The following is a 72,089-nucleotide window of genomic DNA, read 5'->3' on the forward strand; positions in this document are numbered from 1 at the left end:
GTAATTTTTCTTGATTGATTAAAGTACTGAAATCTCTAACGATGTTTGAAACATATGCTGGGCCGAAACTCTGCCACTGTTCAGTGGCGAAGCGGGCAATTTGCACGATTGGCCTTCTTTGGGGTGGTCTTTAATTTTTGTCTTTCGCCTAAAATACTATGAGGTTCTGGGTTTGAATTTTGGCTTAGTCATAAAAATAAAAAAATTCTCAAGGGCAAGGCTTCGCCAAACGGCAAACTTTGCCTTAAGGCATAACTAAAAGTCTGACAGATATGACCGACTTTGTCTTATAAGACAGACTTTTAGTTATGCCTTAAGGCGACGTCTGCCGCATAAGACAGAATTTAGTTATGCCTGAAGACAAATTCTGTTGCATGATCCATACTTATTGAAAAGTCTTGTCTTGCAAAATTATTATTTTTTTGATTGAACAAGGGTTCAAACCCAGAACTTCGGGGTATTTTCGACCATTTTTTTAAGCGAAGGTTAAAAAATTAAAGACCAGCAATTTGAGGGACAAAATTACAGACCACTACCAAAAACGGACAATCCGCGCAAAAAAATGTGGCCAAGCTAAGTTAATGAGGGGATTCAAAGTTAAAATTGCACTGTGTAAATAGGATAGAAGTAATTTTTGGTGTACATATAAACTTTTTTAAATAAAAAAGCTGGACCTTTATTATATAACCGAAGTTACATTATGTATAACTAACAATTTCTTCCGGTAATTTATTTGGACATGCCCATTTAATTTATATCTAGCTTTTTTTTAAAAAAAAAATTAATTGGTAACCCCTGTAAGTAACTTCAAACAGAATTGTTGCTTTCTCGCTTCTTCTTCTTAGTTGTTTCTTCCACATTAATATGCATTATCATACCAAATTCAAGACATTCCGAAATTATATTCTTCTTTCTGATTTTGTCCTAATTTAAAAACTTCATTTATATATATTTTTAGAATTTTGTTGTAATGTAAAGTAGCAACAATACCATGTGCTTGCCAAATATATGTATGGCTTAATGACGCAATGATTTAATTTGCTCTAGTTTCATTTTTTTGCGCGGATTTCCCTTCAAAGACATTGGTCTTTAATTTTTGAAATTCACCTAAAAATCCATGGGTTCCGAGTTCGAACCCCCATTCAGTCAAAAAAAATTTAAAAAAATTGCAAGGCAGAGATTTGGATTCAAAATTTGTGTTGGATTTTAATTGCATCAGATATAAAAATTGGGAATGGGTCATTTTATTCTCAGGCTGCGACGTGTCACTCTGGTTAAATTAGGGCCAAATCATTGTCAATTTAGAACGGTAGGGATACAATTGAACGAAAAGTATAACGGAGGGTACGAATAAATAATATTTGAAAGTTCAGCGGTATTTGACCCTTTTCAGTTAAATATATGCAGTAGTAGTTACCACCCCTGAATAAGGGCAATCGTGAAAATTGCCCAAGATTAAAGATTGCCCTAATTTTGGGTAAGTACCGCTCTGAATAAAATCTCACGATATTGAAAATGCAATACTTATCTCTTAAGCATGCATTTCTTGGTTAGCACCCATAGCTCATCAACTACATGGATTTCAATCACATTCTCAAATTAACAATATCTCACATATGTAAAATGAATGAAGTTCAGTCATGCATATATAGTGTGAACTTCACGAAAGTGTCTGTAGTTCAGTTATATATGACTAGTTCAGTTTTATATAAATATATATACACACACATAACTGAACTTTTTGCAAAATGGTTGACCTTCATGTAAAAATGGTTGAAATTGAGTTATAAATAGCTGAAGTTTAGACATCCAATTTTCCCTTACCAATAATCCTACAACTATAGACAAAAATGTCGAAAGTTTCGACCTAGAACAAGACAAACTTCAGGCAAAAATGTTGAAAGTTTGTTACCAAACATCATACACTAATTTTTACAATTTCAATTGCGATTGCCTGAAGTGCTTTTCAAAATAGTTAAACTTATAAAATTTTATAAACTACGACTAAAGCTTTACTGGAAACACTAATATCGGGTATCCGTGCACTTCACCAATATAAGTTAGTAGCCTAAAATTCTTGTTAGCACTAATAAAACTTGAAGCAATTATTTATTGGCAAAATATAACAAAGTATTCATCAAAAGTACTAGTTACTTTATGATATTTGGGAGCATGATGAAAGTTGTAAGATCCTTCTCTACGAAGAAACCATGAGCCTTTCTAGTGCATATTAAATATGAAAGTAAAAAGTATATACTTTTTAAAGTGCAGAATTGAAATCATTGGGCTGTGAATATCCACATTTGGTAAGTGAAAAGGGGATTGACCTCTCTCCATCAAGGTGAAAACAAAAAACCTTATTTTATTAGCATATTTACCACATTCTTCATGTGTTCACACATGATTTTAACCTGTGTACCTCTTTCTTCATATTTTGTTATTAAAAACTATATATATACCTGATAAACCTATGTATTCAATAAGAGATTTTTAAGTTCCCCTTGTGACTTCTAGTTCCCTGTTTTTTTCATGATTTCTATTTTCAGATTTTGAATTAATTAAAGTATGAAGTACTTTATCTTCTTGTTCTGGTTCACTATAAATGGTGGATCATCTGTTCTTTGAATTTCCTTGCCCAGAGTTTTGTGTTGAAGAAGGGATGGTACAAAGAAGATGAAGTGGGTCCCACTTGCTTTTTCTCCTCAATATTTTGCTATTTACTCGTTTGCCACGTCAGTCATTAAGGTGGTATTTAATTTCCTCGAAAGTTGTCTAGGGTGATATATAAACACCAGTAAAATTTAATAGCTAAAGCGAGTTGTACGGTCAAATTTAGGAGGAAAATGATGTCTTTTCCTTTTTAAATATGACTTTGTTGTCAAATTTCCACGTACGTTAGTAAATACTGTGTAAATGTATTTTTCACCCAAACAAAAATCTAAGAGATATGCGCATTTTCCACATGCTGCACGTCATTACTCGGAAATTAGGTACAACCTCTCAATCATCAAAAAGGACAGATTCATCATATTCAGGTGTTGTTTCCACTATCTTTCTACCGACACTTCACCCCCCAAATTTTCATTCTTCATCACTTCACTCCACCAATATAAATACTAGTCCTTCATACTCTTCTCTCAAACACCACAACAAATATACTCAAAAAAAATAGTCAAGACTCAAGAGTGAAGATATCTCCCTATTTGTTCCTCTACAAAAACAAAATTGAGCTGTAAAGTTTAGTTTCAAAAGCTTCGTTCTTGCAATTAATTGTTACTAAGTAGTACCATTTATTACTCATTTGTTGCATATAATGGCCAATATGAATGAGAATAACAGAAAATCTTGGATGGAGATTGCTATTCCAGCTGTTCTGGTTGCAACAAATAGGATATCAATTTCTCCTCAGCTTGAGACTATATTTGAAGAAGATGAATATTTTGAGCTGTCTTCTAGGACAAGGAATTTTGTTTTGTTTCCCAAAGTGTTGAGTTCATTGAAATTGAAGTAATTAGCATAGTGATATCTGATGTAACTTTTTGTTCATCCCTTTTCTTTTTTTGACTTAAAAGGGTAATGAAGGGTTCTCATGATCCCAAGTTTAAGAGTGTGATTTTGTACTAAAATGAGCTATTTTGTTTGTAATTTAGTTAAAGGTATGATCTCTTGTGTGGTTTGCGAGCTATTGCACAGGAACTGGGTTTACCTGTGTGCACCCGGAAAGTAATGGCTACGGATTTTCATGTCATAAAAAAAAAATTATTTAAAGGTATGATTCTTTAGGAGAGAAAATTAATATAATATGACATATATGAGTTCACTATGTTCATATTAATGTTATTGTAATTTTTCTTGATTGATTACAGTACAGAAATCTCTAACGATGTTTGAAACATATTCTGGGCAGAAACTCTTGCACTGTTCAGTGGCGAAGCGGGCAATTTGCACGATTGTCCTTCTTTGGGGTGGCCTTTAATTTTTGTCCCTCAAATTATTAGTCTTTAATTTTTGTCTTTCGCCTAAAATACTCTGAGATTATAGGTTCGAATTTCGGTTTAGTTATAAAAATAAAAATAAAAAAATCTCAAGGCAAGGTTTCACCAAAAGTCTGCCTTATGTGGCAAACAGTCTGATGGATACGACAGACTTTGCCTTATAAGGAAGACTTTTAGTTATGCCTTAAGGCAACGTTTGCCGCATAAGACAGAGTTTAGGACAAACTCTGTCACGTAATGCACTCTTTTTGAAAAGTCTTGCCTTGCGATTTTTTTTTTACTGACCGAAGATTCGAACGCAGAACCTCCGAGGTATTTTCGGCTATCTTTTTAAGCGAAGACCAAAAATTACAGACCAACAATGTGAGGGACAAAAAAGAAAAACCACTCCCAAAAACGGACAATCCGCGCAAAAAAATGTGGCCAAGCTATGTTTAATGAGGGGATTCAATGTTAAAATTGCATTGTGTAAATAGGATGGAAGTAATTTTCGGTGTATATATAAACTTTTTAAATAAAAGAGCTGGACCTTTATGGGTAAAAATCATTTTAGTCCTCCAACTTTACTTTAAAAATCAAAGACCTCCCCCAACATTGAACAATCGACATTTTCATCCCCTTATCTAAACTTCCGTACATTGATCGGTAATTTTATATTATTTGATTGTCATCAAAGGGTTAAAAGGGAATTTTGCTTATATTTTTAATTAATTAGTTAGTACCCTAATTAATAATATATAAATTTTACATAGTTTCCTCAGTTAATTAATTCTAACACTTTATGCGGTCTTCAATTTTTCTCCATAACCTATGCAGTTCTTCGTATTTTCAGAGGACCTTTCAAACTCTGATAAACAATTATTCTCCAGAAATATGAAGGTTACAAGGGTTTGAAAGGTTCTTCGGAAATATGAAGAACTGCTCTGGCTATGGAGAAAAATTGAAGACGGCGGAAAGCGTTAGAATTAATTAACGGAGGAAACTGTGAATTTTTTTTATATTATTAATTAAGGTACTCACTAATAATAAAAAAATAAGTGAAATTCCTTTTACCCCTTTGATGATCGGTCAAATAATATAAAGTTACCGGTCAATGGCCGAATAGATTGAGATAAGAGGATGAAAATGTCGATTGTTCAATGTTGGGGGAGCTCTTTGATATTTAAAGTAAAGTTGGAGGACTAAAATGATTTTTACCCGACCTTTATTATATAACCGAAGTTACATTATGTATAAACTAAAAATTTCTTCCGGTAATTTATTTGGACATGCCCATTTTATTTATATCTAGCTTTTTTAAAAAGAAATAAAATTAATTGGTAACCCCTGTAAGTAACGTCAAACAAAATTGTTGCTTTCTCGCTTCTTCTTCTTATTTTTTTTTTCTTCCACGTTAATATGTATTATCATACCAAATTCAAGACATTCCGAAATTATATTCTTCTTTCTGATTTTGTCCTAATTTAAAAACTTCATTTATATTTTTAGAATTGTGTTGCAATGTAAAGTAGAAACAATACCATGTGCTTGTCAAATATATGTATGGCTTAATGACGCAATGATTTAGTTTGCTCTAGTTTCATTTCTTTGCGCGGATTTCCCTTCAAAGGCACTGGTCTTTAATTTTTGCCCCTCAAATTGTTGATCTTTAATTTTTGTCATTCGTCTAAAAACTCATGAGTTTCGGGTTCGAACCCCTACTCAGTCAAAATTTGTAGAAAAGATCGCAAGACAGAGTTTTGAATTTAAAATTTGCGTTGGGTTTTAATTAGCACCGGATATAAAAATTGGGAATGAGTCATTTTATTCTCAGGCTGCCACGTGTTACTCTGTTTAAATTTGGGCAAATCATTGTCAAAGTATAACGGTAGGGGTACAATTGAACGAAAAGTATAACGCAGGGTACGAATAAACAATATTTGAAAATTCAGGAATATTTTTTATCCTTTTCAGTTAAATATATGTAGTAGTTACCATCCCCGAATAAGGAAAATCCTGCAACTTGCCCAAGAATAAAGATTATCCTAATTTTGAGTAAGTACTGCTCTGAATAAAATCTCACGATATTGAAAATGCAATACTTATCTCTTAAGCATGCATTTCTTGGTTAGCACCCATAGTTCATCAACTACATGGATTCCAAGCACATTCTCAAATTAACGATATCTCACATATGTAAAATGCATCAAGTTCAGTCATGCATATATAGTGTGAACTTCATACAAAAGTGTCCGAAGTTCAGTTATATATGACTAGTTCAGTCATATATATATATATATATATATATATATATATATATAACTGAACTTTTAGCAAAATGGTTGAACTTCATGTAAAAATGGTTGAAATTGAGTCATAAATAGCTGAAGTTCAGACATTCATTTTTCCGTTGCCAATAATCCTACGACTATAGGCAAAAATGTCGAAAGTTTTGACCTACAACATAACAAAATTTAGGCAAAAATGTTGAAAATTTGTTGCGAAACTTCATACACTAATTTTTTACAATTTTAATCCCGAATGCCTGAAGTGCTTTTGCGAAATAGTTAAACTTAGAGAAAAGACATGTTTTAACCCCTGAACTTGGCACGAAAACTCACTTTAGCAACTAAACTTAACTTCTATTTATTTACCCCCCTTAACAACTTACGTTTCAATTGTTTTCCACCCTAAAAAAATAATACCACTGTCACAATGGGAGGTGTATTACACTCGCGCCACGTCATTGCCACGTCGTTGCCACATCATTGCCATGTCAAAATTACCAACACATCATTTTTTATTTTTCTTTTATTATTTTTTTTTCTTTCTCTTTCTTCTTCTTTCTCCTCATCCTCACCCTACCGCCGCTACCGCCACCGCCGCCTCCGCCGCCATTACCGCCGCCGCAAAAAATTGGACGAACTGCCCTTAAAAAAAAATCATCACCATCATCTTTAACCCACACCCACCACCATCACCATCATCTCCCCACCAAGTTTCATCAAATTCCTTAAAAGAAAAAAAAATCACCACCACCATCTTTAACCCACATCCACAACCACCACCATTATTAGCAAACCCATTTCTTCCATAACTTTATTTTTGAAAGAAAATCAAAATACCCACATCCACAACCACCACCATTTCTAGCAAACCCATTTCTTCCACCACCATTAGTCCCACTTACACTTAAATTCGTTCAAATTGGTTGTTACTGTTGGCCATTATTAGTATTATTATTAACAAACCCATTTCTTCCATAACTTTATTTTTGAAAGAAAACAAAATTAAAATCAAGAAACCAAAAAATAGTGAAAATGAAAAGAAAAGAATGATGAGAATATATATAGAAAGAGGGATTTGTGAAGAAGAAGAAGAAGGACGGTGGTGGGGGCGGGGCTGTGGCGGGGGGCGGGGCTGTGGCGGGTGGGGTGGGGCGGGGCTGTGAAGAAGAAGAAAAAGAAGCAGCTGTGGCGGGGGGAGGGGGGCGGGGCTGTGAAGAAGAAGCAGCTGTGGCGGGGGCGGGGCTATGACGGGGGGAGGGGCTGTGAAAAAGAAGAAGAAGCAATGGAAACCAACCAAGAAGCCATGGAAATCCACCCTCTTTCCCTTTCTTCTTCAATCACATTAACACATCTATGATGAAAAGAAACCAACCAGGCAGCCATGGAAATTTTAGCTGCAGTGCCAAGTCCACTTTTTTTTATTTTTCACTCTCTTAATTCTTTTTTTTTTAAATTTTTTTGGCCACGTCAGCATTTGGGGTGGAAAATAATTAAAACGTAAGTTGTTAAGGGGGTAAATAAATAGAAGTTAAGTTTAGTTGTTAAAGTGAGTTTTCGTGCCAAGTTCAGGGATTAAAACATGTCTTTTCTCTTAAACTTATAAAATTTTAAACACTACAACTAAAGCGTTACTGGAAACACTAATATCGGGTGTCCGTGCACTTCACCCTTGCAAGTTACTAGCCTAAAATTCTTTGTAAGCTCTAATAAAACTTGAAGTGTTGTAAAATATATATATATGAATGTCCATATAGCCTAGGTTTTTCACATGTTCTAAATAAGAATAGGTACATGTACATTTGGTGGCATGTATGAAATGAAGAAAATGAAGCAACACAAGTTTGCTTTTAACACTTGGTGTTGTCATTGATGACTTCATCAAGAGATTTACCATCTCTATAAATAGATGGTTAAGTTCTCAATTTGTGTAGAGATATCAACAAAAAGTGAAATATAATCTCTCCCTTCTTTCTACAAAGTTATTAGTTTGCTTCTCTTGTTTATTTCCAATTATATAATTTTATAACATGAAGCAATTATTTTTTGGCAAAATATAGCAAAGCATTCATCAAAAGTACTAGTTACTTTATGATGTTTGGGAGCATGATGAAAGTTGTAAGATCCTTCTCTACGAAGAAACCATGAGCCTTAACTAGTGCATATTAAATATGAAAGTAAAAAGTGTATACTTTTTAAAGTGCAGAACTCGTGAAATCATTGGGCTGTGAATATAAACATAAGTGAAAAGGGAATTGACCTCTTTCCTTCAAGGTGAAACAAAAACCTTATTTTATTAGCATAGTTACCACATTCTTCATGTGCTCACACATTATTTTAATCTATAAACCTCTTTCTTCATATTTTGTTATTAAAAATCTATATATATATATATGTATACACCTGATAAACTTATGTATATTTAATGAGAGATTTTTAAGTTCCCCTCGTGACTTCTAGTTCATATTTTTTTCATGACTTCTATTTTCATAATTATTTCTCTTTTCTCTACTAAAAATATCCCGATAAAACAGTCAGGGAGAATTACACGAACCTCTCATGTTGTTTTAATTAATTTATAAGACTTACCTCCCGTGTGATTTTACTTACTATTACACAAACCTCTTTGAGGTTTTATCGCATATACATAAATTACTTAGCCCTCATGTGCTTTCACTATAATTATAAAATTTCCGATTTGTCTATGTATCTTGTGAAAAGATATAAATGTGTCCAGTGGCGAAGGAATGTTCAAATATGAAAAGGAAGGAGGGGGGGGGGGGGGGGGCAAAAGGCAAAACCAACTTTAACCCGCTAAATTTGAACTCGCCTTGTCATGCCCCATTTAACATTTTTTCATACTTTTGCCCCGCATATAGCATTACTTAAAAAAAATTGTGTTTTTCCCTGTCACTTTGCGCATTTTTCTTTATTTTAAACTTTTTGATTTTTTTTCTTCCAAATAAGTGTCCTTTCAATCATATATTACTTTGAAAATCACCGAGGTTCTTGAAAGAGGTGTAAGGACTAAATTACTAATATTATAATACATATTCAATACTCAACAAAAAATAAAATAACAAAAGTGCTCAACAAATGATGATGTGATAATCAATAAGATTAACTGCCCAATATAATTTGAACAAAAATTTCATTTACAACAATTAGTTAGGACTAAATGTGCTCCATTTTTTTAAAGATATAAGGATTATTAGTGCTCCACCTCAAATAATAGGGACTATTTCAAGTGGAAGTCCAAATTTAAAGGACCATTTTGGGTCTTTCGATCAAAGTATATCTAAAAGTATACAAAGCCAAAAATCAACAACACACTACAGGCGAGGGTGTTCATTATAAACTATATATTCACAGAACCCAAAATTTTATCTTACATATACAATTTAGTTTTCCGGTGAAGGGGTTGAGCCTCCTCGGCTCCACCTAGCTCCGCCCCTGACTGCGTCCTTGTAGAAGTTTAGCTTATTCATATTCCCGTCATTACAATTTTGACTCAGAGATAATCTTAATCACCGAGTCATGGATGAACCAGACTTTTAACCATAAGGGCAATTTTGGATATATGTCCCTATTATATATTAAGTAGTCTCTAATTAATTATTTGGATTAGCACAGAAACGTATCACTTGGCTACACTATGACTAATAGGTGGCTCCATTGTGTCAGCTTCACAGCAACTCAAAACACCCAAAAACAATTCCTCCACGACACAGCCAAAATGCGTCATTTGTTTTCGATCCATCTGCTCCATGCTATATGTAAAATATGCGGTCTTGAAGTTCTGGAGTGATTTTAAAGATGAGTGACAATCATTTTCTCCTGAAAAAACTATCATGCAAAGATTAGTGGTGATAGAATTTAATAATTAGTTGTGGAGGGATCTTTGTATTGTCCACATTACTAGATGAGGTCTAGAAAGGCATATATGAGAAGATAGGGCCATTATTAATTGTTAACGACGGGTTGGAGGTGGTGAAAATGAAGTAGTGAGCTGTGAAGACAAATCAAATTGGTCAAAGGAATAGTTGAATTGGGTACCTTGATTGATGGTGGAATGACCAATGGTTATTAAAAAAAAAAAAAAAAGGCAGTCCAGTGCACTAAGCTCCTGCTATGCACGGAGTCCAGCAAAAAGCCAAAGCACAAGGATCTATTATACATATGCTTACCCTGCATTTCTAAAAGATGTGGAAGGACTAGTGATAGCGTCGTTAAAATGAAAGAAGAAATATGCATAAAAAATGAGTTGCTTCTTTGTGTAATCTATTTTGTCCAAAGTAAAGTTAAACCTTTCTCAAATCATAAAGGGCTTGTTTGGAAAGCCACCTGGTAATTGGAATTGGTGTAATTAGTAGGGTAGTAATTACACAGCCTACTATGTAATTACAATGACCTGTTTGTTTGTCATAATATAATTACAAGTGTACTGTTTGGTTGCACAAGTGTAATTACACAGTTAATTTAATTTAAAAATAAATTTTAATTATAAAAATTTTAAAATTAATAGTTAAAAAATATTTGCCTTTATAAATGATATTAAATTAGTTATTTAATAACGCATTGTTTCTTGAATATATTAATTAGTAATCATATATTTTTAACTAATACTGCAAAAAATAATTGATAGATATTTTTCAAATTAATAATATTTAATTTTAAGTAATTATAAAACTTAAAAGAAGACTTTTTTTGTGAGAACGTCATGGATTGGATGTTTGACAAAAAAAAATTATAAATATAATGCCATAATGTTATTCAAATGTTTGACACAAAATTCATCAAAAGTAAGTGAAAAATAAACAACATGCAATGTGAAAGCAAATAACTTAAAATTGAAAATATAACCTAAATTCAAAATCTAAAAGCAAATAATACTCTTATGTCAAATTCCAACATTACATAAGTAAGTTCCAACGTAACTTAAGTAAATAATTCTAAAGAAAGGGAAAATATAAGTCCTTAACCTTATTCACAACGAAATTTTACTTTAATAACGTCACTCGTTATATGTCAAGTTTGTTAATGACTCATTCTTTCCAATATTGAGAGGAGTAGTTTCAAAAATTAGAATAATAACACAGTTATGCTAAATGAATAAAATAAAAAAATACGAGCAATTACATGGAACCGCAAGAAGTAAAGGCTGAGAATGAAAAGAAAGGAAATGAGAAATAAATTATATAAAAAATACATTTTAAAAAATAACAATAATTAAAAATTAAAAAGAAATTAAAATAATAGATATAAAAAATAAATTTAAATTAAAAATAAATTAAAATAATAGAAATAAAAAATAAATTTAAAATCAAAAGAAATTAAAATAAACAAAAAAGAAACAAACTAAAAAGTAACCATGTAATTACAGGGTGTAATTACACCCAATTCTCAACTCCATCTTGAGAATTGGAGAGTGTAATTACACCCTCTCAATTACTCCCAATTTTCACCTAATTGTGTAATTATTTGGTCAAACAAACAGGCTAAACTATGTAATTATACCCAATTACATTTAATTCCAATTACCTGGGTGGCTTTCCAAACAGGCCGTAAAAGTAAAATTATACTCCCTCCATCCAAAATAAGTGTCTCTTTAAGCTCATACACACCCCTTAAGAAATTGCTCACTCCTAGAAAATTAGGAGTGTTTTTACCAACTTACCCCTAATTAATGCTTAGAAAAAGAAAAGTTATTCAATGATTCTTGATTATAAATAAGGGTAAGTTTGGAAGAATAGGATTAATTTCTTCTTGAAATCCTAAAACATCACTTATTTTGGAACAAAATAAAAAACCTAAAAGGACGATTATTTTGGAATGGAGGGAGTACCTTTCACAAACCACAAAAACAAAATTAGACCTTTACGGAAAAGGGCCAAAATTACCCCGGAACTTTAGGAAATAGTCTATTCATATCCTTCTTTATACTTTAAGGTCAATTATACCCTTATGTCTAACAGTTGCCACGTGACATCATCTAGCCCTTCAAAATTATTTTCCACTTAAATAATTTTTTACCCACTAAAATAACCCAACTCGACCCGAATGTTTTTTTCCAGCCAAGGGTAATGGGTTGGGTCTGTATCAATTTGGCTGGAAAAAAAATCGGGTCGGGTCGGGTTATTTTAGTGAGTAAAAAATTATTTGAGGGAAAAATAATTTTGAAGGGCTGGGATGATACCTCGTGGCAACTGTTAGATGTAAGGGTATAATTGACTCTATAGTATAACAGCAAGGGTATAATTGACCCTAAAGCATAACGAAGGATATGGATAAACTATTTCTCAAAGTTCAGGGGTAATTTTGGCCCTTTTCCGTTTACAAATTATAATGAAAAATGTAGACTTTTTTCCAAACAAAAATCAGCTAAGCGTGTGAGCAATTCCCACATGTTGCACGTCTTTACCCCCTAAATTCGACAACATCGAAAACGACAAATTTAGATTCGTGTGATGTTTCCACTGTCTTTCTACTGACACTACACCCACCAATTATTAATTCTTCATCACTTACACCTCACCTTTAAATACTATAGTCCCTCACACTCTTTTCTCAAACACTACAACAAATACACTCAAAATTAGTCAAGACTCAAAAGAGTGAGGAGTACTACCAAACATAGTCATTATTGCAATTGTTCTTGGAATATTAAAGGGTGCATTATTTGAAGAGTTAAAACATTCATTTACAAGTTCAAATGGCAAAGTTTAATGGGAACCAAAAATGTTGGATGGAAGTTGCTGTTCCAGCAGTTCTAATAGCACCCAATAAGATTTCAGTTTCTCCTCAACTTGAGACTATATTTGAAGAAGAGGATTTCGAGGACTCTGATTTCAGTTTCCCTAAAAAAGATTTGAGTATTCTAGAGTTGAATTAATGTCAGATTAGTCATTTTCTTGATCAAATTTTCTTGGTTCCTTTTCTTTTTCTACTTGAGGGTTATGAGGAAGATCTTTCTGTTTTTCTTTACTTCATAATCAAAACAGAGAGATTGTTTTATATGGTTTCAGCAGAGAAAATCAGAAATGGATGAATACATATTTCTATTATTCTCATTTTCTTCATTGATTAACCTTTGAGTTCAGATACCTAAAGATGTGTTGAAAGCCACTTTGTACTACTGGGATACCTTACACTACCACACAGATCTATCCTCTTTTTTTTTTTTAAAAAAACATTAATTGTTTCGTTTTCATGTTTCAAAGTAAAGCACATAATGGGCGCTAGCTGATACTCTGGTAGATCTACATTTTGGGGGTAGTAATTTTCTCTGGGCACTACAATGGAACAGTGATAAGGTTGTTAAATGGTTCCATCATTACGGATAGGGGTTGGTTGGGCCTTATTCCTGATTTATTGTAATTTATTTATTATGCTACTAAGTTTTAACAATATCTACTAAATTTAATCCACCCCATTCCTAGTTTTGTAAAGAAAATACTCCTTGTCATTGGATGTTGTCTGCTTTGATCTAAACCCGTATCATTTTCTTAACCCCCTGTTTGGATGGTGATTTCCCGTGGTTCATTAATGTATGGTTTTCTATGAAATCATGTTTGTTTTCATTGTTCTTAAAAATATGTGGTATGGTGTTGTAAACCCGTGGCTCATTCTATAGTTATAACCATGAAAAGTCCCAATTTTTAAAATCACGGATTTAATGATTTTTCCGTGGTTACGTATTTCATTTCTCCATTATACCCACCCTCTACCATCCACCCCACGACTCCCCAACCCTACCACTCATCCCCATCCAACCCCTGCTCCACGCTACCACTCACCCCCTCCCTACCCCGCCCTACCAACCACCTCTACCCCAAACTACCTCACTTCTCTGCTACCCACCCTCACCACCCCAACCACTACCCACTACCCCTCGCCACTGCCCAACCCCACCCCACAACAACTCACCCCCACCCTCATCCCACACCACCCACCCCACACCACCACCTCCTCCACCACCTACCTCACACCACCTACCTCACACCACCCACCCCTCCACTACCCCTCACCACTACCCAACCCTACCCTCACAACCACTCATCCCAACCCTACCACCCACTACCCCCACTCTCATCCCACAATCACCCACCTCACACCTCCCGCCCGTCTACCACCTCCAATCACTACCTACTTACTTTTTAAAGTTCCTATTTTATTCTTTACCTGAGTTTTATCAATATATATAAATTAATTTCTAATTACGAGTTAAGGGTATTTTAGTAAACTTATAAGTCATTATACAGTATCATACAGTCAAACCAAATAATATAAATGTTATTAAACCACAATAAACGATACAGTCTATCCAAACATTGTGTTTATTAATACAATACAATACAACACCATACTGTACCGTACCATATTGTACATTAATGAACCACGGGAAACAACCATCCAAATAGAGGGTAAAAGGTTTCACCCCATTTAAGAGTATCCTTATACATTATATATAGCTTCAATTATCAGTGTGTGATTTTGTTCGCATGTCCAACAAATTTTCCCTGAAACTCTCACATGGGCTCATCACCATAGCCTCGTGATCTAAATTCCACGTGCCCTATCACCTCATGAAATTGTCTAGAAATTTATTATATGCCACACATATTATCCGACGAATATTTATAGCTGTCAAATCTCAAATGTAGCTAATTTCTTTTCTTGTGTGTGCGCATCTCCAAGCTTTCGTTAATGTAGTAATTTAATCCCCATGCTATCATTCCGCAATACGCATGCTCGTCCTCTCGAATCATAGCCTCTAATATCAGACTAAGCCAGCCCAAACACACTCCTAATTAATATAGTGTAATTTGTTCTCTTTTGAACAAGCCCGAATGATTTTTCCTAAGAAGCCTCACACTATTTAATAGTATTACTAAAGATAAATATGTGATACCCATCTAGTTTGAGTATTAATTTCCACCGAAGCCCACATGCTGACTCTTCTTGTGTATATACGTCTCCAAGCTGCCGATAAATATAGCAAATCGATCCCCATGCCATCACTTCAACAATCCACACTCATGATCCTCTATGAATCATAGGCTTTGATACTAGTTTGAGTTAAGTCATCCCAACACATTGTTAACATGGTGTGATAATATTTTTGGGACAACCTACATATTGTTCCCTAAAAGGTCTCACATTATTTAAGAATATCCCTACACCTTATTTACATATAGCTTTAGCTATCAATATGGGATTTTGTCCGCATAACCAAAATCTCTACCTCGAACTATGTTCCACGTGGCCAAATACCAAGCCCCTCGAGCTATGTTTCACATGGTTCATCACCTCGTGGACTTAGGTGAAGATACACTTTGTGCTACCGACATTGTTTGGGTATGTGAAGATTCATTTTTTGCTAGCTCCTTCTTATGTGTGTGCGTCTCCAAGCTACCAAGGTAGTAAACCAAGTCCCATGAAATCACTCCCCATATCCATACTCATCGCCCCGTACTTTAATGGCCAATTTGCACGATTACCCTTATCCAAGGGTGGTCTTTAATTTTTGCTCCTTAAATTGCTGGTCTTTAATATTTGCTCTTCGCCTAAGAATTCACGAGTTCCAGTTTCGAACCTCCGCTCAGTCAAATATTAAAAAAAAACACAAGGCAAAGTTTGAATTCGTAGAGCAGAATTTGCCTGCAAAACTCTGCCTTAAGGTAGCAAACTCTCTCTTTAAGGCAGAGTTAACTTTAGCTTGCAAATCAAAAATTCTGCCTTGTGATTTTTTATTTTTTTTTAATTTTTGACTGAGCGAGGGTTCGAACCCGGAACCCATGAGCTTTAGGTGAAGGACAAATATTAAAGACCAGTGCCATTGAAGGGTAATCCGTGCAAAAAAAACATACGTTAATACCAGTTGTTGAGCTAAGCAAGCTCAACGACATATTTTAAAAAGGTGTGATAGCCCATACCATTTTCCCTAAAATTCCTCGGCCCAAGCTAAGCTATTCTTACAAATCATCTTTTTTGCTTCCAATATCCATCTAACAGCTCCAATCAATGCAAAAGAATGCTCCACCGTGTTACACATAGTCATTGAAATTAATTTCATGATTTAAAATTTGGTTAAAATCAAAGTCAACATGGTAAAACCTTGAAACAAAATTCAGATCCGACTTAGCCATAACCCCATGAGTCTATCAAGTTCATGATTTAGTGTTTTGTACAAGACACGATCTCTATCGAAACACCTCATAGAGTTTGTAGTACCTTTGGATCCTTGCAATCGTGGAAAGATATAAACCACCTTATGTCGCGTTTGTAATGCTTCTTGACCTACCATTCTCCACGATAGAGAGCTCCAGCTATCGCAGGAGGCATCAGAATTGTGCACCAATAGTAATCTCAAATTCCAAGATAGATTTGAAATATACCCGAGCCCTTCGAGTCTTTTTCCAAATTATACCAACAAGTCATAAATAATGAGTCCGTTGCGTTTTGCACGCCAAACGTATGTCCTCTTTTATGATTTGCACCCTGTTCTATTATTTTTTATGATTTGCCTCCTAACCTCTTTATTTTCTTGCAAAATAATGAAACCACTCTTTTTTTAATATTTTCATGAGGGCAATAGTGGAATATGAAAAAAAAACTGAAACAACAAAGAGATCAACAAAAAATAATGAAATTTGGGTAATGAAAAAAAGCTGTTTAGTACTCTGAACCAGTGTGCTAAAATTTGCACTGCAAAATCTGTGAGATCCAGCGTCATAGTTCATACTAGCATTTGTGTGAAATATGACTAGCCACGGTCTCTCCCACAAAATGTCCTACAACATTTGACTAGTTATTACCCTTCAACCCCAATCCTTGACCTTCATACCTTCTTATCTAGTAAGCGACCTCATATAATAGGTTTTTCCCCTTAAAAATCTAAACAAATATCATGTGAGTCGATGATTCATATATCAAATATTAGCTAATAATATATCTGGTCGGAAGGCGACTTTTTGAACAGAAACTATAGGGGTCAAAAGGTTTTGTGTGTCAACAGAAATTCCTATGAAAGAGATTACATTGAGCCAAAAGGAATATGACATGGGTTTGTGGCTTCGTAGCCCACTTAAGCCTAAGGGTGGCAAATGGGCCATTTGGGTTAAAGTTGGGTAAGTCAAATGGGCTGAACCTATAGATGGGCCAAAGCCCAACCTTGCCCAAAGATTATTTAGGCTAAGATGGACTGGGTCAAGATGGGCTAAATGAAGGGTCATAATCCAACCCGCCCAAATTAACCCACCTTTTTAACATTTTGAGAAACTAAAAATATCGATATTCTTTAATTGTAAATATTCTCTCGCTCATGCTTTTCAAAATAAGCAGTGTTTTGAAAATCAAATTTAAATATTTTTTAGGTATAAAAAAACTCTAATGTATGCTTTTACTCAAAATAATAAAGATATTCACTGTAAATATTTCCTCATGAGTTATCCCAGTATGTAAATTATATTTTAAATTATTTCAAAAAGAAAATTAAATGCTAATTGACGTAATGTATATTGATTGTGTCAGATTACTCTCTTTTACCCCTTTGTCTTTATTTATATATTTTTATGATTGTCTTGTACATAACTACAAGTGGCAAATGTATGTCGGATATGGGTGGATCGAAAATAGGTTAAACAAAAACGGATAAGTATAGACCCTTAAGAAAAAAAAATAGAAACTTAAAAATAAAAAGTTAAAATTATAGATAATTTCATTTTAGATTAAAAATGTCCATATATACTTAATTATCTACTTCAAAATAATGAAAACATGACAAATCAGCAATAACAAAGAAGATTTATATCAGTTTATTCCATTAAGATGTATTTAGTAACTTAATTCTTGAACAGAGATCAGGGGCAGTACATTTAACACAAAAAAGTACAATTACAATCATCGCCAAAACAAGTTCCTCCAAGAAGTTGTCCTGAAACACCAGGAGGATTAGGCTTTCCCTGGTACTTGTCAAAACAATCAGTGTTGCATTTTGTTGGATCACAAGGTTTGGTAGCTCCTGGAAGTGGAAATTGACATTCTTTTGCTTCAAGATGTAATCCTCTCATCTCAGTGCCTTAATTTGGTTGGACAGAGAAGAAAACGGAAAAACAAAAAAAATTATGAGAAAGAAAATTGAGCAATTATTCGATGACAATGAAGTCATTAGGTGGATTTTGCATAAACAAGCAACCACTTTATAACATTAGAGCACATCGGGTCATTTAATTTTCTATACTAATAATTTATTTTTTCTTTATAATCTATATGATAATATCATGATCCAGCTTAATAAAAAGTTGCCATATAACTTTGAATTTAAAAGTTTCTCCACTTCAGTTATTAACGGGTTGTAAACTTTTTATTTTCTGATTGTTTTAAAAATGACAAAAAAATTGTTGTATCGAATGTAACCATAAGAATTCCATTTGAAAGATTAGATGCATTAGAAAGAAACTTACTGAGAGCAATGAAAAGGGCAAATAGAAAGACAAATATGCTTGAGAAATTCTTCATGATACCTAATGAAATTATATCAATATGGCTTTTGATGGTAGGATTAAAGTGTTCTGCACTATATATAGGACCAAATAAGGTAGAACTATGGTAGCTAATTGATTAAAATGTTAATGAAATGACTAAGTTCCCAAGATCACTAAAATAAAAAACAAGTTACCAAAATTTTACATGTTTTAAACTAAGTCAGGGATATAAAATGAATTATGGAAATCTAAAATGACTTGATGGATATTAGCTCTCATATGGAAATAAAATTATAGCAAGAAATTGATTATAGACACACAAATGTATAACAACCCAACCCCTCTTTTTGAGCATTTTTGCCTTAAAATATGCTCTAATACTTTGTATTAGTTATTTTATCATATGATGGGGACGGGCGGGTTTGAGGGGGGGGGGGGGGGGGGGTTGGATTGAGACCCAAGTGGTTCAGGTATGTTACAAACTAAGTTGTATTTTCAACAAAACTCAAACAAGAATATGGATCAATCTGTACACACCATAAGGAGTGCAACAAGAGTATTATGAGCACAGCGCCGAAAACGATAAGATAACACATATAAATGGAAAGAAGTTAACAAGTAGAAAATTAGGCAAGAAGTCGAGTATAGTCACGAAGCATACTTCAAGTAAAAGCTTCAATATAATAATCGCAATAAATCTCGATATCCTCATATCATAAGCCTAGGTGCAAGGTTCTAATCCACAAGTGTGTCAAGTTTTTAAATAAGTACTGAACAAGAGGCAACAACTCAAGTACATCACCAATTAAGATTTCGTTAGGCGAAGGATAAAAATTAAAGACCACTAATTTGAGGGACAAAAATTAAAGAGCACCCCAAAATAAGGGTATTCTTGCGAATTGTCCTAGTTGTTGCCTTGTTGGGATGGTAAATTTAAAATCCTTTTCCATAAACTCATCATATTCCACCCATTAGTGGTAATGTAGCAAGTAGAGACAGTTTTAAATCAAAATATAATATAGATGCATAAAAAAGATTGCCTATTTAAGTGAATATAAATTTTTGATAAAAGGCTGTCGATTAACTCACCTCGAATAAAGGTGGCTCCGCCATTAGATGTCTCGAATATATAAAATGATATCCTTATTTCTTGCGTTTTTTAATAATTTCAAAGTGAAGTTTTAACAACATACCCAGGTAATTTCACATGTAGGGTTCAAACTTCAGAATGCTTAAATACATTTCGAGCTTAATTAGTGTGAATGACAAGTGAATTGCCATAAAATGAAAGTCTTTGATTATGATCTATCATAAAACGTACGCAAAAAACTACTGATCCTTACATTAGTCCATAGTTGATTTTTTTTTTTTACTTTATACCAATAATCATGTCGTAAGGATAAGATAGATTTGGTTGATTTTGAAGGTAATTACTAAACCAAGTTGCGAAGTAAGAAATGTAACTTATCCTTTTTGTATATACTTTAAACACCATTATTAGACAATACTGTTTAAATTTAATTGCGCACTGTAGCTCGTAGGGTGATCCTCACAGGCCAAGACATCTTTCTAAAGTTTGTGTAAGAGAATATTTGCCGTGATTATTCTCATTCATTCCATAGGTTAATATACATCCTGTACAACATATTTGTAGGCTACAAATTAGGAACTAATTTGACTAATTGATTCTAACGTATGCTATCCTAAAATAGAAGATTACAAAATATTTTTGACTAAATATTTACATAATCTAACACACCCCCGCAGTCGAAGCGGTAAGTTTACGAACAGTTAAACTGTCCCGAAAATCATCAAATAGTACACGCGGAAGACCTTGGTGAAAATGTTGGCAATCTGATAACGGGACGGAACGAACCTCTCCATGTCCAACCTTTTCGCGAACAAAATGAATGTCCATTTCATTATGCTTGGTACGTTGATGTTGTACCGGATTTCCAGATAAATAAATGGCACTCATATTGTCACAATAGACCAAAGTTGTTTTATGAATAGGACAATTGAGTTCAAGCAACAGATTACGAATCTAACAAGATTCAGAGACAACATTAGCAACCCCTCTATACTCAGATTCAGCACTAAACTTAGATAGAGTAGGTTGGCGCTTTGAAGACTAAGAAATCAAGTTGTCCCCAAAATATACACAATAACCCGATGTGGATCGTCGAGTGTCTGGACATCCTCCCCAATCAACATTTGTATATGATAGTAGTGACTGTAGAAAGGTTTTGTATAAATGTGTACCAAATTCAACCGTACCTCGAATATAACGCAAAATGCATTTTAATGCTTCCATATGCTCGACTTTGGGATCATGCATAAATAAGCAAACCTGTTGTACTGCGTACGATATGTCTGGCCGAGTAAATGTCAAGTATTGCAAGGCACCTGCCAGACGACGATACTTCGTAGGATCTTCATATGGGGCGCTCGAAGTAGCGCTAAGTTTTCCCTTTGTATCAACTGGTGTGGGGCAAGGCTTACATTGTGACATGCTTGCCCTGTCAAGAATATCCTCTGCATAAGAACTCTGAGACATGAATAGGCTATTTTTGTCCCGGGAGACGGCAATCCCCAAAAAATAGCTCAACGGACCCAAATCTTTCATTGCAAATTCCGTAGCTAACTTGGACATAATACCGAGTCTGAGAGAATCTGAAGATGAAGTTAGAATAATATCATCCACATATAAAAAAATGTAAGCAATATCTTTTCCACAACAGTAAGTGAAGAGAGAGTTGTCAGATGTGTTATGCGAGAAACCAATGGTTGCCACATATTCAGCAAAACGTTGATACCATGCCCGTGGTGCCTGTTTCAAGCCATAAAGAGACTTACGCAAGATACAAACATGATCAGGACGAGCCGGGTCCCGGAATTCCAAAGGCTGATACATATAGACGGTCTCATTCAAGTTGCCACGTAAGAAAGCATTATTTACATCAAGTTGGTGAATGGGCCAAGAGTGAGATAAAGCAATAGTAAGAACCACACAGATAGTTGCCGGTTTGACAACCGGACTGAAAGTCTCGTCACAATCAACACCTTCCCGCTGAGACCTGCCATCATCTACAAGAAGGGCTTTATGCCTCTCAAAAGAACCATCAGATTTCCTTTTATGCCGAAAAATCCACAAAGACCGAATAATATTAGCATTTGAAGGGCGAGGGACTAACTCCCAAGTCTTACTATCAATAAGAGCAATATATTCATCTTGCATAGCATTTTTCTAATTCGGGTCATTAAGTGCACCAACTGGATTCCGGGGAATAGGAGAGATGGAGGTGGTGGTGGCACTTAAAGCTTGATTTTGTATTTCAAATTCGGCTTAAATATCCCATGTTGACTACGTGTAGTTATGCGAGGAACTGGTGGCAATGTAGGTGAGATGGGGCTGGCAGGGACGGGACTGCTGGCAGGAGAGAGTGGGGCCGCACCAGGAGAGGGAAGAAGCTGTTGGGTAGCTAGGGTGGTGGAATCGGCCTGCTGGACAGGCGACAAGAGAGGAGAGGAAATGGGTGGGTTCGGGTGATGGGCTGCAGGAGGGGGAGCGGGCCGTAATGGCTGCATTTGTGGAGCATTGGCCTGACCATGCAACAAATGCATTCTTAATGAGGAATTATCATCACCCAAAAACTCATATGAGGTAGGAGTTGGATTATTTATTTTTGAAAATGGAAAAGAGTTTTTATCAAACCACACATGCCGGGTGTTGACACCCGCTTTTGTCCCGCCTTCCCATAATATTTATTTACATTTCTTAGTTATTTTTGGCAATTTAAGAAATAATTATTTATATTTCACTATAATTATTAGCTTTTATTAATACCGGCAATTCATTATTCTTTCATTATCTTGTCATAGTCACTACCATTATTATCCTTTATTTTATTGCCGTTACTACTACCACTATTATTATTATTATTATTATTATTATTATTATTATTATTATTATTATTATTCGCATTTTTTTATCATTTCAGCATTTTTACTAAATTATGCACATGCATCGCATTTATCTTCGTGTAATTTAATAATAGCATTTATTTACTGTTTATTTTCAAAATCTTATTGCACGGCTATTTACAATGTTAAATAATTTTATTTCTTATCTAAGTATTAATAATTACATATTTTATATTAGGTAATATTTTAGCACACTTAGTATACGATTAATTAAAATAGGTCTTTTTATTTGCAATTAGAAACCCAAATTGGTTCTTTCATCAGCCAAATTATCAGTCCAAGTCTAAGCCCAGACAGTTGTTTTCAAACCAGCCCAAATTAATTCAGTCCATTTACAATCAACAGCCTAATATTTCAGATCAGCCTATCGTTTATTTGAATATCCCAGTCCATTAAGCCTTTTGACCCGGCCCATCCATTTCAAAATAAGGGAAACCCTAAAAGGGTTTCCCTTTCATCTCCTTCATCAGCCGCGCCACCCCCCATGTTCCTTCTCTCTCTCGTCTCTCCCTCACTCGCCCCATCCTTCATGTTCCCCACGCCTCTGCCACATCCACTCCTCCCTGTTCCCCACGTTTTCACCGCACACCCCCATTCCCTCTTGTCCCCTGCTCCTCTCTCTCTTCCTCTCAAACGAAAACCCCAATCCACCATATAAATAATCCTATCTTGAATCGGTTAAAGGGGGTTCGGAAATTGGAAGAATTCCCTTACAAAAGTGGTCCGCCATAAAATCCCTTGAAATACTAGATCTGTTAGCCGCTGTAATCTTGTTTTATTATCGAGCCGAAATACTATTTTTTTATCTTCGTTTGCCTTGGTATTGCTGTGAATCCGAGCCTCGCAAGCTCGGATTTGGTAGTGTTCGAGTGAGTATCGAAGGCCCCATACCCATTTCGCTGCACTCGAAGAAGTTGCTACTGCCTTTGAGCTGCAAGTTGAGGACCTTGCTAGTGCATTGTTTGGTAAGTCTTGAGGCTGTAGCTGTTGCTTTGTTTAGCCTATTGCTGCTTCATTTTTTGCTTAGACACTGCTGTCTTAAAGCTGTTTCCTGAACAGCTGCTATGACATTTTTTTGGAATTTTGCAGAAAAGAAACAGACCATTACATTTGAACTATTGTATTTGAGGAGAGTTGCTGTGTTTCTGTTACACATCGTTAGTTTTGTAAGATAAGATTCGTTATGTGTTAGCTGTGTAATTGTGGATACTAGAGTACCCTCTAGGATATAGGAGATTATATGCGCCTACCTTAGTAAAATAAGTGTTAGTAAAGTCTTGCGTATACTCCAGTATCAGTACACACCTCTGTTAGAATCTTGCATATTTTGCAAAGCATGTCTCGTTGAGGTATGTATATGAATGTGTATACGCGAAATATATTCGAATATACGTAACATATACGTAAGCCATTCATTCTGGGAAACTGGAACTGCCCTACTGTTCTGGCCTACTTCACTGTTTTCTTTTGTATTTCTGATGTGTTTTTGGGCCTGCCTCATTCTCGTGACTGTTGTCATTTAATTAGGCCTGCCCCTATTTTTATCTTATTTTTATTTTATATTCGACTGTTTTGTTTGGTATCTAGGCCTAAATTATTCAGCAATATGAAATAAACCACATGGGCTTCAGTTATTTCTTTATCATTGTCTTATTTGGGTTTGAACATTTTCTCTAATTATCCTATTGTTGTGCTATGTGCTAATTCAATTTGCGTACTTAGTTTCTTTATTTATGTCTTAGTCCTTTATTATATACTAATTCCTTGTCTTTTCATTTTATGCATGACCATCGCATACGAGTCCGAGGACTCGTTTTTCTCCGCATTTGGCGTTGGGCTAAAAGCCTAACATGACTCCGCTCTCCGTCTAGCCCTCTGTCCACAACAAAAAATGGAAAACATAAATTTTGGGCCAAAGCCCAATAGGCATGACAACAGCAGCAATATATAAGAGTGTTACTGGGCCGAAGCCCAATAGCAATCAAATCCGCAACAGTCTTGAAAATGGGCTGAACCCATTTAATTTTATTTCAGCCTCTATTTTGTTTTGTGCATTTAACTTGTATTATTTGACTAACCCATTACTTCGTTTTGTTCCCTAACTTAGATGAATTCTAGTAAAATTAGTGGGTTAGCTTTAGCGTAATGGGTAGTTAATTTAAGAGAGAAATTCACCATTAGTCCCATAAGTTTCTTTTTATATTTATAGCATATATAGTATTTATTTTTATTGGAATAATGGATTTGCAAAATGGCATGACTATATATTTTAAGTAAAGGGAATCATATTTTACTATCATAGACATTTCAAAATATCATCAACACGCAAATATGAACTTAAGTATATTTTATAAACAACTCTTTAAGTTTGAATCAATAACACATATTTTTAGCTAAGCACAGTTAATGGGAAATAATGGAAAGGATAAAGAAAACCTTCATTAGCTATTTTTGTATTCAGTTTATACTCCTAAAAAATCAATTAATATTTCACCATTTGAATTATTTCAAGTATTTTACAAAAACGTTGTACAAACCCGCATTTTCATCTACTCATATGCCAACTATCTTTTCAAGTTTTATTTAAAAATAACATTAGTATTTAAAATAATATCAATATTTAGAAGTTTTATTTAAAATGACATTTGAAATCTCCTTTTATGCAAATTTTCATATTTTCTACAAATTTCATTCTAAATAGCACTTTTATTTAAAGCCTTAGCGATATTTATAAACTTTATGGCATTTGAAGTCTCCTTTTATACAAATTATTATATATTTTTTTATAAGTTTTATTAGCATTTTATTTAAAAGCCTTAGCAATATTTATAAACTTTTATTTCAAATAGCATTCTAAAATCTCCTCTTATGCGAATTACTAGTCTCATTTTTTTAAAATAGCATTACTATTTGAAGGCTTTTATAAGTCTTATTATAAATGGCATTTAAAATCTTCTTTTGCACAAATTGTTGACTTTTCTACAAGTCTTATTTGTACAAGCTATTTTCCTTAAAATTATATACTATATTCAACATTGATTAATTAACCTAAGTTTGGTCGGATAACCGTAGTTAACGGATTCTAAAGGATGCCTAACCCCTTCCCTTTAGGATAATATAGAACTCTTACCTAGAATCATACTGATTAAGCAGACTATTAATGGAAATTTAGATAGCTTTACCTTAGTTAATAATTAGGTGCCCTAATTCACCTTAAATCAATTAGGTGGCGACTCCTTAAAATAAAAAAAAATAGGAATCACCAACATGTTGTACTCTAATTTCAACCCGGTTAAAATGGGATATGACATCGGGCTATGATTATTTTTCGGCTCGATAAATCATAGCATTTGTACCCTCGATGATTCGAAGGATACCCTAGGAAAACATATGGAGTGGACCTAGATTGCAGCTTATGAATTTGTTTGGAAGGGAAGAAAGGAAAGCATAGAAAACGACACTGGTCTCAGAGAGAGCCGATTTGAGAAGGGTGGAAAAGAGGAGATGGGCAAGAGAGAAGAGTGAGAAAGTGAGGGAAGAGAGCATAGAGAAGTTAGAGAGCAGAGAGGAGGAGAGAGTTATTAGTTAACTTGTGTAATTAAAATACAATATTTAGATACTAGATGTAATTTAAGTAATATATAGTTACTAAATGTAAATATCACTTTCATGTTCTCTATCCCAAATAAATTTTCCAATAAAAAATCGAAATATGTAGTATATAACTCTAGATCTTACGAATACTGGGCTTTTGAGAAGTACAAAACAAAAATCTAATTAGATTTGTCCGCATTTCCCACATGTTGCAAGTCTTTACTTGGAAATTAGGTACAATCTCTCAATCATCCAAAAAAGTATCCGGCACTATTATAACCCAAAAAAAAAAATGTAAAATATGTGGTCTTGAATTTCTGGAGTGATTTTAAAGATGAGAGACAATAATTTTCTCCGGAAAAAACTATCATGCAAAGATTAGTGGTAATAGAATTTATAATTTGTTGTGGAGGGATCTTTGTATTGCGCACATTATTAGATGAGTTCTAGAAAGGCATATATGAGAAGATAGGGCCATTATTAATTGTTAACGACAGGTTGGAGGTGGTGAAAATAAAGTAGTGAGCTGTGAAGACAAATCAAATTGGTCAAGGAATAGTGGAATTGGGGTACCTTGATTGATGGTGGAATGACGAGTGATTTAAAATATAAAGCAATCCAGTACACTAAGTTCTCGCTATGCGCGAAATTTGGGAAAAAGTCAAATCACAAGGATCTATTATACGCAGGCTTACCTTACATTTCTATAAGAGGTGGAATGACTAGAGATCGCGTCGTTAAAATGAAAGAAGAAATATGCAGTAAAAATGAGTTGCTTCTTTGTGTAATCTATTTTGCCGAGAGTAAAGTTAAACCTTTCTCAAATCACAAAAGTAAAATTATACCTTTGGCAAACCACAAAAACAAAATTAGACCTTTTACAAATTATAATGACAAATGTAGAATTATTTCCAAACAAAAATCAGCTAAGCGTGTGAGCAATTCGCACATGTTGCACGTCTTTACCCCCTAAATTCGACAACATCGAAAACGACAAATTTAGATTCGTGTAATGTTTCCACTGTCTTTCTACTGACACTACACCCACCAATTATTAATTCTTCATCACTTACACCTCACCTTTAAATACTATAGTCCCTCACACTCTTTTCTCAAACACTACAACAAATACACTCAAAATTAGTCAAGATTCAAAGAGTGAGGAGTACTACCAAGCATAGTCATTCTTGCAATTGTTCTTGGAATATTAAAGGGTGCATTATTTGAAGAGTTAAAACATTCATTTACGAGTTCAAATGGCAAAGTTTAATGGGAACCAAAAATGTTGGATGGAAGTTGCTATTCCAGCAGTTCTAATAGCACCCAATAAGATTTCAGTTTCTCCTCAACTTGAGACTATATTTGAAGAAGAGGATTTCGAGGACTCTGATTTCAGTTTCCCTAAAAACGATTTGAGTATTCTAGAGTTGAATTAATGTTAGATTAGTCATTTTCTTGATCAAATTTTCTTGGTTCCTTTTCTTTTTCTACTTGAGGGTTATGAGGAAGATCTTTCTGTTTTTCTTTACTTCATAATCAAAACAGAGAGATTGTTTTATATGGTTTCAGCAGAGAAAATCAGAAATGGATGAATACAAACTGTGCATATTTCTATTATTCTCATTTTCTTCATTGATTAACCTTTGAGTTCAGATACCAAGAATTGTTGAAAGCCACTTTGTACTACAGGGATACATTACACTAACACACAGATCTATCCTCCTTTTTTTTTTAAAAAAAAAACATTAATTGTTTCGTTTTCATGTTTCAAAGTAAAGCACATAATGGGCGCTAGCTTATACTCTGCGTAGATCTACATTTTGTGGGGTAGTAATTTTCTCTGGTCACTACAATGGAACAGTGATAAGGTTGTAAATGGTTCCATCATTACGGAGAGGGGTTGGTTGGGCCTTATTCCTGATTTATTGTAATTTATTTATTATGCTACTAAGTTTTAACAATATCTACTAACTTTAATCCACCCCACCCCAAACTACCCCACTCCTCTGCTACCCACCCCACCACCCCAACCACTACCCACTACCCCTCACCACCGCCCAACCCCAACCCCACCCCACAACAACTCACCCCCACCCTCATCCCACACCACCACCTCACACCACCACCACCCTCCACCACCTACCTCACACCACTCACCCCTCGACCACCCACTACCCCTCACCACCACCCAATCCCACCCCCACAACAACTCATCCCAACCCAATCACCCACTACCCCCACTCTCATCCCACAACCACCTACCTCACACCTCCCGCCCGTCCATCACCCCAATCACTACCTACTTACTTTTTAAAATTCCTATTTTATTCTTTATCTGAGTTTTATCAATATATATAAATTAATTTCTAATTAAAAGTTAAGGGTATTTTAGTAAACTTATAAGTTATTATACAGTATCATACAGTCAAATCAAACAATACAAATGTTATTAAACCACAATAAACGATACAGTTTATCCAAACATTGTGTTTATTAATATAGTACAATACAATACAACACCATACTGTACCATACCATATTGTACATTAATGAACCACGGGAAACAACCATCCAAACAGAGGGTAAAAGGTTTCACCCCATTTAAGAGTATCCTTATACATTATATATAGCTTCAATTACCAGTGTGTGATTTTGTTCGCATGTCCAACAAATTTTCCTTGAAACTCTCACATGGGCTCATCACCATAGCCTCGTGATCTAAATTCCACGTGCCCCATCACCTCATGAAATTGTCTAGAAATTTATTGTATGCCACACATATTATTCGGCGAATATTTATAGCTGTCAAATCTCAAATGTAGCTAATTTCTTTTCTTGCGTGTGCACATCTCCAAGCTTTCGTTAATGTAGTAATTTAATCCCCATGTTATCATTCCGCAATACGCATGCTCGTCCTCTCGAATCATAGCCTCTAATATCGGGCTAAGCCAGCCCAAACACACTCCTAATTAATATAGTGTAATTTGTTCTCTTTTGAACAAGCCCGAATGATTTTTCCTAAGACGCCTCACACTATTTAATAGTATTACTAAAGATATATATGTGATACCCATATTGTTTGAGTATTAATTTCCACCGAAGCCCACATGCTAACTCTTCTTATGTATATACGTCTCCAAGTTGCCGGTAAATATAGCAAATCGATCCCCATGCCATCACTTCAACAATCTTTCATACCCCATTTTAACCGGGTTAAATTAGAAGTACAACATATTGGTGATTCCTATTTTTTGTTTATTTTAAGGAGTCGCCACCTAATTATTTATGGTGAATTAGGACACCTAAAATTTATTAAAGTTGTTTTAAAGTTAACTCTGTTTTAAAAAGTCTGCGAAACTTAAGATTCTAGGTAAGGGTTCAACTAGTCTAAAGAGAAGGTATTAGGCATCCTTTAAGACCCATTAACAATGGTTAACCGACCAGACTTATGATTAGTTAGGCTAAGTGTAAATATAGTATTATAGGAAAGAAAATAACTTTGTAAATATGACTAAAGTGGTGAATAGCCATGTAAGAATGCTATTTGAAATAGGACTTGTAGAAAAATAATAATTTGTATAAAAAGAGTATTTCTAATGCTATTTTGAAAACACGACTTATAAATGTTGTTAAGGCTTTAAACAAAAGTGTAATAGTGTTGTTTAAAATAATACTTGTAGAAAACATAATAATTTGCATAAAAGAAGATTCTAAATGTTAAATGAGACTAAAAAATATTGCTAAGGCCTTAAATGAAAAATATAGTAATGTTATTCAAAAAAATAAGATTTGTAGAAAATAGGGTAATTTGCCTATGAATAATAGCCTTTTAAAAGATGATTTGACAAATGTGATCTTTAGATAAAAAATGATGTTATATGAATATGGTGGTGTACAAATGTCCAGACTTATATTCTTAAATATGATGAAAAGGCCATGAATTTCTTTATATTTTTTTTCACTCTTATTTAGCATTATTTGGGCTAAAATATGCTTGATTGGAAAATGTATTCATAAAATGTACTTGAATTTATATTTGCGTATTAGTGACGTTTTGAAATTTCTAATACAGTAAGAATGAAAACATGATCTTAATTCAAAATATGTGCTTATGGCTTCGTCCTTGAAGATCAATGGCTTTAATATAGATAAATATTATAGACACTATAAATAAATTAATATGGAAGAAGAAAACGAAACTAAGGAATTAATTATTGTTTCTTCCTACCCATTTTGCTAAAACCCGCTAATTCCGCTAAGGCTCACCTAATCTAAACAGATAAAACAAATAAAGTGTTAGTCGTGTAATTACAAATTAAATGCACAAATAAAAAATAGGAGAGTAAAATGTTTGAAATGGGCTCAACCCATTGAGGACTGTTGTTGTTCACATTTATTGGCCTTAGGCCCAGATTTTTATTTCCTTGTTTGGCTGCGGATTGGCCGCTACTATATGAGGGCTGACTTGAGAGGAGTTGTGTTGGGCTTTTGGCCCAACGCCAAAATGCGGGAGAAGATGACGAGTCGCTTGGACTCGTATGCGAGATGTCATGCAAAAGAATGAAAAGAAAAGGATTAGTATGCAATCAATAAATAAGGCTAAACAATGTATAATGTAAATTTGAAACAACCAATGGATTATGTATATGTTGTGTATATTTAAGTATGTCTCATGTGTTGAAAAAAAGAAAAAAAAGAAAGAAAGAAACTAGAATATCAGTGGGTTCCAACAGAAATTCGACTATGCCAAAAAAAGAATATCAGTGGAACACGAGAGGTTCCAACCAACCAACTATGCCACTGGTCAACACTTCAATCAAAGAGTTATAATAGATTTTCCAACTTTGAGCTAGACAATGCTGACCCAAATAACTTATACGATAACTGCAAGTTCAAATTTAATGAGAACACGGTGACCTATGCTTTGAACACACACACAAGCTAAATCTACAAACCAACAGCCATGCATTGTTAGCTTAAAGGAAATCTAGGCAAAGCAGCAGCCTCTTGAAACAGATTTTAACGTTTAGAAACATATCAAATCAAGCTCTTCAAACACCAACCAAGATTAAATGAAACCAATTGCAGCCCGTGACTAAAAAAAAGAATATGTTTACTGAAAATATATAAGTTGACCAGAGGGAAAGGATATACCATTAACGTATCCACTAGACTAAATAGGAAATTAACATTGCACTTAAAACAAGATAAACAAACTGGATCTTAACTGAACATGATCAGTGTGCTAGTCAGGGCATAAATGCTATGCCAAACAAGTAATGAGATTAACTACACTAAGCACAATCACTAAATTAAACAACAACAAAAAAAAAATCTGAATACTGCGCACATAACTGAACTAATCTAAAAATGGACATGATAAACAGAATTAAACAAACACAGCACCACAGCACACAGAGGAAAGTAAAAAAAAAAAGAATGCAGAAGATATAGAAGGGAATAGAGTATTAGACAACACAAAGCATATTTAACTTCCTATAAAACTGCCCCAAACATGCATTAACTGTCGCACCCCGACTTTACTAGGGTGTGATGGGCACCCGACCCCATATCTGGAGCCGAGCGAACCCGCTGACTCTTATTACATATAGAAACTCTTGAATCAGTAAAGAAAGAAATACATAGTAAGCTCTCCAATATTTTTTTTTCTTTTCATCAGTAAACTCTGACATCATGTAAGACTCGTGACATGAAACATAATAACATATCGGCTGCTGGAGCCGCTTACAGACTGACAACCCAATACCCATTGCTCTGTCTGCAAAGTCTCTAACATAGAACAAAACATCATAGCATATACTTGGACTTGGCAATTCTCCGGGACAAATGGAGTTCGCCATCTCCGCTGGAACATCTTCAGTAAGGTCTTCTAATCATCTGGGAGTACCTGCGCGGCATGAACGCAGCCCCCGAAGAAGAGAGGTCAGTACGAGCAATGTACTGAGTATGTAAGGCAAGATTAGTAACTTAGCAAGAAATATGCGTATGAACAACAACTGCATGGAAACATAGAACATGTCATAGGATAAAAGCGTAACCTGTACATATGAGGGCCGCTGAGGGCGGATACCATGCATGCTTAGCTTTCCTTTAAAAAAAAAACATTTCTTGCTCATATATATAAAAATAGAACATGTCATATTGCCGAGGCGTCGGCAGCCGATCCATTTAACCATAAATATATACATCCCGCGTCCGGGCATCCCGCGTCCGGGACGATGTCATGTCATATAATGCCAACTGATCAGGTGGATATGCGTATATAACGCTCTGGCCTCATTCCCATCTTCCCCGTATATATATGCATACATCATGTATATATATCAGCGTCTATAGCGCTCTGGCTCTTTTATCGTATACGTAGACGTGCATCATGTACATATATCAGCGTCTATAGCGCTCTGGCTCTTTTATCATATACATATACGTGTATCATGTACATATATCAGCGTCTATAGCGCTCTGGCTCTTTTATCATATACATTTACATACATCATATACATATACTTATAACATGCATACAACACGCTCGAGAGTCCAAGAAAACCATGTCCACGTCGGAGTGACGTAAGGTCGGTAGCCTCCGATTACATTATGAAACAATCATGATCGTTATGCCTCACCTTGAAGGAACTAATATCATGAGGCGAGACTATCAATGAAAAATAGCATTAAGGGAAAACATGGAACAAGATCGTAAAGCTTATAAAACATTATTTCATGTACTTTAGAGTCTTTAGAAAATAGAGTCATGACAAAGGAATAGGGTTGGACTCAAGAACTAGTCCATTATTCTTGTGTTCATATTGAATCCTTCACTTAAGACTTTTAGACATACAATCATTCTCGTCATACTTGCCATAGACATATTCTCTTCCCTACTTCATCATTATCATTATCATCATAGAAGTATTCTCATTAGAATAGCTACATTACTTGTCGTTTGATAAGCGGCATAAGGATCAAAAGTTTCCTTTGGATTCTACTTCAAAATAGGTCAAACGGAACAATAAGGAAAATCTGGGAACCATGGGCCCACCTCGGGTCAAATGAGGCGGCGTACCAAATTTACGTTCATTACATTTCATGACGTCACTTGGGAGGGTTTTAGGGTAGTCGGGTCCTCTTTATACAAGTTTTAGATGTTTAGGAAGTTTTTCTAACATTTCGCACAATTTTTAGTTCAATTCTACTGAACGAAAAAGGGAAAAATTTGGGTGCGGGTTCCGGAGAATAGAATTGTCCCCGCGGCTCGTATCCGACTTATTACGTTTAAGACATACCATAAAAGAAGGGTGAAGCCTTACATACCTTTTTCCGCTCCTTTTGATACTCCAAATTCACGTTCCAAATCCGCCAAAATCTACAAATTGGTCATGTTTACCAAAACTTAATTAGGGCCTTTAGAAGTTGATTCCTTAAAGTAACACTTTGTCTGCCAAAATTTCGGCAGCATTTCCCCTGTAAATATACCATCCCCGAGGTTCTGACTCGGCCAAATTTTAATCAACAATAATCCGGGAATTCAACCCGGCCAAACTATCGACAATATTACCAACAATCATGCCAACAATGTCAACAATTTAATCCAAGATACAATGTAACCTTGGCAACCTTTGTCACACAATCTAATGACATTTCATTCATATTCAATTCACATTGCATAACATTCAAATGATTCTACCGACATACTACTTCACCCGATGCCTTCTAATTCCAATAAGAACAATAACAACACACTCCCTTTCTCCTTCAAATTCATGAACTACATACTACAACATCATACTAATAACATCACACTACCTTCCATGATCAGTGGCGGAGGCAGGATTTCAGTTTAGGGGGTTCAAAAAATAAAATAAGCACGCTTGTGTTGGCAAATGAGCGGGTCGGATCAGGAGACAGGAATAACTTAAATACATAAAGTATGCTTAACGAAGCACATAGCAATGGAAAGTCAAAAAGCAACTAACTTGCATGAGAGAACCTTAATAGTCCAATAATATATAAAATTTGGAATATAAGTAATACCTTGCAGACTTTTATCTAAATCACGCAGTAAGGCATACTTCCTCCGTAAATGGTTCGGAAGAGCTTTTATATCTGAGACAGTGTCATCAATGTAGCAAATTGTTAGAAATCAAACTAGAACTACACATAGGAACTAATTCCTATATAATAAATCAAGCATCACTCTTGCACAGACAATACTAAAAATCATGCTCGAAGGCCGAAGCAAGAATAGTGTTGTCAAAGGCCTGCTTGAGGCGTACATAAACCTCGAAGTTGGGTGAAGGCACCTCCGCTCATGATGAAGAAAAATATCACAATAAAATCCCACAATATAGGTAATAAACTAAGCAAAAGCTAATAAAGTAAGAAGTTTCCATTAAGAAAGGCAACTTGAAGATGCCATATTACAAAAGTAAAAGCTTGGGAGCTTTTGAAGCAAAAACAAAGAAACTAAGTTAGACTACACAAGCAAGACCATGGAGTTCTACAATTGTACTCTACGAGGTTTCATATCTTGAAATGTCTTAATAATAGCATCATTAGAAACATTATCAAATACATCTTTTTCTAGATAAGGCACCAAACAACCGCTAAAAAAATCATCACTCATTTGACTCCGCAAGTCATTCTTGATAAACTTCATTGCTAAAAAAGCTCTTTCAACGGATGCAGTGGCAACCGGCAGAAGCAAAACAAGTTTCACTAAGCGGAATACAAGAGGATAATTTGAATGCTTCTTTGTCTGAACTAATTTTTTTGAAAGATCACAAAGCCCTTTTAGATTGTAGAACCTTTCATCAACATCACGAACATCAATAATGTAACTTGCAAGTTGATTCTCAAGAGAACCCATATTGAATTCATTAAAGTCATCAGGATATAATTTAGCCATTTTCAATATTTTCCTGATATCAAAACTTGAAAACAAGTCAATTGGATTCAAATAAGAAATTCCATGAAGCAAATCAGTCGTCGCTTCGCCAAAACGATCTTTAAGTTCTTGAAGTTGCCAATCAATAATATTGCAAAATACCTCAACACGATAATGATGAGAGACTTTATTGTCACCAAGTCTCCTTCGTGATCTTAAAGAGCTAACATATGGCTCCTCAAAGTTAGGTACCAAAATGTCATGCTTGATACAAAACAAAGACACCCTAGCAATAAGAGAATCCCATTCTTCATCCCTATATGCTTGCAACCTTATTTTTGTTACTTCAACAAGTAACATGGCATTTGCCAAATCTTGCTCCTTTTTTTGTTAGCATTTATTAAGCTCATTTGTGATTGCTAAAACATCACTCATCAAATGCAACATGAACGCAACCTCATATGTTCGACAAGCTTCAAGATATCCCATTGCCTTGGCTCTTTCATCCAATAATCGTGCATCAAGAACAAGTGATTCAAGAACATTAAGAATAGAGCCAAACATAAGAATAAAATTGTTGAAAGATTTAAAATGAGATCCCCAACGCGTATCACAAGCTCTTGAAAGACCAAGTTCTTGATTCAAGCCACTACCGGTTGTAAGCTCACCCAAATCTAGTGCCTCTTGAATTCTTTCTTTTTGAGAATCTCGAAATTCATCCATACGCTTAAAAGAAGATCCCAATACATTCAAAATATTTGAAACCAACACTACAAGTTTTCCCACTTCAATACTTTTTTTCGAGACCGCAACAAGAGTTAGTTGAAGTTGATGAGCAAAACAATGAATGGAATGGGCTGATCTACTTTCTTGCCTAATCAACATTTTAAGGCCATTGATCTCACCTTGCATATTGCTTGCCCCATCGTAACATTGTCCACGCACATATGATAGACTTAAGGAATGTTGAGCAAGTAAATTAACAATTGCCCTCTTTAGAGATAAAGCACTAGTATCTTGAACATGAACAATGTCAAGAAGCCGCTCCATCACAGATCCATTTCTATCAATATATCGTAAGACAATAGCCATTTGCTCCTTGCGTGACACATCAAAAGACTCATCAACTAGTAAAGAAAAGTAGTCACCATTTAATTCCTCAAGAATAGCTTTAATTGTTTCTATCTTACAAGCACTCACAATATCTTTTTGAATCATTGGAGAAGTCATTTGATCATTTTGAGGAGCATGTTCCAGTACATAATCACGAATATTATCACACTTTTTCGCATACCATGAGAGAATTTGATGAAAATTACCCCTACTAAGTGATGATTTAGATTCATCATGACCTCGAAATGCCAATCCTTGAGTTATAAGAAGTCTTACTACATCAACGGAAGCACTTAAGCGGACCAAATACGCATGCTTAAATTGACTAAATTGCATCTCAAGTGCAAAATGAATAGACTGTTGTACCCGCAATAAATCTTGACATTTCTTTTTTGACTGGTTATGTGGGCTGTTCGGTAGACCAATATGTTTTCCAAGATTCTTTTTTTTTTCTGCTAACTCTTAAACCCAACAGTTGAAAATATTTCACCCCACCTTTATTGGTGTTGTAGCCTTTAAATAGATAACAATACAAACAATAGACTGCATCTTTACTAACACTATACTCCAACCAATCATGATATACATCATCAAACCATTCAGAATTAAAACGGCGCATTGATCCAGAAATATTCGTTTGAGGATACTCATGCTGAAGCAACCGAGGTTGACAAGGACCATTAATAAGGTATGCTCTTCTAATAACATCACGATGATTTGGATGATAGTCCAAGATTGGGGTTCTTTCACCCGGATCATAATTTAAAGTACTCAAATCAAATACCTGAGAAGAAGGTAATGGTACTTCTGAATGGTTGGCATTTGCTTCCTGGTTAGGTTGACTAGAAGAAGCTACACTTGATTTCGGTACTTTCGTAAAATAGTTCTTCACTGAACGTTGAGACTGAATCGTAAAAAATAAGAATTTTGTTAGAATTTAAAAGAAATAAACAATTATGTAGACAATATTACTCATTTAGTTCCTTCTTCCTAGAATAAATTGTTCTTCCTAAAATAAGTAATTTAAACGCAGCAAGACATTTTCAACTATCATATCTCCAAATACAAAAAATATGAGACAGTCTTTAAGTTATCCAAATACAAATAGATCCGCCCCAAATTGGTTTAAGTTATAAAAAAAAAAATTGAAGTTAAGAGAAGGCATTTGTAAGTTAATTTATGTCCTAATTTGTCTTTTTGCTGCGATTAGTGAGAACACTGAGATATATTCATTTATATTAAAATTACAACTGAAAAATTGCATCTGAAAGTTGACTATCATATCTCCAAGATTCCATGGGTATAATCTAAAAAGCAAGAGAGAAAATTTTGCAATTGACCAATTCTCAGTCACTCCGGGCAAATTTGAAGCAATCGAGCTAAAATTTATAGCAAATATACAAAATAACAACAACAACAACAACAACAACAACATACCCAATTACCCAGTATTTTATTCTGGCAATAAAGCAAATATATAGAATTTTAGAAAAGATAAAAAAAAAATGGAGAAAGGAGGGATCTAAGAACTTACCGAAGAAGCCATGAACGGAGACCAGAGAGCAGTGGCGGAGGCAAACAAATCAGCAAAAAAAACTGAGCAAAAAAAAAAAAAAAAGAAAGAAAGGTGTTAGGTGAGGTGACTTTGACGGAAGAGAAGAGAAAGAAAACATTTGGTTTGTTGATTTGAATCCAATTAATCCAATTAGATTTGTCCCCTACAAAACTAGGTCGTTTTGTCCATTTATTTTAATTAAATATAACGTTACTAAACTACGTCGTTTTGTCTAATGAACAGCTGAAATAAAATGTTCAGGAAAATATTGCAAGTGGGGCTGCTGGGGTTCGAACCCGCGTGTAACGGGAAACTCTGAACCCCCTGCGCCACTGAGTTGCGCCTTTCGTTTGTTTTGAGGGGGTTCAATATTAAATATATACACATAAAATAAAAATTTGGCCTTATATAAACAGTGTAATTTTTCGACTGAGGGGGTTCGGATGAACACCCTGGGATATACATAGATCCGCCCCTGTCCATGATCCACAAACAATCACAACTTCATTTCCAACTATTAAATCCTCATCTAACATCATGGAATTCATAACACAACAATTAAAATACTTAGTAAAATTGATTCATCATTTCTCCACAAATGCAACTATTTTCGGCTAACACAACTACATATATATTTTCATGAATTCTTCATCCATGTCCATACATTTCAACAACTAATATACTACATAAAATTTGCTCACCATCCCATCACAATAAAACAAATATACACGGCCATACACACAATATACACTCACGACCACACCTACAACACACATTATTTCTATGGTTTTCATTCATTCTTACACACAACAATATTCACACACCATCCATAACACATAAAAGAGCATGAATCCTTACCTTCTTCCTTAACTTTCCACTTGACTAGAATCATGGACTTGCCACAAAGGATAGTTTTCTTGCCCCAACAATTGCACCACGTTGAAGAGGGCCCTTGAATTAGTAGGAATACATGAAGAGACTAATTTTTGGAACAAGATATCAAGGGCCTAGTTTTCCAAGGTCTTGGCCGAAATGGCCTTCCCTTTTCTCCTCCTCTCTTTCTTTCTTGATCTTTCTTGATTTTTCTAGACTTGGCAATTGATGAATTAGTCTTCCTTTCAAGACTTAGTCATATATATATAAGTTTCCAAGCATGTGAGGGGCACATGCCCCTCTCTAGAGATTTCTTTCTTTTTCTTTCTTTTTCTTTTCTTTTTTGAAATTTCTAAAAATGGTCAAAGAAGACTAAAAGTCTTCTTAAGCAAGCTTGGTCCATACACTCTTTCATTATTTATAATTAGCCCGCTTTCACTTATGAAATGGCCACATGCTCCTTTCTTTATTTCCTAGAGAATTTTTCCATTTTCTTGAATTTCTCTTTTTACCCTTAACCTTTCTCAATATTTCCATACAACTGATGTTCATAAATAATATTTATAACCAACTTGTACATTAAATTGCATTTGGAAGATGGTCATTCCCTTAACTCACCGCGACCACCATGAAATATCCAAACGTATAAATTACGGGATATAACATTAACCCACACTAGAAACATGTACCTTTGCAAGATTCATAAAAATTCTTATTGTGACAAAGTAAAGAAGACTCAAACCATAAACTCGTAAGACTTTTTATTGCGATAACGAAACGAAGAATAACTGCCTAAACACTCATTTTATTTTACGGATAAAGGAGTTGAAGGCTGCAGATGAATAGGCAGAAGCTAAACTGGACTCGAAATGCCTTTCCACACTTTGCCGTTCTACAGATCCTTAAAGGCCTCCACAAATTAAGAATTAAGGTCTAAAACCACAGCTACAGTAGGGGATTAACAAACTGGAAACTACCCTTTTTCTTTTAAAGAAAACATGCTATTGACACGAGGTGCAGATTCAACTTGTTTTGAAGGAAAGGAAAAAGAAACACAGAATCTGTCCTTAATTCAAAAGATTTAAAATCAATTCTATACTCAAAGAGAATAAACCAAATAAGTAGTTGTTGCACTCATAAAGTAGTTTTAGAAGGCGAAAGGCCTGTTTTCATCACCACTCCTTTTCACTCTAATGTACAAATTCAGGCAGCGTACTTCGAATGCACTGAGCTATCTTAGGATCTTCCAAATAAATATTCAACCTCACAGCCACATTTCTTATCAGCTATCTTAGGCAAACACACACATGGGCAACTTCATTTTTTTAAAATCAGCAGTCAAATACAAGACAAGGAAACATACTTCGTCTAATCCCCATATTAGATGTTCAAATCAAAATGCACATTAACATCTGCCTTTATCCAACTTAAAATGGATATTTGATCTTGCTAAACATGCTTTCAACAATTAATAAAGTACATTGCACACATGTGAATAAACTACAAACACATTAAGAATATAAACCAGCTTGAAACATAGAAAGTAATGGCCACACACAGCCTTAAGACTGCTAGTAATGTGCTAGTATTTACTCAAACGACACAATGGGGATCAAATTATCCACTAAAGAGTAAAACATTACATTTTTGATATGCTTAAGCTAATGAATAGCACTCGGGCATTTAAGCACAAACAGACAGAAGCTGAACTATCATACACTTAAAATAAAACTCAGAACCAATCATGTACTGCACCTAGCCATTTATACTACCTGAATCCATATGAACTAACCAGATCATAAACAGAGCATGCTCTGAACCAATCGACCCAGTTTAACCCACACAAAATAGTTGTCATTAGTCTAAATCTGATTTTGCCAACTTAAACCCAACTATTGCATGCTAACATAGGTGGATAAACTGATACAGAACTAACTTGTATGCTAGTCCACATCAAGGCCAAATTAACCAACTAATTTATACCCTGGACATATATGAAACTTCACAGGCCTAATCCAAACAGAAACTAACACAACATCTATTACCACTAACAACTATTACACTAATCCATCAGCTAACTAATAAGTATATAAACATATAAAACACATAAGATAACAGGAAACATTTAATTCACCGATAGATACATAAAGCAGAGATGTTTACTGACCTTTTGTTGGTGCAGTGAATCAGGGGCGTCGAGGCCTCGAATCTACGCTCGAACACGAACGAACCCGAAACCGAGCCCGATTAAAGTAGCTAAAGCTTCAAACCGAAAAAAATAAAAATAGAGTAATTGTTGGCTGTTCTTATTCTTCAAGGTGCAAGCTTTATGTTTTTTGTACGGAGATTTTTCGATTCGTCCAGATCTTATTCTGTCTAAGTTGATCCCCCTTTCTTGCTCCAAAAAATCCCCTTTTTATAGAAAAATATGAGGAGAAAGAGGAGCGTATGAGAGAGAGAGACGAAGTAGCGGGGGACAGGCGTGGGGGACAAGGGGAAGTGGAAGGAGCGTGGGTTGAAGAAAGAGAGAGAGGAGGAAGTGGAGGGGTGCGGGTGAATAAGAAAGAGAGATTAGGGTAAAGGGAGAGGGAAAGAGAGGGAGGCGGGTGAGGGAAAAGAAAGAAAGGAGAGTGAAGGATTAGGGTAAAAATAAGGGATTGGGCCAGATCGGGTCGGGTCGATAACGGGTATGGGCTGGACTATTGTTGGGCCGAAAGTGTGGGTTGAAAATGTGGGTTGGGTATTAAAATGTGGGTTGTTTATTTGGGTAGGGAAATAATGTTGTATTTGTATTTCGGGTCATTAATTTGGCCGAAAATTGTTGATCCTTCCTCCTTTATTTAATTATTGTTGGGCTTCTAATTTAATAACTAGTACAATATATACTATGTAAAGACAATAAAGATTTTACCAAGTGTTTTTTTGTAATTAATTTAACGATTCCAAACCCAAAAATGAAACGATGACGAACCATTTAATATTTGTGATAAAGTAATACTCGCAATGTTGAAAATGAAAGTAGCGATATTAGTAGTAGTAGCAATAAGAAATAAAATAATAAAAATAAAGTATTTAGCTCGTCAATACATTTGGAAGCCTGAATGAATAAAATTAAATAAATGAGGGACAAAATTGGGTGTCAACACAATCCACACTCATGATCCTCTATGAATCATAGGCTTTGATACTAGTTTGAGTTAAGTCATCCCAACACATTGTTAACATGGTGTGATAATATTTTTGGGACAACCTACATATTGTTCCCTAAAAGGTCTCACATCATTTAAGAATATCCCTACACCTTATATACATATAGCTTTAGCTATCAATGTGGGATTTTGTCCGCATAACCAAAATCTCTACCTCGAACTATGTTCCATATGGCCAAATACCAAGCCCCTCGAGCTATGTTTCACATGGTTCATCACCTCGTGGACTTAGGTGAAGATACACTTTGTGCTACCGACATTGTTTGGGTATGTGAAGATTCATTTTTTGCTAGCTCCTTCTTATGTGTGTGCGTCTCCAAGTCCCATGAAATCACTCCCCATATCCATACTCATCGCCCCGTACTTTAATAGCCAATTTGCACGATTACCCTTATCCAAGGGTGGTCTTTAATTTTTTCTCCTCAAATTGCTGGTCTTTAATTTTTGCTCTTCGCCTAAGAATTCATGGGTTCCGGTTTCGAACCCCCACTCAGTCAAATATTAAAAAATAACACAAAGCAGAGTTTGAATTCGTAGAGCAGAATTTGCCTGCAAAACTCTGCGTTAAGGTAGCAAACTCTCCCTTTAAGGCAGAGTTAACTTTGGCTTGCGAATCAAAAATTCTGCCTTGCGATTTTTTTTTTTTTAAATTTTTGACTGAGCAATGATTCGAACCCGGAACCCATGAGCTTTGGGTGAAGGACAAATATTAAAGACCAGTGCCATTGAAGGGTAATCCGTGCAAAAAAATGTACTTAATACCAGTTATTGAGCTAAGCAAGCTCAACGACATATTTTAAAAAGGTGTGATAGCCCGTATCATTTTCCCTAAAATTCCTCGGCCTAAGCTAACCTATTCGTACAAACCATCTTTTTTGCTTCCAATATCCATCTAACAGCTTCATTCAAAGCAAAAGAATGCTCCACCGTGTTACACAGTCATTGAAATTAATTTCATTATTTAAAATTTGGTTAAAATCAAAGTCAACATGGTAAAACCTTGAAACAAAATTCAGATCCGAGTTAGCCATAACCCCACGAGTCTATCAAGTTCATGATTTAGTGTTTTATACAAGACACGATCTCTATCGAAACACCTCATAGAGTTTGTAGTACCTTTGGATCCTTGCAATCGTGGAAAGATATAAACCACCTTATGTCGCGTTTGTAAAGCTTCTTGACCTACCATTCTCCACGATAGAGAGCTCCCGCTATCGCAGGAGGCACTAGAATTGTGCACCAATAGTAATCTCAAATTCCAAGATTGATTTGAAATATACCCGAGTCCTTCGAGTCTTTATCCAAATTATACCAACAAGTCATAAATAATGAAAACATGCCCAACCCTGCCCAGTCCTTCGTATTGGGTAAGTCAATACGGGCTGAACCTATAGATGGACCAAAGACCAACCCTACCCAAAGATTGTTTAAGCTAAGATGGGCTAAATGAAGAGTCATAATCCAACCCGCCCAAATTAACCCACCTTTTCAACATTTTGAGAAACTAAAAATATCGATATTCTTTGATTGTAAATATTCTCCCGCTCATGCTTTTCAAAATAAACAGTGTTTTGAAAATCAAATTTAAATATTTTTTGGGTATAAAAAAACTCTAATGTATGTTTTTACTCAAAATAATAAAGATATTCACTGTAAATATTTCCTCATGAGTTATCCCAGTATGTAAATTATATTTTAAATTATTTCAAAAAGAAAATTAAATGCTAATTGACATAATGTATATTGATTGTGTCAGATTACTCTCTTTTACCCCTTTGTCTTTATTTATATATTTTTATGGTTGTCTTGTACATAACTACAAGTGGCAAATGTATGTCGGATATGGGTGGATCGAAAATAGGTTAAACAAAAACGGATAAGTATAGACCTTCAAGAAAAAAAATTAGAAACTTAAAAATAAAAAGTTAAAATTATAGATAATTTCATTTTAGATTAAAAATGTCCCTATATACTTAATTATCTACTTCAAAAATAATGAAAACATGACAAATCAGCAATAACAAAGAAGAATTATATCAGTTTATTCCATTAAGATGTATTTAGTAACTTAATTCTTGAACAGAGATCAGGGGCAGTACATTTAACACAAAAAGGTGCAATTACAATCATCGCCAAAACAAGTTCCTCCAAGAAGTTGTCCTGAAACACCAGGAGGATTAGGCTTTCCCTGGTACTTGTCAAAACAATCAGTGTTGCATTTTGTTGGATCACAAGGTTTGGTAGCTCCTGGAAGTGGAAATTGACATTCTTTTGCTTCAAGATGTAATCCTCTCATCTCAGTGCCTTAATTTGGTTGGACAGAGAAGAAAACGGAAAAACAAAAAAAATTATGAGAAAGAAAATTGAGCAATTATTCGATGACAATGAAGTCAATAGGTGGATTTTGCATAAACAAGCAACCACTTTATAACATTAGAGCACATCGGGTCATTTAATTTTCTATACTAATAATTTATTTTTTCTTTATAATCTAAATGATAATATCATGATCCAGCTTAATAAAAAGTCGTCATATAACTTTGAATTTAAAAGTTTCTCCACTTCAGTTATTAACGGGTTGTAAACTTTTTAATTACATATCATCATAAACATTTTATTTTCTGACTGCTTTAAAAATGACAAAAAAATTGTTGTATCAAATGTAACCATAAGAATTCCATTTGAAAGATTAGATGAATTAGAAAGAAACTTACTGAGAGCCATGAAAAGGGCAAATAGAAAGACAACTATGCTTGAGAAGTTCTTCATGATACCTAATTTGGCTTTTGATGGTAGGATTAAAGTGTTCTGCACTATATATAGGACTAAATCAGGTAGAACTATAGTAACTAATTGATTAAAATGTTAATGAAATGACTAAGTTCCCAAGATCACTAAAATAAAAAACAAGTTACCAAAATCTTACATGTTTTAAACTAAGTCAGGGATATAAAATGAATTATGGAAATCTAAAATGACTTGATGGATATTAACTCTCATATGGAAATAAAATTATAGCAAGAAATTGATTATAGATACACAAATGTATAACAACCCAACCCCTCTTTTTGAGCATTTTTGCCTTAAAATATGCTCTAATACTTTGTATTAGTTATTTTATCATATGATGGGGGCGGGCGGGTTGGGGGGGGGGGGGGGGGGGTTGGATTGAGACCCAAGTGGTTCAGGTATGTTACAAACTAAATTGTATTTTTAACAAAACTCGAACAAGAATATGGATCAATCTGTACACTCCATAAGGAGTGCAACAAGAGTATTATGAGCACAACGCCGAAAACGACGAGATAACACATATAAATGGAAAGAAATTAACAAGTAGAAAATTAGGTAAGAAGTCGAGTATAGTCACGAAGCATACTTCAAGTAAAAGCTCCAATATAATAATCGCAATAAATCTCGGTATCCTCATATCATAAGCCTAGGTGCAAGGTTCTAATCCACAAGCGTGTCAAGTTTTTAAATAAGCAGCGAACAAGAGGCAACAACTCAAGTACATCACCAACCAAGATTTCGTTAGGCGAAGGATAAAAATTAAAGACCACCAATTTGAGGGACAAAAATTAAAGACCACCCCAAAATAAGGGTATTCTTGCAAACTGTCCTAGTTGTTGCCTTGTTGGGCTGGTAAATTTAAAATCCTTTTCCATAAACTCATCATATTCCACCCATTAGTGGTAATGTAGCAAGTAGAGACAGTTTTAAATCAAAATATAATATAGATGCATAAAAAAGATTGCCTATTTAAGTGAATATAATTTTTTTATAAAAGGCTGTCGATTAACTCACCTCGAATAAAGGTGGCTCCGCCATTGGATGTCTCGAATATAAAATGATATCCTTCTTGCATTTTTTAACAATTTCAAAGTGAAGTTTTAACAACATACCCAGGTAATGCCACATGTGGAGTTCAAACTTCAGAATGCTTAAACACATTTCGAGCTTAATTAGTGTGAATGACAAGCGAATTGCCATAAAATGAAAGTATTTGATTATGATCTATCATAAAACGTACGCAAAAAACTATTGATCTTTACATGAGTCCATAGTTGATTATTTTTTTTTACTTTATACCATTAATCATGTCGTAAGGATAAGATAGATTTGGTTGATTTTGAAGGTAATTACTAAACCAAGTTGGGAAGTAAGAAATGTAACTTATCCTTTTTGTATATACTTTAAACACCATTATTAGATAATAATGTTTAAATTTAACTGCGCACTGTAGCTCGTAGGGTGATCCTCACAGGCCAAGACATCTTTCTAAAGTTTGTGTAAGAGAATATTTGCCGTGATTATTCTCATTCATTCCATAGGTTAATATACATTCTTTACAACATAATTGTAGGCTACAAATTAGGAACTAATTTGACTAATTTATTCTAACGTATGCTATCCTAAAATAGAAGATTACAAAATATTTTTGACTAAATATTTACATAATCTAACACACCCCCGCAGTCGAAGCGGTAGGTTTACGAACAGTTAGACTGTTCCGAAAATCATCAAATAGTATACGCGGAAGACCTTGGTGAAAATGTCGGCATTCTGATAACGGGACGGAACGAACCTCTCCATGTCCAACCTTTTCGCGAACAAAATGAATGTCCATTTCATTATGCTTGGTACGTTGATGTTGTACCGGATTTCCAGATAAATAAATGGCACTCATATTGTCACAATAGACCAAAGTTGTTTTATGAATAGGGCAATTGAGTTCAAGCAACAGATTACGAATCTAATAAGATTCAGAGACAACATTAGCAACACCTATATACTCAGCTTCAGCACTAAACTTAGATAGAGTAGGTTGGCGCTTTGAATACTAAGAAATCAAGTTGTCCCCAAAATATACACAATAACCCGATGTGGATCGTCGAGTGTCTGGACATCCTCCCCAATCAACATCTGTATATGATAGTAGTGACTGTAGAGAGGTTTTGTATAAATGTGTACCAAATTCAACCGTACCTCGAATATAACGCAAAATGCGTTTTAATGCTTCCATATGCTCGACTTTGGGATCATGCATAAACAAGCAAACCTGTTGTACTGCGTACGATATGTCTGGCCGAGTAAATGTCAAGTATTGCAAGGCACCTGCCAGACGACGATACTTCGTAGGATCTTCATATGGGGCGCTCGAAGTAGCGCTGAGTTTTCCCTTTGTATCAACTGGTGTGAGGCAAGGCTTACATTGTGACATGCCTGCCCTGTCAAGAATATCCTCTGCATAAGAAGTCTGAGACATGAATAGGCTATTTTTGTCCCGGGAGACGGCAATCCCCAAAAAATAGCTCAACGGACCCAAATCTTTCATTGCAAATTCCGTAGCTAACTTGGACATAATACCGAGTCTGAGAGAATCTGAAGATGAAGTTAGAATAATATCATCTACATATAACAAAATGTAAGCAATATCTTTTCCACAACAGTAAGTGAAGAGAGAGTTGTCAGATGTGCTATGCGAGAAACCAATGGTTGCCACATATTCAGCAAAACGTTGATACCATGCCCGTGGTGCCTGTTTCAAGCTATAAAGAGACTTACGCGAGAGACAAACATGATCAGGATGAGCCGGGTCCCGGAATTCCAAAGGCTGATACATATAGACGGTCTCATTCATGTTTCCATGTAAGAAAGCATTCTTTACATCAAGTTGGTGAATGGGCCAAGAGTGAGATAAAGCAATAGTAAGAACCACACGGATAGTTGCCGGTTTGACAACCGGACTGAAAGTCTCGTCACAATCAACACCTTTCCGCTGAGACCTGCCATCATCTACAAGAAGGGCTTTATGCCTCTCACAAGAACCATCATATTTCCTTTTATGCCGAAAAATCCACAAAGACCGAATAATATTAGCATTTTAAGGACGAGGGACTAACTCCCAAGTCTTACTATCAATAAGAGCAATATATTCATCTTGCATAGCATTTTTCTAATTCGGGTCATTAAGTGCACCAACTGGATTCCGGGGAATAGGAGAGATGGAGGTGGTAGTGGCACTTAAGGCTTGATTTTGTATTTCAAATTCGGCTTAAATATCCCATGTTGACTACGTGTAGTTATGCGAGGAACTGGTGGCAATGTAGGTGAGATGGGGCTGGCAGGGACGGGACTGCTGGCAGGAGAGAGTGGGGCCACGCCAGGAGAGGGAAGAAGCTGTTGGGTAGCTAGGTTGGTGGAAGCGGCCTGCTGGACAGGCGACAAGGGAGGAGAGGAAATGGGTGGGTTCGGGTGATGGGTTGCAGGAGGGGAGCGGGCCGTAATGGCTGCATTTGTGGAGCATTGGCCTGACCATGGAACAAATGCATTCTTAATGAGGAATTATCATCACCCAAAAACTCATATGAGGTAGGAGTTGGATTATTTATTTTTGAAAATGGAAAAAAGTTTTTATCAAACCACACATGCCGGGTGTTGACACCCGATTTTGTCCCGCCTTCCCATAATATTTATTTACATTTCTTAGTTATTTTTGGCAATTTAAGAAATAATTATTTATATTTCACTATAATTATTAGGTTTTATTAATACAGGCATTTTATTATTCTTTCATTATCTTGTCTAGTCACTACCATTATTATCTTTTATTTTATTGTCGTTACTACTACCACTATTATTATTATTATTATTATTATTATTATTATTATTATTATTATTATTATTCGCATTTTTTTTATCATTTCAGCATTTTTACTAGATTATGCACATGCATCGCATTTATCTTCGTGTAATTTAATAATAGCATTTATTTAATATTTATTTTCAAAATCTTATTGCACGGCCATTTACAACGTTATATAATTTTATTTCTTATCTAAGTATTAATAATTACATATTTTATATTAGGTAATATTTTAGCACACTTAGTATACGATTAATTAAAATAGGTCTTTTTATTTGCAATTAGAAACTCAAATTGGTTCTTTCATCAGCCAAATTATCAATCCAAGTCCAAGCCCAGACAGTTGTTTTCAAACCAGCCCAAATTAATTCAGTCCATTTACAATCAACAGCCTAATATTTCAGATCGGCCCATCGTTTATTTGAATAGCCCAGTCCATTAAGCCTTTTGACCCGGCCCATCCATTTCAAAGTAAGGGAAACCCTAAAAGGGTTTCCCTTTCATCTCCTTCATCAGCCGCGCCACCCCCCCCCCCCCCCCGTTCCTTCTCTCTCTCGTCTCTCCCTCACTCGCCCCATCCTTCCTGTTCCCCACGCCTCTGCCCCATCCACTCCTCCCTGTTCCCCACGTTGTCACCGCACACCCCCATTCCCTCTTGTCCCCCGCTCCTCTCTCTCTTCCTCTCAAACGAAAACCCCAATCCACCATATAAATAATCCGATCTTGAATCGGTTAAAGGGGGTTCGAAAATTGGAAGAATTCCCTTACAAAAGTGGTCCGCCATAAAATCCCTTGAAATACTAGATCTATTAGCCGCTGTAATCCTGTTTTATTATCGAGCCGAAATACTATTTTTTTTTCTTCGTTTGCCTTGGTATTGCTGTGAATCCGAGCCTCGCAAGCTCGGATTTGGTAGTGTTCGAGTGAGTATCGAAGGCCCCATACCCATTTCGCTGCACCCGAAGAAGTTGCTACTGCCTTTGAGCTGCAAGTTGAGGCCCTTGCTAGTGCAATGTTTGGTAAGTATTGAGGCTGTAGCTGTTGCTTTGTTTAGCCTATTGATGCTACATTTTTTGCTTACACACTGTTGTCTTAAAGTTGTTTCCTGAACAGCTGCTATGACTTTTTTTTGGAATTTTGCAGAAAAGAAACAGACCATTACATTTGAACTATTGTATTTCAGGAGAGTTATCGTGTTTCTGTTACACATCGTTAGTTTTGTAAGATAAGATTCGTTATGTGTTAGCTGTGTAATTGTGGATACTAGAGTACCCTCTAGGATATAGGAGATTATATGCGCCTACCTTAGTAAAATAAGTGTTAGTAAAGTCTTGCGTATACTCCAGTATCAGTACACACCCCTGTTAGAATCTTGCATATTTTGCAAAGCATGTCTCGTTGAGGTATGTATATGAATGTGTATACGCGAAATATATTCGAATATACATAACATATACGTAAGCCATTCATTCTGGGAAATTGGAACTGCCCTACTGTTCTGGCCTACTTCACTGTTTTCTTTTGTATTTCTGATGTGTTTTTGGGCCTGCCTCATTCTCGTGACTGTTGTCATTTAATTAGGCCTGCCCCTATTTTTATCTTATTTTTATTTTTTATTCGACTGTTTTGATTGGTATCTAGGCCTAAATTATTCAGCAATATGAAATAAACCACATGGGCTTCAGTTGTTTCTTTATCATTGTCTTATTTGGGTTTGAACATTTTGTCTAATTATTCTATTGTTGTGTTATGTGCTAATTCAATTTGCGTACTTAGTTTCTTTATTTATGTCTTAGTCCTTTATTATATACTAATTCCTTGTCTTTTCATTTTATGCATGACCATCGCATACGAGTCCGAGGACTCGTTTTTCTCCGCATTTGGCGTTGGGCTAAAAGCCTAACATGACTCCGCTCTCCGTCTAGCCCTCTGTCCACAGCAAAAAATGAAAAACATAAATTTTGGGCCAAAGCCCAATAGGCATGACAACAACAGCAATATATAAGAGTGTTACTGGGCCGAAGCCCAATAGCAATCAAATCCGCAACAGTCTTGAAAATGGGCTGAACCCATTTAATTTTATTTCAGCCTCTATTTTGTTTTGTGCATTTAACTTGTATTATTTGACTAACCCATTACTTCGTTTTGTTCCCTAACTTAGATGAATTCTAGTAAAATTAGTGGGTTAGCTTTAGCGTAATGGGTAGTTAATTTAAGAGAGAAATTCACCATTAGTCCCATAAGTTTCTTTTTATATTTATAGCATATATAGTATTTATTTTTATTGGAATAATGGATTGGCAAAATGGCATGACTATATATTTTAAGTAAAGGGAATCATATTTTACTATCATAGACATTTCAAAATATCATCAACACGCAAATATGAACTTAAGTATATTTTATAAACTACTCTTTAAGTTTGAATCAATAACACATATTTTTAGCTAAGCACAGTTAATGGGAAATAATGGAAAGGATAAAGAAAACCTTCATTAGCTATTTTTGTATTCAGTTTATACTCCTAAAAAATCAATTAATATTTCACCATTTGAATTATTTCAAGTATTTTACAAAAACGTTGTACAAACCCGCATTTTCATCTACTCATATGCCAACTATCTTTTCAAGTTTTATTTAAAAATAACATTAGTATTTAGAATAATATCAATATTTAGAAGTTTTATTTAAAATGACATTTGAAATCTCCTTTTATGCAAATTATCATATTTTCTACAAATTTCATTCTAAATAGCACTTTTATTTAAAGCCTTAGCAATATTTATAAACTTTATGGCATTTGAAGTCTCCTTTTATACAAATTATTATATATTTTTTTTATAAGTTTTATTAGCATTTTATTTAAAAGCCTTAGAAATATTTATAAACTTTTATTTCAAATAGCATTCTAAAATCTCCTCTTATGCGAATTACTAGTCTCATTTTTTTAAATAGCATTACTATTTGAAGGCTTTTATAAGTCTTATTATAAATGACATTTAAAATCTTCTTTTGCACAAATTGTTATACTTTTCTACAAGTCTTATTTGTACAAGCTATTTTCCTTAAAATTTAAATACTATATTCAACATTGATTAATTAACCTAAGTTTGGTCGGATAACCGTAGTTAACGGATTCTAAAGGATGCCTAACCCCTTCCCTTTAGGATAATATACAACCCTTACCTAGAATCATACTGATTAAGCAGACTATTAATGGAGGTTTAGATAGCTATACCTTAGTTAATAATTAGGTGTCCTAATTCACCTTAAATCAATTAGGTGGCGACTCCTTAAAATAAAAAAAATAGGAATCACCAACATGTTGTACTCTAATTTCAACCCGGTTAAAATGGGGTATGACAGCTTGGCGACTCCGCTGGGGAATAGGGTTCTTAACCATAACAACTTAGGTTAATAATTAATTAATCAGATGTTTGGGTATTCTGCCTTTATTTTTGCTTGGTGGTTTTCTTATGTGCTTTTAAATGGCTGCTTTATTATGAAAAGTTTTCTATGTTACCTCTTTCCTTAAACTGGCATTCCGTTCATATTTCTTCCATTTTTGGAAAACTCACACTATCACACGTACACGCGAGGTGTGTTTTGCGCACCCGCAAATTTCTTCGTAGAATTCAAATTTTAGGAGAGTTGGCGTATGCGCGGGGTGTCCGAATAACGGTGACCGCGTAGCCTTCTCACTCGAGTAGTCCGCTCGAGAACCTTGCGTCCAGTAAGCCAAATCTTAGAAAACCTTAAGATAGAGTTTTGCCACCAATTTTATTAAGTCATGCATGCATAAGCCTTAGGTGGGTCGGTCCTTGGTATCGACTCCACAATTAGAAAACCTACCAAATTGTTGACGGGTTTCATAACCCAATGACCGTAAGCATATTATGTGTAACGTGATAATGATAGAAGGATCCAAGCCTAATCATGACACTTCGAGTTTGGAGAAAATCTTTATTTTTCTTCTTTTTTGTAGGATGGATTTCATCCCGCAGATTCCTAAAATTAAGATGGTCAGCGGCGTCCCGAGCAAGTTGAGGGTATGGTGGGAAGATTTAGACTTGGGTAGTAGACTGGCGGTCACAAGGATGTTGAAGTTCCTCCCTTCGCTGTTTCAAATCACCCCGGACAAGCATATAGTTAGAACTTTACTCCAATTACCCCGACCGAGTGGTTTTCAAATTTAAAGACTTCGAGCTCACACCCACATTGGAAGAGATAAGCTACTTCACGAATTTAAAATACCAAAGGAAGGGTCAGATTATCCCGCACAGTCAATCGGGAAAGAAATTTCTCCGCTATTTGGGTTTGAAAAACACAAAGGAACTTCGATGCTTCGAAAATAATTGGGTATCTTTGGATTATTTATACGAGAGGTATGGGCGTCAAGACGGGTATAAATTGTTCAAAAAAGAATTTTCGTGCACTCCAGCATATTGGCAAGTGAGACGACCCATCGTATTCGCTGTAGCCATACTCGGGATTTTGGTATGCCCACGTGAATACGGCCAGATCAACACCTGCATTTGTTCTGTAGCTCGAGCGCTCTTTGAAGGGGTTGATGGTGCACAACTCACTTTAGTTCCAATAATTTTGGCTGAAATATTCCGAGCTCTAGGAAAGTGTAAACGGGGAGAAACAAGTTTCTTTGAGGGTTGCAATCTTCTCCTCCAGATGTGGGCGATGGAGCATTTCTATCAACGCCCGAATATGACGGATATATGCTTTAGTGAGTCAAAACAAATTGGTAGTTTTTATAAGAGGACGAAACCGTTCATATCTCCGGTTGGCACTCACGATTGGTATGAGTTCTTGGCTTCCAGAACTGGCGATCAAATCCAATGGAAGTATCCTTTGTTACCCCGCACCACGGCTTACATAAGAGGGAGGAAACTTTATTATATTGAGCTTATTGGGCTGAAAGGCCTCCAGCCATACGCCCCGGTACGCGTGCTTCAGCAGTTTGATATAGATCAAGTAATCCCTCTCCAAGCTGACATGAGCGGTTCTGAAATACTTTTTGGGCCGAACTTTAGAGTTCCTAGACCTGGCCTAATTCTCGATGAATGGGTTAACATTAATCCAATAAGCATTGGGGTTGGACCGGCGGGAGGTATTCCAGAATATCACGCATGGCTGCAAGAAGATTATGGTAACATAGAGCCTAGCCCAGCAGGCGAATCAGGTTTCGAAGACCAACTGAAGACAATCTGGATAATACATGCTCGCTTGGGGACCATGGTTGTCACTCCCGAGATGTGGGATCAAATGACGAACATCATGCAATATTTCGAAAGTACGGGAGCACGACCTAACAATGATGGAGCATCATCTTCAACTCAGCCGCCAGCATGATCAAATGCAGATTTAGGCCAAGTTTTGGATTGCCTATGTATTATGCTATCTTTGATGTATTCTGGTTTATTTGATGTACTCGCTTTTATTTTATTCAATAGAATTTGGCTTCTTTTATTCCCAAACTCAAATGTTACAATTAAATGGCTTGGATCACTCTATCATAATCCCGAATATCCGCGTTAGGCCCCCCTCTGGCACAAAGGAGGTCCTTTGCATAATAGGTCGCGCTGTATTATGTGATTTGTTTACTATGCAATATGTGTTTTGTTTGCTATTCAATACGTGTTTCTTTCAACGTTGTTTGCTCAATGTTCATATCATTCGCACCATACTAACGCAGTTTTCTTCATTTTTTGAAGGTTTTATTTTACTTTTTATTATTCTCCCAACGGTCGATTCGCGTTGACCGCAAGCTGGCAGACCACCCGTACTTTACAAGATCAAAAACACGAGCATCCAGCGATATGAATGATTCAGGGGCATCCGAACAGACTGGCTTGGGACTCGTCACCGTTCCAAGAGAGGAACCCGAAGCTTCTGGAGGAGGGAACGATGAACTCATCGCCCAACTGATGCAGCAAATAGCCAATATGCAAACTGAAATTGAGCGACTGCGAAATCTTACCAATCTATCCATCACCCTCAATACTCCTCACCACGAACAAAGAACGAATGCGACAATTCCACCGTCCTTTTCACCTGTTGACTCGCCTGCTCCTCAGCCCTCTCCCTCAAACCCTCCACCTTACACATGCCATCCAAATACTACCGACTCACAACAAAATAGCCAGCAACAAACCATCTCACAACAATCAAATCCGCAACAAACCGTTCCACCACCAATCCACCCGCAACAAACCATCCCGTCACAAACCACCCCGCAACAAACCATGCAACAAACTATCCTGCAACCAAATGACCCGCAACAAGCCAACTCCCAGCAAATTAACTTCCAACAAACCAATCCGCCACCCTTCACCACTCCCTACATTCCTCAACCTGTAGTTACCCAAACTAACCCACTTACCCAAAATTACCAAGCAACTCAACACATACCATTGGCACAAGCCGCTAACCATAATACGCAGTATGTGCCACCGGCATATATAGCAGAAGCTCAACCTTTCACTACCCAGTTACAGGCTGTGCAGCATCCAGATGTTGACCCTTATGAGGAGATAGAAAGGGAAGCCAGGGCAAGAGCGGACGCGAATGTAGCAAAAGAGCTTCGCAGTCTGAGAGAAGCAGTTAGAAATATCCAAACCAACAAAGGATGTGAAGGACTTAAGTATGAAGATCTGTGCATTCATCCTGACATCGAGTTACCTGCTGGATATAAAGTACCGAAGTTTGACATGTTTGATGGGAAGGGAAATCCTCGGGCTCACTTAAGATCGTACTGCGATAAGCTTATCGGAGTGGGAAAAGATCAGGCCATTCGGATGCAACTGTTCATAAGGAGTCTGACGGGAGAAGCGCTGGATTGGTATACATGCCAAGACCCGCAAAAATGGCACAGTTGGGGAGAAATGACAAAAGATTTCATGGACAGGTTTAGGTTCAACACCGAGACTGTCCCAGATCGGTTCTACTTGAAGAAGTTAGAAAAGAAGTCGACAGAGACTTTCCGAGAGTATGCTATGCGCTGGAGAGCGGAAGCCGGAAAAGTCCAGCCCCCAATGGCAGAGAGTGAGATGATAACGCTTTTGTACAGTCTTTGAAAGATGCGACATACTATGAAAGACTGATAAGCGTCATCGGACAGAAGTTTTCCGAAGTCATCAGAATGGGTGATTTCATAGAAGAAGGAATCAAGACAGGAAGAGTTACAAACCTTGCGGCCTTGCAAGCCACAAGTAAGGCGATCCAAGCAGACTCAGCTAAGAAGAAGAGGGACGGAGTGTCCGCGGCTGCGACCATCCAGGAACGAAAACCGAATCAAATGTTACCCTACCAATACCCTTCATACCAGCCCTCATACTACAGCCAAGCCCCTCAGCCTTATTACCAACCTCCACCCACTCCCCATCCTGTTTACCATACTCAACCAGCGTATCACTCACCTCGAGCACCCGCCCACCAAAGCCCATCACAATACTAGCCAACCTACTCATCGCAACCCCAATACCAATCACCAAACTGCCCACAAAATACACCCAGACCTCGCCCTAAATTCGAAAGAAAACAAACTAAAACCTACACACCATTAGCCGAACCTTTAGCCCAGCTGTAAAAAAGATTGAAAGCCGCGGGGATACTACAACCCATTCAGGGAAGAGTTCCTAATCCCCTTCCTGGATGGTATGACGAGACTAAACGTTGTGCGTATCACTCAGGAGTTACCGGACATGATACTGAGAATTGTCTTACTCTCAATGACAAAATCGAAGCACTGATCAAAGAAGGGGTCATCCAGCTCAAAGGAGCTCCCCCAAATATAAACAACAATCCGTTGCCCAATCATGGCAATGCGAATGTGCACATGATTAACATTGACGAAGATTGTAATTTGGAAGGGACTATCGTGCCGGTTAAGATAGAGGAGAAGGTTGAATCGTCAGCTTTTGCTGCTCCAGTGATCACGGTCCAAATGAGGGCCCCATTTGAAGTGGAAGTGCTCACCCCAAGGACTAGAATCACGACCTTAGTTGCTGAAACACCTTCTTGCAGCACCAAAGCAGTGCCCTGGAATTATCAGTCTGACGAAAGGGACAAAGCAAAGGGAAAATTGGTCGTGGAAACTGTTACGGCCAGAATGACTAGATCTGGGCGGTGTTACGCCTCTGAGGAGATAGCACGAGGTGCGCCAGGCAAAGAAAATGGCCAAAAGAAGGCTGTAATTGAGGCTGAGATTGAAGAATTCTATAGAAAGATGCCAACCAAAGAATATTCTGTGGTAGAACAATTGAAGAAAATGCCAGCTCATATTTCTTTATTGGCATTGTTGATGAGTTCTGAAGTTCATAGGAGCGCTTTAGCGAAAGTACTGAATGAAGCCTATGTTCCGCCTGAGACTTCCAGCGAGAAACTTTCAGCTATGGTGGGGGAAATCCTTGAAGCCCATAGAGTTTCTTTTCATAACGACGAATTGCCACCTGAAGGTTTGGGGCATAACAAGGCACTGAACATCACCATTAGATGCAGAGACAAATTCATCTCCAAGGTGTTGATTGATGGAGGTTCAGCTGTGAATATATGTCCTGTCACTACTCTACGAGCCTTAGGGATTGATGTCGGGAAACTTCGCGACAGTCAGGTGAGAGTCAAAGGTTTTGACGGAGCCCAAAGAGGTGTTGTTGGAGAGATTGACTTAGCTTTGGAAATTGGGCCTGTGGAGTTCATGGTGGAGTTCCAAATAATGGATATATCTGCTAGTTATAATCTGCTGATAGGAAGGCCATGGATCCACATGGCTGGCGCAGTTCTCTCTACCTTGCATCAAAGTCTGAAGTTTGTTTGGAATCATCAAGAAGTGGTGATCCATGGAGAAGGCAGCAATTCAATCTATCCTGAAAGCTCAGTTCCTGTTATTGAAAGTGTAGAAAGGTTAGATGGATCTGTTTTCCATATCAAGGAAAATATGTGTGCTGCTCAAGCGGAAAGGGTAAAATTGCCACAAGTGCTTATGATGGTGGAATGAGAGATGTTGAAGAATGGCTTCCGACCCGGTCGAGGCCTCGGGTTGAACTTGGATGGAATTGTGGAACCAATTCAGTTACCCGGGCAGAAATATACTTTCGGTCTTGGATATGAGCCCACTCCTGAATAGATTGCACTGGCAAGTCTCAAAAGAAGAAGTGACATTCCCTTGCCAAAGCCTGTTCCTCTCCTGAATCAGTCATTTCTCAAAGCATCCGCCGCCCAAGCATCAAAGGAAGAACTTGAAGACAGTCTCATGGAAAATTTTAAGAATTTATTCATTGCCGAGGAGGAAGCCGAATGCAACGTGGTTTCAGATGAATGCTCTAAAAGCCCAACTATCTAGGATGCTGAGCCTGGATACCGTTTGAACAATTGGACTTGTACCCCGCCCCCGTTTCTCCGGGAGTCTTGGTAGACAATTTGTATTCAATATTTAATGAAACAAACACGATTCAAAACTGAGGCCTGAATTGTGTTTATGCTTTTGTTGTTTCGCCTCCAAACTTTTGAAAGCTCAAATGCAAAATCCAAGTTATGCTTTATATTCCGTCTTTATTTAATTCATTTTTCTTTATTTTTCAGCGATCAAATTAATAAATCTGTCGATACTGTGAATGCGACACATAATGAAACAAGCGAGCCCCTAACAAATGCCGAGCAAGACTCTGAAGAATATGAAGAGGATATGCAACCTGAAGGATTAACTAAGGATTTTGAATATTTTGAGAATAAACCAAAACCAAATTTGGATGAAATAGAAACTATAAATTTGGGAAATTCAAAAATCGTGATGGAAATAAGAATCATTGTCCATTTGACTCAGTCACAAAGGGAAGAATTGATCAACCTTTTGAAAGAATATATAGATGTGTTGGCTTGGTCTTACGATGATATGTCGGGTTTAAGCACTGACATTGTTTCGCATAAGTTGCCTATCGATCCGTCTTGTCCTCCGGTAAAACAAAAGAAGAGAAACATTAAACCGGATTTGAGTTTAAAAATCAAGGAAGAGATCTCCAAGAAATTTGACGCAAAGGTCATTCGAGCTACAATGTACCCCACTTGGCTAGCCAATATCGTGCCCGTACCAAAGAAGGATGGCAAAGTCAGAGTATGCGTAGATTATCGGGATCTCAATAAGGCTAGTCCGAAAGATGACTTTCCCCTCCCGAATATCCACATACTCATTGATAATTGTGCGAAGCATGAGTTGCAGTCCTTCGTTGATTGCTACGCAGGATATCATCAAATTCTAATGGATGAAGAAGATGCTGAGAAAACAGCATTCATCACACCTTGGGGAGTGTACTATTATCGGGTGATGCCTTTTGGGCTCAAGAACGCAGACGCTACCTATATGAGAGCCATGACCACTATTTTTCATGATATGATCCATAAAGAGATCGAAGTCTATGTGGATGATATCATCATCAAGTCACGGAAGAGCTCAGATCACCTGACGGATTTGAGGACGTTCTTCGACAGGTTGAGACGATACAATCTGAAGTTAAACCCCACAAAATGTGCATTTGGTGTTCCTACAGGGAAGTTGTTGGGTTTTATCGTGAGCAGGAGGGGTATAGAATTGGACCCTTCGAAGATAAAGGCCATTCAAGAATTGCCGGCCCCAAAGAGTCGAAAGGACGTTATGAGTTTCCTTGGTCGCCTCAACTACATTAGTCGGTTCATAGCACAATCGTCGGTGATATGCGAGCCAATAATCAAGTTGTTGAGGAAGGATGCTGCTACCAAATGGACTGAAGATTGCCAAAAAGCTTTTGATAGAATCAAAGAGTATTTGTCTAATCCGCCTGTTTTGGTGCCTCCAGAAGCTGGAAGACCTTTGTTGTTGTATTTGTCCGTGTCGGCGAACGCGTTTGGATGTGTGTTGGGACAGCATGAAGAAACGGGGAAGAAAGAGCAAGCAATATACTATTTCAGCAAGAAGTTCACACCTTACGAGGTGCGATAGACTTTATTGGAACGCGCCTGTTGTGCCTTGACTTGGGTAGCACAGAAGTTGAGACATTATCTGTCTGCATATACCACTTATCTCATTTCAAGGATGGATCCACTCAAGTATATCTTCCAGAAGCCTATGCCTACTGGGAAGCTAGCCAAATGGCAAATTTTTCTAAGTGAGTTCGATATTATATATGTTACTCAAAAGGCTGTCAAAGGGCAGGCAATAGCAGATCATCTTGCTGAAAACCCCGTGGATGAAGAATACATGCCCCTTAAGACTTATTTCCCTGACGAAGAGGTGTTGTTTGTCGGGGAAGATATCACAAAAGAATATCCAGGGTGGAGAATGTTCTTTGATGGGGCGGCTAACTCCAAAGGAGTAGGCGTTGGAGCAGTTTTGATTTCAGAGTCAGGCCAGCATTATCCCATTTCAGCAAAGCTCAGGTTTCCGTGCACCAACAATATGGCAGAATATGAGGCTTGTATTCTTGGCCTCAGAATGGCCGTCGATATGAATATACAAGAGCTTCTGGTTATAGGTGATTCAAACTTACTGGTTCATCAAGTGCAAGGCAAATGGACCACTAAGAACGTGAAAATACTTCCATACCTGCATTGCGTGCAAGATTTGTGTAAAAGGTTTATCAAAGTGGAATTCAAACATGTTCCAAGGACTCAAAATGAGTTCGCTGATGCTTTGGCAACCTTGTCTTCTATGATTCAGCATCCAGACAAGAATTACATAGATCCTATCAAGGTGAATGTGCACGATCAGCAGGCTTACTGCTCCTATGTGGATGAAGAGCCTGATGGAGAACCTTGGTATTATGATATCAAGAACTATCTCAAGGCAGGAGACTATCCAGAAGGCATAACCAGTGTTCAGAAGAAAACACTTCAGAGATTAGCAAACCACTTTTTCCTAAGTGGAGAAATCTTGTATAGGAGGACTCCAGATTTAGGACTGCTAAGGTGTGTTGATGCCAAAGAGGCGGTCAGATTGATTGAAGAAGTGCATGGCGGTATATGTGGACCTCATATGAATGGTTTTACTTTGGCCAAGAAAATTCTTCGAGCAGGCTATTTCTGGATGACTATGGAATCAGATTGCATCCGTTTTGGGCAAAAATGTCATCGATGTCAGATTCATGGCGATTTGATTCGAGTCCCGCCAAATGATTTAAATGTGACGAGCTCTCTGTGGCCCTTCACAGCTTGGGGCATGGATATCATTGGTCCTATCGAGCCGGCCGCATCAAATGGGCACAGGTTCATTTTGGTGGCCATTGACTACTTCACAAAATGGGTGGAAGCATCTTCGCACAAGTCAGTGACAAAGAAAGTGGTGGCAGACTTTGTTCGCAACAACATTATTTGTCGATTCAGAATCCCGGAGTCGATTATAACAGTGACAGTGATCTGATGCGGGAGATTTGCGAAACATTTAAGATTACTCATCGCAATTCCACTCCTTATCGACCTCAGATGAATGGAGCAGTTGAAGCAGCCAACAAAAACATCAAGAGAATATTGAGGAAGATGATCGATAATTACAGGCATTGGCATGAAAAACTGGCATTAGCCCTTCTCGATTATCGCACCACTGTGAGGACTTCAACTGGGGCAACGCCTTATCTTTTAGTCTATGGGACAGAGGCGATGTTACCTGCTGAGGTAGAGATACCATCTTTGAGAATTATCCAAGAAGCTGAGTTAAGTGATGCTAAGTGGATACAGAATCAATACGAACAATTGATGCTCATTGATGAAAAGAGAATGAAGGCAATTTGTCATGGGCAACTTTATCAGAGCAGAATTGCCAGAGCTTTCAACAAGAAAGTAAGACCGAGACAATTCAAACCAGGGCAATTGGTACTGAAGCGCATATTCCCATGCCAGGATGAAGCTAAGGGAAAATTTGCACCTAACTGGCAAGGACCTTACATGGTTCATCGAGTATTGACGGGAGGAGCATTAATTCTAGCAGAAATGGATGGCGAAATTTGGCTGAAAGCTATCAACGCAGACGCCGTCAAGAGATACTACGTCTAAGAGCTTTCATTTCTTTTGTATGTAATGTTTTGCAATACCTTTCTATGTAATGGAGCTACGCTCCCTCGGCGGGATGCGTAAGAAACCTATATCGGGTTTAGTCTTTTGAGATAAAAATTTCAGAATTCCATTTGCTGTGTAACATGAACTACGCCTGACCTGATTCCCGCTGTGGGATACGTAGGCGGCCTACATGGGCCTCGGTCGCATTATTAGAAAATCTCAATTTTATTTCTGCTTGTAATCATGAACTACGCCTGACCTGATTCCCATGGTGGGATACGTAGGCGACCCACATGGGCCTCGGTCACATTATTAGAAGGCCCCAACCTTATTTCGCCTGTAATTTGAACTACGCTCGACCTGATTCCCGCTGTGGGATACGTAGGCAGCCTATGTAGGCTCGGTCTCGTCAGTTTAAAATCTCAACATCCTTCTGTGCCAGAAACTGGGACAAAATTCTAAAGGCATCGCTGCAAGACGGCATCGAGAGACTTGAAAGAATATATGTTCAACAGAGTCATCAGGCAAAGGAAAACTTCGGAGAAAGGGCATTCGCTTTGTTTCGCAATGTGTCACAGTTCCAAGTTCCGGCAGAAATTATCTATCACTATATATATATATTTTTATGAATATTTTAAAAAAATAATATGATTTTTACTCAAATAGTTTTGCTAAATAGCCAAGATTTAGAAATGGGCGGAGGTTACAAGTCTAGACGAAGTTGGAAGCATGAAGCAGCAAGAGCCAGATATGCCAAGTCAACGCTAATCAACCTCCCCCAAAAACTTACAAATTTTCTTTGGGTGCAGATTTCCAGGTTGCGGAAAGCTAAAATAGGTGGTGTTTACAGCCTTCCAAGGATGGCGCGTCGAGCGGTTTGAGTTTTTATAACAATTATGCCTTTCAATTATCAATACCTTTCGAGATTCGCAACAAATTAATGCTTATTAAGTCTTGCAAATGATTTTTCAAATGTATTGACGCACAAATATTTTCTATTGAATGCATTGCATTATCACTGGCAAATGCTCTACGTATGCTCGCAGACGCGTTGCACCGCATCTGCATTGCTTTATTATTTTCAAAGGCTTTGCATATGCTCGCGGACGAATTGCACCACACACATGCATTGCTTTATTAATGCTCTGCGTACGCTCGCAGATTGATTGCACCGCACCTGCATTGCTTTATTATTTTCAAATGCTCTGCGTATGCTCGCAGACGCATCGCACCGCACCTGCATTGTTTTCAAATGCTCTACGTATGCTCGCAGACACATCGCACCGCACCTGCATTGCTTTATTATTTTCAAATGCTCTACGTAAGCTCGCAGACGCATCGCACCGCACCTGCATCATTTTCAAATGCTCTGCGTATGCTCGCAGACGCATTGCACCGCACCTGCATTATTTTCAAATACTCTGCGTATGCTCGCAGACGCATCGCACCGCACCTGCATTATTTTCAAATGCTCTGCGTATGCTCGCAGACGCATTGCATCGCACCTGCATTATTTTCAAATACTCTGCGTATGCTCGCAGACGCATCGCACCACACCTGCATTGCTTTATTATTTTCAAATGCTCTGCGTAAGCTCGCAGACGCATCGCACCGCACCTGCATCATTTTCAAATGCTCTGCGTATGCTCGCAGACGCATTGCACCGCACCTGCATCGCTTTATTAATGTCCTGCGTATGCTCGTAGACGCATTGCACCGCACCTGCATTGCTTTATTAATGCCCTGCGTATGCTCGCAGACGCACTGCACCTCACCTGCATTGTTTTATTATTTTCAAATGCTCTGCGTATGCTTGCAGACGCATCGCACCGCATCTGACATTTTAATCACCGCAGTTTTTATGGGTTCATTTTACATCGTTTTATTTTAATATTTATTTTTACTGACTATTTTTATCTAGTTTAAAGTTTCGCAGGAGCTTTAGCGCAACGTGGAACTATTTCTTCGGCAGCGAATTGGGGTAATGCGTCGGGAAGGAAAGCGGACTTCCCGACAAAGGTCAAAGATCTACCTCGAACACTCACCTCCAACTCCAAATATTCCGCTCATATTCCAGCAGAATTTTCGAGTTCTACCATAATACCCAGTGGCGTCATAATCCGACACTGGGACAATGTTTTGCAAAGAATTCGCACCAATCGGGATTTTTCATTCATAGGTGTAATTTTCTTTACCCTTAAATCCTCCAAAACTTTAGTCGGGACAAAATAGGCTACTAAGTCAACGTCTTTGCCCGAAACTTCTTTCATCATTACCGGGCAAAGAGGGACAAGTTGTTGACACCCGATTTTGTCCCGCCTTCCCATAATATTTATTTACATTTCTTAGTTATTTTTGGCAATTTAAGAAATAATTATTTATATTTCACTATAATTATTAGCTTTTATTAATACCGGCATTTTATTATTCTTTCATTATCTTGTCATAGTCACTACCATTATTATCCTTTATTTTATTGCCGTTACTACTACCACTATTATTATTATTATTATTATTATTATTATTATCATTATTATTATTCACATTTTTTTATCATTTCAGCATTTTTACAAGATTATGCACATGCATCGCATTTATCTTCGTGTAATTTAATAATAGCATTTATTTACTGTTTATTTTCAAAATCTTATTGCACGGCTATTTACAACGTTATATAATTTTATTTCTTATCTAAGTATTAATAATTACATATTTTATATTAGGTAATATTTTAGCACACTTAGTATACGATTAATTAAAATAGGTCTTTTTATTTGCAATTAGAAACCCAAATTGGTTCTTTCATCAGCCAAATTATCAGTCCAAGTCCAAGCCCAGACAGTTGTTTTCAAACCAGCCCAAATTAATTCAGTCCATTTACAATCAACAGCCTAATATTTCAGATCAGCCCATCGTTTATTTGAATAGCCCAGTCCATTAAGCCTTTTGACCCGGCCCATCCATTTCAAAATAAGGGAAACCCTAAATCTCCTTCATCAGCCGCGCCACCCCCCCCCCCCCCCCGTTCCTTCTCTCTCTCGTCTCTCCCTCACTCGCCCCATCCTTCCTGTTCCCCACGCCTCTGCCACATCCACTCCTCCCTGTTCCCCACGTTGTCACCGCACACCCCCATTCCCTCTTGTCCCCCGCTCCTCTCTCTCTTCCTCTCAAACGAAAACCCCAATCCACCATATAAATAATCCGATCTTGAATCGGTTAAAGGGGGTTCGGAAATTGGAAGAATTCCCTTACAAAAGTGGTCCGCCATAAAATCCCTTGAAATACTATATCTGTTAGCCGCTGTAATCTTGTTTTATTATCGAGCCGAAATACTATTTTTTTTTCTTCGTTTGCCTTGGTATTGCTGTGAATCCGAGCCTCGCAAGCTCGGATTTAGTAGTGTTCGAGTGAGTATCGAAGGCCCCATACCCATTTCGCTGCACCCGAAGAAGTTGCTACTGCCTTTGAGCTGCAAGTTGAGGCCCTTGCTAGTGCATTGTTTGGTAAGTCTTGAGGTTGTAGCTGTTGCTTTGTTTAGCCTATTGCTGCTACATTTTTTGCTTAGACACTGCTGTCTTAAAGCTGTTTCCTGAACAGCTGCTATGACTTTTTTTTGGAATTTTGCAGAAAAGAAACAGACCATTACATTTGAACTATTGTATTTCAGGAGAGTTGTCGTGTTTCTGTTACACATCGTTAGTTTTGTAAGATAAGATTCGTTATGTGTTAGCTGTGTAATTGTGGATACTAGAGTACCCTCTAGGATATAGGAGATTAAATGCGCCTACCTTAGTAAAATAAGTGTTAGTAAAGTCTTGCGTATACTCCAGTATTAGTACACACCTCTGTTAGAATCTTGCATATTTTGCAAAGCATGTCTCGTTGAGGTATGTATATGAATGTGTATACGCGAAATATATTCGAATATACGTAACATATACGTAAGCCATTCATTCTGGGAAACTGGAACTGCCCTACTGTTCTGGCCTACTTCACTGTTTTCTTTTGTATTTCTGATGTGTTTTGGGGCCTGCCTCATTCTCGTGACTGTTGTCATTTAATTAGGCCTGCCCCTATTTTTATCTTATTTTTATTTTTTATTCGACTGTTTTGTTTGGTATCTAGGCCTAAATTATTCAGCAATATGAAATAAACCACATGGGCTTCAGTTGTTTCTTTATCATTGTCTTATTTGGGTTTGAACATTTTCTCTAATTATCCTATTGTTGTGTTATGTGCTAATTCAATTTGCGTACTTAGTTTCTTTATTTATGTCTTAGTCCTTTATTATATACTAATTCCTTGTCTTTTCATTTTATGCATGACCATCGCATACGAATCCGAGGACTCGTTTTTCTCCGCATTTGGCGTTGGGCTAAAAGCCTAACATGACTCCGCTCTCCGTCTAGCCCTCTGTCCACAGCAAAAAATGGAAAACATAAATTTTGGGCCAAAGCCCAATAGGCATGACAACAACAGCAACATATAAGAGTGTTACTGGGCCGAAGCCCAATAGCAATCAAATCCACAACAGTCTTGAAAATGGGCTGAACCCATTTAATTTTATTTCAGCCTCTATTTTGTTTTGTGCATTTAACTTGTATTATTTGACTAACCCATTACTTCGTTTTGTTCCCTAACTTAGATGAAATTAGTGGGTTAGCTTTAGCGTAATGGGTAGTTAATTTAAGAGAGAAATTCACCATTAGTCCCATAAGTTTCTTTTTATATTTATAGCATATATAGTATTTATTTTTATTGGAATAATGGATTTGCAAAATGGCATGACTATATATTTTAAGTAAAGGGAATCATATTTTACTATCATAGACATTTCAAAATATCATCAACACGCAAATATGAACTTAAGTATATTTTATAAACAACTCTTTAAGTTTGAATCAATAACACATATATTTAGCTAAGCACATTTAATGGGAAATAATGGAAAGGATAAAGAAAACCTTCATTACCTATTTTTGTATTCAGTTTATACTCCTAAAAAATCAATTAATATTTCACCATTTGAATTATTTCAAGTATTTTACAAAAACGTTGTACAAACCCGCATTTTCATCTACTCATATGCCAACTATCTTTTCAAGTTTTATTTAAAAATAACATTAGTATTTAAAATAATATCAATATTTAGAAGTTTTATTTAAAATGACATTTGAAATCTCCTTTTATGCAAATTATCATATTTTCTACAAATTTCATTCTAAATAGCACTTTTATTTAAAGCCTTAGCAATATTTATAAACTTTATGGCATTTGAAGTCTCCTTTTATACAAATTATTATATTTTTTTATAAGCTTTATTAGCATTTTATTTAAAAGCCTTAGCAATATTTATAAACTTTTATTTCAAATAGCATTCTAAAATCTCCTCTTATGCGAATTACTAGTCTCATTTTTTTAAATAGCATTACTATTTGAAGGCTTTTATAAGTCTTATTATAAATGGCATTAAAAATATTCTTTTGCACAAATTGTTATACTTTTCTACAAGTCTTATTTGTACAAGCTATTTTCCTTAAAATTTAAATACTATATTCAACATTGATTAATTAACCTAAGTTTGGTCGGATAACCGTAGTTAACGGATTCTAAAGGATGCCTAACCCCTTCCCTTTAGGATAATATAGAACTCTTACCTAGAATCATACTGATTAAGCAGACTATTAATGGAGGTTTAGATAGCTTTACCTTAGTTAATAATTAGGTATCCTAATTCACCTTAAATCAATTAGGTGACGACTCCTTAAAATAAAAAAAATAGGAATCACCAACATGTTGTACTCTAATTTCAACCCGGTTAAAATGGGGTATGACACCAGGCTATGATTATTTTTCGGCTCGATAAATCATAGCATTTGTACCCTCGATGATTCGAAGGATACCCTAGGAAAACATATGGAGTGGACCTAGATTGCAGCTTATGAATTTGTTTGGAAGGGAAGAAAGGAAAGCATAGAAAACGACACTGGTCTCAGAGAGAGCAGATTTGAGAAGGGTGGAAAAGAGGAGATGGGCAAGAGAGAAGAGTGAGAAAGTGAGGGAAGAGAGCATAGAGAAGTTAGAGAGGAGAGAGGAGGAGAGAGTTATTAGTTAACTTGTGTAATTAAAATACAATATTTAGATACTAGATGTAATTTAAGTAATATATAGTTACTAAATGTAAATATCACTTTCATGTTCTCTATCCCAAATAAATTTTCCAATAAAAAATCGAAATATGTAGTATATAACTCTAGATCTTACGAATACTGGGCTTTTGAGATGTACAAAACAAAATCTAATTAGATTTGTCCGCATTTCCCACATGTTGCAAGTCTTTACTTGGAAATTAGGTACAATCTCTCAATCATCCAAAAAAGTACCCTGCACTATTATAACCCAAAAAAAAAAAATGTAAAATATGTGGTCTTGAATTTCTGGAGTGATTTTAAAGATGAGAGACAATAATTTTCTCCGGAAAAAACTGTCATGCAAAGATTAGTGGTAATAGAATTTATAATTTGTTGTGGAGGGATCTTTGTATTGCGCACATTATTAGATGAGTTCTAGAAAGGCATATATGAGAAGATAGGGCCATTATTAATTGTTAACAACAGGTTGGAGGTGGTGAAAATAAAGTAGTGAGCTGTGAAGACAAATCAAATTGGTCAAGGAATAGTGGAATTGGGGTACCTTGATTGATGGCGGAATGACGAGTGATTTAAAAAATAGAGCAGTCCAGTACACTAAGTTTTCGCTATGCGTGAAATTTGGGAAAAAGTCAAACCACAAGGATTTATTATACACAGGCTTACCTTACATTTCTATAAGAGGTGGAATGACTAGAGATAGCGTCGTTAAAATGAAAGAAGAAATATGCAAGTAAAAATGAGTTGCTTCTTTGTGTAATCTATTTTGCCGAAAGTAAAGTTAAACCTTTCTCAAATCATAAAAGTAAAATTATACCTTTCGCAAACCACAAAAACAAAATTAGACCTTTTACAAATTATAATGACAAATGTAGAACAAAAATCAGCTAAGCGTGTGAGCAATTCCCACATGTTGCACGTCTTTACCCCCTAAATTCGACAACATCGAAAACGACAAATTTAGATTCGTGTAATGTTTCCACTGTCTTTCTACTGACAGTACACCCACCAATTATTAATTCTTCATCACTTACACCTCACCTTTAAATACTATAGTCCCTCACACTCTTTTCTCAAACACTACAACAAATACACTCAAAATTAGTCAAGACTCAAAGAGTGAGGAGTACTACCAAGCATAGTCATTATTGCAATTGCTCTTGGAATATTAAAGGGTGCATTATTTGAAGAATTAAAACATTCATTTACGAGTTCAAATGGCAAAGTTTAAAGGGAACCAAAAATGTTGGATGGAAGTTGCTATTCCAGCAGTTCTGATAGCACCCAATAAGATTTCAGTTTCTCCTCAACTTGAGACTATATTTGAAGAAGAGGATTTCGAGGACTCTGATTTCAGTTTCCCTAAAAAAGATTTGAGTATTCTAGAGTTGAATTAATGTTAGATTAGTCATTTTCTTGATCAAATTTTCTTGGTTCCTTTTCTTTTTCTACTTGAGGTTTATGAGGAAGATCTTTCTGTTTTTTCTTTACTTCATAATCAAAACAGCGAGATTGTTTTATATGATTTCAGCAGAGAAAATCAGAAATGGATGAATACAAACTGTGCATATTTCTATTATTCTCATTTTCTTCATTGATTAACCTTTGAGTTCAGATACCTAAAGATGTGTTGAAAGCCACTTTGTACTACTGGGATACCTTTACACTAACACACAGATCTCTCCTCTTTCAAAGTAAAGCACATAATGACCACTAGCTTACTAGCTTATACTCTTTGGTAGAACTGCATTTTGTGGGATAGTAGTTGTGAGAAATATGCATAGTAATTTCTTGTTGGTCAAAGTTAAAGTTGCCTGTGGTTTATTTTGTCTCACTTTTTTTTGTCTTTCATTGAATGTCAAATGTTCCTCCTAAGTGGAATATCTTATGTTCCACTTTATAATGAGAGTAAATGGGCTAGAATAAGAGAGTAACCTCACGCACATGAGAATTGAGCTTCGTAGGCAAAATGAGTGGATTTTTCCCGGTGCGCGCAAGGCAAAACGGAAGGGTAAAATGAACATTTTGAGTTAAATTGTTACTTGATATAGGAAAGTTTCATTTCTTTTTGAGATCAACTAAAAATAAAAAGAGTGTCATATAAATTGAGACAAATACCCAAAATAATTTGCAGTTAACTTTCAATTTCATCACATTTTATAGTTGTGCCACTCATTTGCTAATAGCTCAAATGGCCAAGTTTAATACCAATCAAGAATGTTGGAAGGAAGTTGCTGTTCCAGCAGTTCTAATGGCATCAAATAGAATTTCAGTTTCTCTCCAACTTGAGACTATATCTGAAGAAGAGCATTTTGAGGATTCTGATTTTTATGAGTTAGTTTCTGGGTCGGGGAATTGTATTAAGTTTGTCCCTAAAGATTTGAGTTCTCTAGAGTTGAATTAATATTAAAATACTGATTTTCTTGATCAAATTTTCTGAGTTCGTTTTATTTTTCTAATTGAGGATTGTGAAGATCTGGAGAGAACTGTAATTTTCTTTTTTACCCAAATCCAAATCAAGCTCAAGTATTATGGACCCAAATCTCTCTAGAGTATGGACTGTCGTGTATTTAAGCTATAAAATCTGAAATGGATGAATATTGTGCATATTTCCATTATTCTCATTTTCTATGTTGATTAAAGTTTGAATTCAGATACCTACGGATAGTTGAAAGATATTATATAAATATCTCCTCTTTTTCCGTATCGAACAAAGCACATAACTTGAACGCTATCTTCTAAAGGCAAATTATTCGAGATTTTTGATTAAGGATAAATTGCTATCTCAAAATTACTTGAGACTTTTGTTTAAGGATAAATTACTGTAGACACTGAAATTTAATCGAACTTAAATCCACAAATTAATTTGGATCATATTCTAAATTCTAAATGTATTGGTCTAAACAAATATTATGGGCTAACATAATCGGATTTATTGTTTAAATCCAACATGTATGGACTTAGTTGAAACACCAATTCAATTGGGCTAGTCTATCTTGTCGGACTTCACATGATGAGCCCACTTTATTAGCCCAAGGTCCATGCCACGTGTCAGATGACGTGGCGCGCCAAGTCAAATCAAGGACCAATAAAATCATGCCACGTGCATAAATGACATAGCATGTCAAGTCAATAGAAGAACCAATCAAATGTCGCCAAGTGTTCAAATGACATGGTTCAACCAATCATCTACAAACCCTAGCTCTCCCCTACAACTATAAATAGGGGTCTTCATAAAGCCAAAAGGAGGAGAGATAGACATAGAGAAGCTCTCAGCCGCAAGTCTTCCACATACTAAGAAGTCTTCGCTCCAAATGGTGAGCCACAAGTTTCCATACCTCTACGTTTGTGATTAAAGCTCGGCTTCGCATTCGTAGCGAAATATCAACAACAAGTGATTCGTCCATTCAAGAACAAGCAAAAGCCCTTGATTGACGGCCGTATCGTGAGGAGAAGAATCAGAGGATTACATATTTTTATTTAAGATTTCATAAAGATTGTAACCCCTGCGCAAATTCTTGAAATCAAATATTATTCTTTGTCGCTATTTTTCTTGTCTTGATTATTATTTTCAGGAACGAAAGATTAGTCGTTACAATTACTATCCCAGCATAACCTTGGAAGGTTGAAGCATTCAATTTGGTGAGTGAAAACGACATTGGTATCAGAGTTGTCAAATGGGCGGGTTAGACTAAATTTGGAGTGAAAACGACATTGGTCTCAGAGAGAGCAGATCTGAGAAGGGTGGAAAAGAGGAGATGGGCGAGAGAGAAGAGTGAGAAAGTGAGAGAACAGAGCAGAGAGAAACTAGAGAGCAGAGAAGATGAGAGAGTTATGAGTTAACTTGTGTAATTAAAATACAATATTTAGATATTAAATGTAATTTAAGTAAAATGTAGTTACTAAGGCCTCATTTGTTTGTACTTAATGGAGGTCTGAATCTGAATGACTCAGATCTTAAGCCATTAAGTGCATTTGTTTACATTAAGATCTAACCATTTATTTGGTCTGAATAGGTCTTAATCATTAAGATCTTGAACAAAGTCTGAATATCATTAAGAGGTATTTTGTATGGATAATTTTTACCACCAGCTCTATCCCATCCCCTTTACCAACACCCAACCCTACCCCCTCTCTCACCACTAACACCACCCTAACCCCACCTACCCACCACTTCAACCCACCCCTACCTACCCACCATCACCCACCACCCAAACAACCCACCCATCACCCACCACCCAAACAACCCACCCATCACCATCACCCAACCCCCGCCCTACCTCCA

At 36.3% G+C, this 72,089-nt stretch overlaps 2 protein-coding genes and 2 long non-coding RNA genes across 4 annotated transcripts; all 4 read right to left on the reverse strand.

Annotated features, from left to right (window-relative positions):
- Window positions 1–18,052: 18,052 nt before the first annotated feature.
- Window positions 18,053–18,839, reverse strand: LOC132633682 (uncharacterized). Its single transcript, XR_009579740.1, has 2 exons — window positions 18,724–18,839; window positions 18,053–18,338 (listed from the first exon to the last, which is right to left on the reverse strand). It is a non-coding gene; the product is annotated as an uncharacterized LOC132633682 (long non-coding RNA).
- A 16,001-nt stretch (window positions 18,840–34,840) lies between these two features.
- On the reverse strand, window positions 34,841–35,587 carry LOC132630193 (uncharacterized). The gene has a single exon (XM_060345774.1). The coding sequence runs from the start codon at window positions 35,585–35,587 to the stop codon at window positions 34,841–34,843; it is 747 nt and encodes a 248-aa protein (XP_060201757.1).
- A 30-nt stretch (window positions 35,588–35,617) lies between these two features.
- LOC132630195 (uncharacterized) lies at window positions 35,618–38,316 on the reverse strand. Its single transcript, XM_060345775.1, has 3 exons — window positions 37,875–38,316; window positions 36,801–37,244; window positions 35,618–36,697 (listed from the first exon to the last, which is right to left on the reverse strand). Exons 1-3 carry the CDS (start codon window positions 37,884–37,886, stop codon window positions 35,618–35,620), a joined length of 1,536 nt encoding a protein of 511 aa, XP_060201758.1. The 5' UTR covers window positions 37,887–38,316.
- A 5,679-nt stretch (window positions 38,317–43,995) lies between these two features.
- On the reverse strand, window positions 43,996–44,814 carry LOC132633683 (uncharacterized). The gene is made up of 2 exons (XR_009579741.1): window positions 44,692–44,814; window positions 43,996–44,281 (listed from the first exon to the last, which is right to left on the reverse strand). It is a non-coding gene; the product is annotated as an uncharacterized LOC132633683 (long non-coding RNA).
- Window positions 44,815–72,089: the final 27,275 nt, after the last annotated feature.

Source organism: Lycium barbarum, chromosome 3, assembly GCF_019175385.1.
Source record: "Lycium barbarum isolate Lr01 chromosome 3, ASM1917538v2, whole genome shotgun sequence".
In the NCBI taxonomy this organism is placed as follows: domain Eukaryota; kingdom Viridiplantae; phylum Streptophyta; class Magnoliopsida; order Solanales; family Solanaceae; genus Lycium; species Lycium barbarum.

What these genes read in the sequence shown, in the direction of transcription:
- LOC132630195 (XM_060345775.1), bottom strand. An exon ending in TTCAACTGTTGGGTTTAAGA is followed by an intron (nt 36,698 to 36,800) that starts GTTAGCAGAAAA and finishes CGGGTACAACAG; the next exon opens with TCTATTCATTTTGCACTTGA.
- LOC132630193 (XM_060345774.1), bottom strand. Translation starts at nt 35,587, where the DNA reads ATGTTACTTGTTGAAGTAACAAAAATAAGGTTGCAAGCATATAGGGAT.